We start from the raw sequence: 71318 nt of genomic DNA, 5'->3' as shown, positions 1-71318 counted from the left end.
TGACGCACTCCTGTGTCAGATTATTGAACAATGTCATCGGGCTTTCACACTTGCAGAAAAGTCCAGGAGGAGCTGTATGTGTGTGAACTGCAAACAGCCAAATGTTTCAAACTGACTTCACCCGGACTCTCTCCTGCCAGTCCCCTGGTATATTTTCCTGCATCAAGCCCGAGTGAGCTGATGTGAGAACGCAGCAGGATATTATCCAGAGAATTCACCTTTAGCCAATAGGAGGGGGGAGTGACGTCTATAACCTCTGATTGGAGTTGGTGCATACTATATGTGAACACTATATTAAACTGCTGCATTATGTTGTCTTTCCGTAAGTGTTTTCTTATCCTCTCTTTAGTTCATATTGTGATTCTGTCCAACTACATGTAACATTGAAATATTGTAATTACAGCGTTGTTTGGGGGACTCTTTTGCTTTGTCTGCAACTTCCGCATCGTTTTTTTCACATAACTTCTTCCCTCAGAACTTTTTGTATTTGTAGTATGTGTATGTGTTAATGTCAGCTGTAACCATGGTGTCTATAGGCTGTGGCTAAATGGCTATACGTTGGAGAGGGTAATTTATTACATGCGAGTTGAGTTAAGTTTTTAAGGTTCCAGACGCTAACTTGAAGATTGACAAGGAAAAAGTGTGATTTATTATATGGATGTATTTATTTATATATTTTTATGCAAGCCTGAGATATAACTTGGGTTAGAAGACTTTCTGCACCCGATAAATCTGCAAAACACGAGACAACGATGACACCGATAGCGATACGTCTTCTTCTTCTTAACCTCCACTATTGTATTGAACAGTACACAGATGGGCTAAGTGGCTGAAGGCTCGAGTTAGAACTAATGCAATAGAGCTGGACGCACTTCTCGCCAGACCTCTTCTAAGACATTTGCATCTCAACCGTAGACTGTAAAAAGCATGGACAGCGCAACACTGCGCCTCAAGTGAAGTCAGAACCTTAAGAGATCCCCCCGCCGACTGGCTGCAGTAAGGCTCATAAGCTCTGCATCCTCCAGGTTAACAGATGGGACATGGGTCAAACTAAAAAATCAAAATACACAAATATTTCACAAACATGGTATCTGTTATTATAGTTCTTCTTGAAGCTGACTTTATCTAAGTGTAAATTTTTCTGGCAGATTTAATTCAATGCTATAAAAAGGGTGATATCACCATGATGGACAAGTGTGTTGACAAACACCTGCAGCGCTGTGTGCACCCTTTTTGTAAGAGTAGAGGAGAAACGGTGAGAGGAAATGTAACAAACACTTTCAATTCAGTCATTGAACTTTGAGCAGGACATCAATTCTGCAGCTCCACCAGCTGAGCTCTACTGCACAGACTCTGTCTCCAAATGCACAATGTGTCAGTGCTTGTCATGGGGGTATTTTGGCTTCATTTTTGCAAAACAGGAAGGGGGGGGGGTGCTGTTGTCTATCTTTATATACAGTCAAAGCTCTCAACAGAAAGATTTCCTCTCTTCAGTTCCGTTCAGTCGATCTTCGGCATGAGGGAGCAGCAGAATGTTTCTGCACGAGCCGTCAGTTTAAAGAGCCATGATCAGAACAAAGAGCTGAGTCTCGCTCCATATCTCCATAAGGAGGAGGAGGAGAAGGATGAAGAGGATGATGATGATGCAGCTGGAGGTGGGGGGGGGGGGGGGGGGGGGGGGGGGGGTCCTGACACCGACACTGAGGTCGTGACCTGATGGCTCTCTGCAGACATCTGTAGCTGCTGCACATTCCCTGACACCACCGTCGACCAATCAGCGCCTTGTAATAATGTACGACCTGCAGTCCTGAAGCCACACCCCTCTGACACACACACACACACACACACACACACACACACACACACACACACACACACACACGCACACACACACGCACACACACAAGGAGCCTCATCAGCATGCATGGCTGTGGTCCTGGTCTGGCTATGACCTGGGTGGGGGGGTCAGCTGATGTATGGAGGGGTCTTTGTTTTTGAGACACTAAAGAAGAAGAAAACAGAGGAGCGAGCAGGAGGAACTTCCTCTCACATAAATTCATCCAAACACTGAAACCTCCTGCGCCACAGACCTTCCCCTCCATACGTGCAAGAGCTGCTCCAAATGAAATGCTGCTTTAGATTCTGTGTGTGTGTGTGTGTGTGTGTGTGTGTACATATATGTGTGTGTGTGTGTGTGTGTGTGTGTATTAAATAGGAAGGCTGACTAGTATTATAGTTTTTCATGGTTTGTAAACAGTGTTTTTGTCTGTCTGAATGTTTGTGGTTTAATTTTTGTCTTTTTTAGACATTTTTTGAAGAAAAAAAAAAGTTTCATATTCAAATGTTTTAAATTCATGTTAGTGCCTGTGCACAGAAACACAGAGAGGATCATCGTTGAAATACCCCTGAGATGTGATGAAGGTTAATCTGGGCTGATTTGACACTTCCTAAAAAAACACATTCTGTTTGTATATACCATAGCAGCAGCAACAACCTGTTCACCTGACCTGTTAATAATGACGACAGGAGCAAACAGGAAGAAGGAGAAAAACATCTGGTAACAGAATACAGATAAAACAACAACAACAACAACCTAAAGAGCAGAGTGAAAGCACTAAACTTAAATCTGTGATGAAACAAAGCCAACAGCGCCCTCTGCTGGACGACAACAACAACACACACTCTGAAAACGCTACTAGCCTACTACATGTACCTACCTCAACATTAGAAGTTGGTTGTCGCTAAAAATTAATGATATTCCATCTTTTGATACTTATAGTTTTCTCTATTTTATGGATAATTTAAACCCTTCAATTTCTGACATGGTAAATGTTATTTTACTCATGAGTAAATATCATATTCACTGTAATAAGTGGAGAAACAGCAAACCCTCCTTTGACTGGTTTATAAATGATTTCAATTTTTTTTCTTATCTCTGTAAAAAATTAAATCTAGCAGGATTGCTAGAAAGATTAGTGCTGACTTGTCGAAATTCTTGTTTTGATTTCTGGCCCTTGTTGAATGTTTTTGTCCTTGCTCCAGTTTGTTGTCTGCTTACATTTGCCTGATGTATACTTTTGGAAAAGTTTGATTTTTATTTATTTATTTTTATATATAATCCCCCCTAGTCTTGATTTATGTTTGAATTAACTTCCTGTGTATTTTGCTGTTGTATGTTCATCCTCTATAAGAATTTGTATAAACATTTTTTGTATGTTTTAAATTTGTCAATAAAGACGGATTAAAAAAATATAATAATAATAAAATAAAAATGTACCTACCTCGGTACTACAAGTACTAAATAACATATTTATTTGAAGATTTTCACTTTAATATAAAAAAATAAGCTTTGGTAGAGGAACAGTATTATCCTTACCTACATACTCACCTTTGTACTTTGTGGCTAATTACAGATAGAAATCAAATATAATCAAAGTTTTTGTTTAGTATTAAACATTTCACTGCTCTTTTCAAAAGCCTTAGTGACAGAAATAGTTATAAATCACTAATAGTCAGATATTCCATTCAACAGATCTGTGTTCTTCATAAAATCAAATGACAGACCAATAAAAAAACAATACAAAGTTTTAAACATGAACATCATTATAATATTTATCGAATCTGGATACTCACATTAAAACTGTCACACTCATAACAAGACGTTTTATTATTTTATTAATTGTGTTTTAAAAGTGATCGTTGCCCCCTCCTGCTCCCCAGGGGGCGCTGCAGGCTGAGGTGCCTGTTTCCTGTGTGTCACATTGATTTCAGTCTGCCACAAAACAACACCAGTGAATCTACAGCAGACCAGAAGTGTTTTCCTCTCTGAAAGACAAAGTTTAGTTGCCGGGAGATGATTTCTCCTTTGACACCGACGACACCATCTCTCTCAGGGCTCACGTGAAGCCGGAAGAAGGAGGTGTGTGGTTTTGGTCTCAGGTGTGTTTCCAGGGTGTGTAACATCCGACACAAAGCTCCCAACATGTTCTGGATAGGCAAAGCAGAGGAGGGTGAGTCTGCAGACAAATCTGATATCAACACCAAAGAGAGATTAACGGAGAAACCTGCTTTTAACGACACGTTAATCTCCTTTCACTATCCACTTTACCTTAACCCCGGGGAAAACGTCATGAGGTCAAGGAAAGATGTTAGGAGAATTCATAAAGGACTTAGGGAAAGGCGATCTCGTTGCTCTGACAATCAGGAGGAGGTTAATGACGTGGGTCCGTCGTGTTGAAACTACAATGTTCAGAAAATGGACTACAAAAAGACCATCTAAAAACCTTTCCCCTGTGCCTTCTTACCGGTGAAATAATCTGAATCACCACGAGGTTGGGATTGAAATAAAAGCAATATAGACCACCAGGCTATAAGTAAGAAAAGTGAAACCATCAGCTTCCTGTCCACTCAGAAATCAACATCAAAATAAATATGATTGTATGAAAATGAATTGTTACATTTATGTAAGATATAACCTACACATAATGTTTTAAGCATACAAATGTACAACTGCACAAAGCATTCTTAAGTGGATGACATATGTTGAATAAAACATCATCTGGATAAAAATGTCTCTTGTCTTTTTATCCCTTACAAGATCTGTGTCACTTTACGATCATCGTTAATGTCCGTGAACGGTTGGATGCGTGACTCGCTTTAAATGTTGCGCCGCAAGGAATTGTGGGGCGGCATATCTCATCTCCTTTCGTAAAGGATGGTCCAGTGTATCCTAAGCTAAAGGAGGCTATAAAGGAAGCATTGACCCACCTTTCCTTAGATTTTAGGGAATTCGAACGGCTCTTATCATGGCCGCCACTTAAATGCTTCCGGGTCATTTCACTCAGTTAGGAACCTTCCTAAGCAAAAATGACAATTCGAACACACCCACAGACAAGACACAGCATGCAAGCCAAAGATTAGTGGTCATTACAAAATTCATCTTCAAATACATTTTTTTGTGAGGAAAATCTGTCATAAATGCATGTTTAACACAACTTGCATCAATTGTTTCTTGTTTTCGTGGCCCTGCATTGATTTGTTGAAAGTACAGCATCTACAAGTGCAAGAAATCAAATCACTAAATTAATGTTCTTTTAACCTTTTTTTCATAGATAAATGTTAAATGGACTTGAGGGTGTATAAAGCTTTTCTAGTCTTCTGATTCCTCAAAGTGCTTTTGAACTACAGCTCACACCGACCCATTCACTCACTGGTGGCAGAGGTTGCTATGTGAAGTGTCCATCAGAAGAAACTTTTCCCATTCATACACACACACTTATGCTGCTGGCAAAGCAGTGGGAGTAAGTGTCTAGCCCACAGACTCATAGGACATGTTGCTGCAGGAGCTGTGGATCGAACACCCCGGGAGAGACAACCGACTCTACCAACTGAACCACAGCTCTCGCATAGCACACAAGAGTTTATGTTTTCGTTTCTCTTGTCTCGCTGAAAAACATACAAACAGATCCAAAATCAAAACCTCCTGGAAGTGTAAGAGGAGTGAGAAAAGTCCAAATAAAAAAGGGCTTTGAAGATGTGATGAGATGAGTTCATGGCTGTTCAACATGAGTCTGATTCTGCTCAAGGTGTCTGCCTGTTTTTCTTCTGCCACTGTTACAAAGTGCTGGGCTCAAGGTGGATTAATATTGGGTCTTTATAAATAAAATAATGAAGAGTACGATCTACACCTGCTCTTTATGTGAAGTGTCTCAAGATAACATTTGTTATGAATTGGAACTTTAGAAATACAGATTGATTGAGTGTTTGTGTGTGTTGTGTGTGTGTGTGTGTGTGTGTGTGTGTGTGTGTGTGTGTGTGTGTGTGTGTGTGTGTGTGTGTGTGTGTGTGTGTGTGTGTGTGTGTGTGTGAGTGTTTTAAACGACTGCAAGGGGTCTTGCTGCCAGCTGGACCAGACCATGCTGGAAGCCATGTTGGTCTGTGAATACTAATGATGTGTCTGTTCACAGCAGGAGGGCCGCACTCACACTGTAACACACATAGATATACAGTGTGTGTGTATGTGTGTGTGTGTGTGTGTGTGTGTGTGTGTGTGTGTGTGTGTGTGTGTGTGTGTGTGTGTGTGTGTACAATCTAGCCATGTGTCCACACAGGCTGCACTCCAACATGTAGGTCAAAATTTCTAAACCTGCCACACTAATGAGTCCATTAAGGTCCCTGTCCTTGAATCAGACCCTGAACCTTCCTGCATGTCTGCTGACGTGATATATTTCTTTAAATATAAAAAAATATAGCTGAAAGAGTTAAAATAAAGAGGTCTGGTGGACATTTAGTTGTCTAATTCCACCAAAACTTATGACAGTCATTAAACGATAAGGTGACTTGGCTGTAATAGTTAAGGAGGGGATGGAGACTTTTATTTATAGAAATCTCTCAAACCCAGAATGCAAAAATGTAGTTTATGTCAGCTAACAAAACGCCAACATCTCTTAAGCTTGTGTTAACCACAGACCTTATTTCAGGCGTCTAACCACAAACCTGTTCACAATGAGAGGATAGAGCCTGTGGCGCTAAAAATGCTAACTTACGTCCAGGTTTTAGGACTCATTCCTGTGGCACCCTATATAAACATTCAACAGAGCAATATTATAACAACATAAAGAGAAATGTTCATAAGATGACAACATTTCCAGTATTATGAGGTCATAGCATGTTGGCAACAAATCAAAACAAAACAACAAAATAATTCCGGAACTCTTAAAGCATCATCAAAGCATCATCAAATCATCATCAAAGGCTTTTAGAATGCAGAGTTTAGGTATAAAACCTATTACATCAAGCTGAGAGGCACAGACACTCATCAGTTCACGGATCAGATCTGAGACACTAGTCAGTGAGATATTTTAACAAGTACTCTAAACCACTCGACATCTACGTGACCAAATCTCTGAATCTCATCAGAACAGCAATGGAACAAAAGACTGAATCAGAGTCCCGGAGCTGGGGTGATATCATGGACATGGAGATGGAGGCTGAGGACTTGGTAAATATGATGCCATGGGCCAGCAGCAGCATCTTCCAGCTAAACCAGCAAAGAGAGGTCCCCATGGAGCCACAAGATAATACTCCCTCTCAAAGAGTGGAGGAAGGCCAGGGGCAAAACCAGCAGAGAGAGGTCCACACTCAGCCACAAGCTAATCCTCATCCTCAAAGGGTGAAGGTAGGCCAGTGGCAAAACCAGCAAAGAGAGGTCCCCATGGAGCCACAAGCTAATCCTCATCCTCAAAGGGTGAAGGTAGGCCAGGGGCAAAACCAACAAAGAGAGGTCCCCATGGAGCCACAAGCTAATCCTCATCCCCAAAGGGTGAAGGTAGGCCAGTGGCAAAACCAGCAAAGAGAGGTCCACACTCAGCCACAAGCTAATCCTCATCCTCAAAGGGTGAAGGTAGGCCAGTGGCAAAACCAGCAAAGAGAGGTCCACACTCAGCCACAAGCTAATCCTCATCCTCAAAGGGTGAAGGTAGGCCAGTGGCAAAACCAGCAAAGAGAGGTCCCCATGGAGCCACAAGATAATACTCCCTCTCAAAGGGTGGAGGAAGGCCAGGGGCAAAACCAGCAAAGAGAGGCCCCCATGGAGCCACAAGATAATACTCCCTCTCAAAGGGTGGAGGAAGACCAGGGGCAAAACCAGCAAAGAGAGGTCCCGACCAAGACACAAGCTAATCCTCATCCTCAAAGGGTGGGGGGAGGTTACGGGCAGCACCAGTACCCCTACCAGGGGCCCCCTGCGAGACGCCCACCCCCTCCCAGATGGCAGGTGGAAAATGATCTCAGGGCTCGCCTGGGCGATGCAACCTACCATCTAAAACAGGAGAGAGGGATGAGGCAAGCAGTGGAGCACATCAATGCCGTCAACCATAACAGGATACAGGGGTTACGACAATTCTGGACGGCGGAGCATAACACCAGAGTTGAGTGTGAAAAGGATATCAGGATGTTAAAAGAACAGCTGAAACACCTGAATCCATCCTTCACTGTACTGGACATGAAATATTATTCCTGCAAAACAAAAGAGGAGCTCATAGGTGTGATTGAAGCTCAAAATAAAAAGCTCCAGGAGAGAGCCTCAGGAGGTCCAAAGTTGGATGAAACACTGAGAGCTGAAAACAACGCCCTGAAGAAGGAAATGAAGGCCATGCAGGATCAGGCCATCAGCAAAGAAATCACTACCGCCGCGCAGGTGGAGGCCTTAATGGATCAGCTGCAGGAAAAGACCAGCAGCAGCCTTGATCTAGCCTTAAAACTGGAGGCTCAGGAGGAGGCTAGTCGGGCGATGCAAAAGAAGATGGAGGAGCTCCAAAAACAGCTGGAGTTGTATATGTGGGAGCCAAGTGCATCTGCCTTCACTCCAGAGGAGGACATGGATTCCTATGATGAAGATTACACTGAAGACTCTGTCGAGGAAACTCCTGAGGAGGTCAAAGAAGAGACAAAAAGTCTGAGTCCATCCTCCAGAGCAACAGAAGAGGACTCAAATGTTGGCCTAATGCAAGAGCTCCTCGATCTTGTTGCATCTCAAGACAAATACCTGCAGGCTGAAATGTTGAAATCTGACTCCTACCAGAAAAAATATATGGGAGTCAGGTATGAGCTTTCAGAGGCAGTTGACCGGTATAAGAAGCTGGTGGACAGGCTTATGGTTCAGAATAAATCCCTGAAGCAGGAGAAGAAGATTCTTAAGGAAGAGGCCTCCAGCAAAGACAAGTCAAACCGTGAGCAGCTGGAGAGCTTAACAAGTCAGCTCCAAGCTAGAACAATCTGCTGTGAACAGCTGATCGAAAAACTGAACGTTAAGGAGGAGACCAGTCAGATGTTGCAGAAGGAGGTGGAGGTGCTTCAAAAGCAGCTGGAGAGCTTAACAAGTCAGCTCCAAGCTAGAACAAGGCTCTGGGACGAGCTGATCCTCAAACTGAACGTTAAGGAGGAGACAAGTCAGGTGTTGCAGAAGGAGGTGGAGGTGCTCCAAATGCAGCTGGAGCAACAGACAGTTAAGTGTAACACTGAGACCTCCCTCCAAAAGGAAAACACCAAGGTTAACAACACCCAGGTTAACAACACCCAGGTTAACAACACCCAGGTTAACAACACCCAGGTAAACAGCACCCAGGTTAACAACACCCAGGTTAACAACACCCAGGTTAACAACACCCAGGTAAACAGCACCCAGGTTAACAACACCCAGGTTAACAACACCCAGGTTAACAACACCCAGGTAAACAGCACCCAGGTAAACAGCACCCAGGTTAACAACACCCAGGTTAACAACACCCAGGTAAACATCAAGGGTGACGCTCCAGATGTGGTCCAGACAACAGCTGAGACGGAGGAAATCTCTGTGTGGAGGAGGTTTAAAAAGAACATCACTCCAGAACACCGTCGCAAACACAAACATCTCAGGGGGCAGATGCAGGACCAGCAGTGACACTCTCAGCACCCACCAACCACCCCAACTCCACCCTCCCCAGCTCCCACAGGCTGTAACAGGCTGCAGGGCAGCACAGTGAAACATGTGAAGTCCTGACAAACAGAAGCCAGCAGGTTTCTTTGTGTCAGGACGTCACATGTTCCCACTGTGTCTGTGTGGGTTTTCTCCGGGCGCTCCGGTTTATCCCACCCAAATAAATTAGAAAAGAACTTAATTAAAAATAATTTGGTAAATACTTCAATAAAAAATTTTAATCAATTATAAACCTTCTTTCTAGTTGTATTTCTGTAGAGTATTGTACAGTCTATGTATACTGTGTTTGCTGAGTATCAACTGTGTAAGCAGAACAAAGTCAAAGTGTTCATATGTATTGTTATTTTTAAGCCTTATGCTCCATAAGGTAATTTAAGTGTTTTGAGGCCATGCAGTCCAACTTCTTATCAAATGTAGAGTTTATTTTAAATTAAGTTCTCCTGATGCAGATATAGGACACAGGCTGAATCTATGCTGTGTTAATGGGGTATATCAGAACTGTGTATGTCTGGTGGTAAGAGGATACTACTAAACACGTTACTAGATGCAATCAGACAAGAAGAACATTGAATTAGAGGTTTGACACAAAACTCTGAAAAAACCATAAAACGTGTACTCAGTTCAAGAAATAGTGATATGGAGTGATAAGATATGGAAATGTTTCTGTCATGACTTCAGGAGTCTTATTATGGGCTAACAAGTTCCTAATGAAATCAATCTTGACCTTCTCTAAATGTGTTTGCAGCAGGATCCCCTCAACCCTTTTTCTTTACCAAAGAGACTTAAGAAATACACTTAAAAATAAACAACAAAAAAAAACACTGGTAGATGGTATTCTTTCTCACGCCACATCAGTTGATTTTCCTGTGTAACAGTGTAACAGCTAAAAGCACATACGCTATGTTGTTAATTTGCAATATTTTAGCTTGTAGTTAATTCGCTTTTTCTTACAGTATGTAACGTCCCTCGATTACTTTGGGATGAGGGGAAACAACAATCAAAGAATGAAAACTGGGAATGGAGAAAAAAGATGGGGAATTATTTATGAACAACTTAAAGAAGGTTCACAAATGAAATGAAAATAAGCTCCTATCAAAAAATAACTAAAAACAAAAGACAAACCTTTGATAAATTTAACGCTAACACAAACTCACAATCAACAAAAAGAACCACTTAAACGCCACGTCTAACAACACCCTTTTTGACCACTGAAGAATGAATCTCAGCTCTGGCTTCCACACACGATCACTGCATGACCCACTGGCTCCTCTCTCCTGCTTTTTATGCTGTCGGCCCTGATTGGAGAGCTGCAGCAGGTGAGTTCATAGACGCAGAGACGGAGGAGCAGCACCTGGAGAGCAAAGGAGAGAGAGAGGGAGAGAGAGAGAAGGGGGGGGGGTAGAAAACAGGAAAACACAACAACAAACACTCAGCCCCCCAGAGCATGTAACCGAGTATGATTGAAAAAGTGTTTGTTGTGATTCTTATAACTGTTTATAAGATGAACATATAAACTGTAAATAACACTGTAAAACCTGCAGCAGGCTCCAGGCTCTGTCCTCCTCTCATTTTCAGTTCATCCTCAGTTCAAGAGACGTCAGTGGAGGAGAGGAAATCAGAGTCCTGAGTGAATGCATGAAGAAACCTGTGCAGTTTTACACACTCACAGCCTGTACCCACTATGCACTAACACACACAAACATAAAAAATATACTTGAGTCACTCACTCTGACAAACACAATTTTAAAATGAGTTCAGAGAAAAAAAACAAGTTTGCAACTCTATGTTCTTGTTATCAATAATTCATATTTCAAACAAACAAACAACAACTTTAATATAAGGGGAGCTTAGCTCTGCAAAGGCCCTGAGAGGAAAGTGAGAAATTAATTGATTTTTAATTAATTATTAATTGCAATCACCTGGTGAACTGGATCATCCTGCTAGGGATAATTCCCCAACATGTATTCTACAGGTTTCCAACTGATGGAGGCGGAGCTTACATTCCTTAGACCATCACATAAATAGTGGAGTATTTAATTTTTGCGGTTTGTTGGACCTGTGAACAAGTAGGGGACACCGAGCACAGATTTTTCAACTATACAAATATTTTATTCTAACCCGTTTTTCCTCTCCCAGCCTGGACCATTCTTTCATAATGAATGCTATGAAGGCATGACCTTCATTCATTAGAAGTATTCATTTATTTGAGACGTTACCTGCTTGGTGCAATTCTCCAACAAGTATTCTGCAGATGTCTTTATGGAGACAAATGTTCCTTATACGATCACATGTATGGTGGATTTCTGATGGTACACATTTTAAAATAATAGTCAAAGTAACAATATCAAACAGACCAGAGTTTTAAAACAGTAAATCACTTTTAATTTAGTTCTCTCATCGGCAGGCGAGTTCATTTTAAACATGATGACAAATGAAGTGCATCGGTAGTAGAAGCCTCAACAGGATTTGATACATGGTTTGATTCATGCTCCATTCAGACACATCCGTGAATCCACATATTACAAGCCAACATTTTTACTCAAATGAAACCACTACAGTTCAGCTCTTGACCTGATAGAATAAAAAGATAAGACAGATCCATCGCTAGATACAACGGTGGCAGCAATACACAGGATTGCCCAAGCAGTAAAGTACACGTTCCTTTAAGAAACAGGGAGAGAGAACGCAACAAAAAAAAACCTAACCTCTGGGTTTTTTTAACCCCCAATTCAAGTAGTATTTACCTTTTGTTTTTCTCATGTGTCTGCGTGTTTCGGTTAGCTTCTTAATAAATTCAAGTTCAGCGTGAAAAACAAAAAAAAGAAAATGACCAAAAAAAAAAGTAGTAGAGATAATACATGTGTTGGTGAAAGGAGGCGACAAAGAGGAGGAAGGGAGAGCAGAAAAGGAGGAGTGACATTCTGGATTCCTCAGAGGGAAACAAAAAGCAGCAGGTGAGAAAGAAGAAGAAGAGGAAGAGGAGGAGTCAGGCCGGGATGGAGGGAGCCTGGAGGGGAGGAGGAGGCAGCAGTCTACATGAGAGACAGATGTCGAGACTGGCTGTTGAATTCAGCAGGTGCTGGCGTTACTTGATGGTGAAAGCTCTCGACCAAACCTGCGTCGATTACCAACAGAATCCCCTTCAAAGTACTGCTAGATTTTAGGGAAAAACATTAAGGAGGACGTAATCAGAAATCAGTGCATTTGAGGGCATAAACACCAGAATTCTGAGTCCAAACAAAAAGAATAACTCCTACGTATTCTCTCTTATGTGATGTAGTAAAGGGGCTTTTGTTTAAAATTGGGGAATTCAATTCAATTCAATTCAATTTGCGTCATTTTTGCTTAGGAAGGTTCCTAACTGAGTGAAATGACCCGGAAGCATTTAAGTGGCGGCCATGATAAGAGCCGTTTGAATTCTCTAAAATCTAAGGAAAGGTGGGTCAATGCTTCCTTTATAACCTCCTTTAGCATAGGATACACTGGACCATCCTTTACGAAAGGAGACGAGATATGCCGCCCCACAATTCCTTGCGGCCTCAACATTCAAAGCGAGTCGCGCATCCGACCGTTCACGAACAGTGTTGCCAGGTCCGCTTGTTATAAGCGACTTTGGGCTTGTTTTTCTGTAAAGTCGCTTGCAAATATCGTCAGTCGCGGGTTGTGGGTTTTTGGGCTTGTTTTCTAAAGTGCAGTTGCTTGTTTGGGCTTTGCTCCCTGTATGAACCCCTACTGATTCTCTCCCAACTCTCCACAATAAAGCCATAGTTTGTCCTTTTCCAGGATCCGTCCACAACCCCGTTTCTTTGGTTAGCCCGCCCGCCTGATCTGGTGAACTCTCTTTTAAACTATGTGGTAGGTTAGGTCACCTGTTTGGCTTCATTTTATTTATTTGAGGAGCCAGGTTGCTTGTTTTGGGCTTGTTTCCATAGAGCTGGTTGCTTGTTTCTCTCGCGAGATCTGGCAACACTGCAGTAAAGCATGTTCCCCCCCCAGGGTGTTTTTAAGATACCGACAACTCATTAGGGAATATTCCTGGAGTGGGGAAAGTCCCTGTCAACTTCTCCACCATCTTAAACCATTCAAGCATCTTGAACAGCTCGGACAGACATTTACATAATGTAAGAAAAACAGTCTTACAAATAGGAGCCAAAGTGTTTCAAAAGTTTGTGGAAGTATCAGTTTAAATCAACGTGTTTACAGAGGACATTTGTAAAAACAAGCTAGCACCCCTGTTGGATGAGATTTGAGATCCTTTAAGTTAAGTACAGATAAGAGCCCATTACAAATGTCAACTCAGTTAGAGTACTTATTACCAGTCAAATAAAAGTATTGCTTGATTTAAAAAAAAAAAAAGCCTTTCATTTATATACTTTAATATCATTTTGATAACCATTTGTCATTTAACTGTTAACTGTTGAACTGGATCTAAGGGTATAGGTTTATTATCAATGATTTTTTTGGTTAATTAATCTACTGGTTTATATTTTTTTATTTTCTGCTTGTTAAAATTCAAATACAACGAAACATATCTAAACAATGGTCCAAAAACCTCTGAATTATTTTATTTGCAGTATTATTAATTTTACCAGAAGATCTGAATTCCCACATTTTGAGAGACTGACTGATATTATTGCATGAAAAATTCAACAACTTATCAGGATACCAATAAAAAAAAAGAAGAGGATTCAGCTTTGATTTAACTTTCTGTGAAGTTCTATCAACAGTTATTATCAGGTTTTTATAAGAGTCTTTTTAAACACCCCTAGATGTAATTCCTTAACTTGGGAGAACCCTGTCAGAGTGGAGGAGAAAAACGAATTACTCAAGAACAGTAAATCTACTTAGAAATGGTACCTGGAGTGCATTTTTCATTACACTATTGACAAATATGACAGTCAAGGCAACATGTAATGATTCTTTTATTTAAATTAGCCCAAAAAATGACATATTAATGGAATCAAGTTGTTGAAAGACGGTGAACTTATAACAGGTGTGTATAAAGGGTTTTATCAAGTCCTGACCGCGTGTCGCTCTCGGAACAAAAACTGCCTTCTCAACTTTTTCTCCCCCTCAACCAAGAACTGTGTTTGAATGACTTTTCATTCATCATAAACACGTGTGATGCTCTCTTGATGTTCAAGAGATGTGTACAGTACTTGAGCTGTACTTGTCATGTCATGCTGTTGGAATAAATGAAACTCTTTCTGATTACACTGTGTGGAATTTAGAAACAAGACAAATGTCACATTGTGTGCAGTCAAATGGCCACTCTGTTATTGATGGTGGTGTTACTTCTTTGGTGTGAGGATCAATTCCAGTTGGGTCTAAAGAGGAAAACAAAATAAGAATATTAACATCATAACCACATCCACTACAGGAACAAGTGCAGGGGGAAGATATATTTCTGTGGTATGAAGCTTTGAAACGTCACCTTGAGCTGCAGGTTGCTTCTCTTGAGGAACTGGATCTCTTCCACGTGCTTCCTTTCTTCAATCTGTCGCCTTTCAGTTTCTCATTTTTCAATGGCATCACGTTGAGACTTGAGTTCGTTCAGTTGCTTTTTCAGCTCCAGTTTCTCATCGTCAAGATCAGTAATCTAGGTGTTTGAAGTTTATTAAAGTGCAGGATCAGTGATGTTAAGACCAAACATTATTTTAGAGGAATGCTGCCCTCTGCTGGATACTAAACCAAATAGCATTCGATAGTTATTCCTTCAGTGGCAAATACTGTATATTCTCTATCGATGGATGCCAATATTGGCAAACATTTCACATTTGTATGCTATCTATTGTTGCTAAACACAACAAAAAAGTGAATGTCCTTACTTTTTTCTCCATGTCAACCTTTCCCTGCTCTGACTGAAGGGCTTTCCTCATACCAAAGGCCACACTGTTTTCATACAGAGTCTGGTAGACAGGAATAGTCATTTGAATCTCATCTCTGACCCGCGAGAGCAGCAGGCCGCTCTCAGCACAGATGATGGTCACCTGTCTGAGGAGCTCATCTTAAAGAAACAGAAAATGAGTAAATGCAACAGGAACATATTTGAGGAGTAAAATGTGCTTTCAGTGGTATACAAAACGCTTCAGAGGAAAGCTGTATGGCAATGAAATTTAAGCCATGTGTACACAAAAAAAATGGTTCAAATTCTTGTTCTTTGATTCTCAATCCTTGTCAACACAAATCGCCTCAGTGATCACAAATATCAGAGCCTCCTTCTCACCAAAGCACTGAGGATAGAGCTCCCTGCGGACAGGGCAGATTCCTGTCTGTCTGGCCTGCCTTTGGTACAGCTTTGTGTCCAACAGCTCCTCCAGGTGAATAACATCTGTTCTTGTACAAGGTGCACTGGACACTTTCTGCACCCACAGCTGGGTTCCCTCAGTCCATTCCCTGCAATAACAGAAGTTTAGATAAACTGAGTGGATTGAACTTAATGAATGACACACTGTAGATGGATGCAACTGTACCTGGGTGGAAGGATGGCGTTTAGGATCTCCTCGTCTTCCTGCTTGGTGGTGTCAGTAGAGGTGGGTTTGGATTTTGGAGGTGGTGGAACAGGGGTAGACTGTTCCCCCACCTGCTGTGGACTCACTTTGTTGTGAAAAGTATTTCATGTTACACAATGAATCAACTTTCTTTGCCTGAAATACATGATACAGTATATTCATCATCATTTAATAACTTTAAAAAGCTTTGGGGATTGAAAGATGTTGGTAAAAAACATATAAACAGCAGCCATTATAGCAGGTATATCTAAACTTATTATTATCTTAATAATAACTTTGACCACTAAACGTGGGTTAAACTTGGCTGGCGTTACTAAACTTACCTTTGGTGATTTTCTGTCAGTGCTTTTCCTGATCAAAACTGGATGATCGTATTTGAGGAGAGATTCGGCTGGTGGAATCATCTTTTTCAATCTGATAATTTCAACTAAATAAAACCAGAAACTCCTTTGGTCTGTGATTCAACTACAGGGATATCGCTGCTGTTTCGAAGGATGCTAGTCTTGCTCACTTTTTGTGTTGTCATAGCAACAGCGTCCCAGCATCCCTTTTCAGTTTGACCGTCTGGAATCAGTGGTTAGATTAATATTTAGTAAGTGGTTTTGTATCTTTTTTATTTTTGTCAATGCGCCACACATGCATGATGCTTGTCAGCTCATTTGTCGAGTATTATGTTGCATCGTTTATTTTTTTGGTATAATAATGTTATTTTAAAAAGAGCACTACAAAAGTCGACAGCTAATGGCAATACGAATGTTCGCTTTTTTTATTATTATATAGCCTAACATTCTTAAACTTTTGTTAAAAATATATATATATTTAATTTGTTCTCAAGTAACCGAGAAGGAACACACGGAACGATTTATTTTTGCGGAAGTTCATAGTTTGCGCAACAATCACGAACATTAACGATGATCGTAAAGTGACACAGATCATGTAAGGCAGGGGTTCCCAAACTTTTCAGCTTGTGACCCCCATTATGACGGTGATAGATACTTGGGACCCCACATTTGACGCACTAGGTCAAAACACTGGCATTAAAACAGCAAACAATAGCCCAAACACCATCATATTATTTTTGTAATTTATTGTAAGAAACTACTTTTTTTTACCTCCTGTATTTTCAAATTAATGGGTGAAATATACAATTTTAAATCATTTTCCATTTTTATATGTTTTTGAAAGGAATCTCGCGACCCCCCTAACAGTGTTCCGCGACCCCCCAGTGGGCCGCGACCCCCACTTTGGGAACCACTGAAGTAAGGGATAAAAGACAAGAGACATTTTTATCCAGATGATGTTTTATTCAACATATTTCATTCACTTAAGAATGTTTTGTGCAGTTGTACATTTGTATGCTTAAAACATTATGTGTAGGTTATATCTTACATAAATGTAACAATTCATTTCATACAATCATATTTATGTTGATGTTGATTTCTGAGTGGACAGGAAGCTGATGGTTTCACTTTTCTTACTTGTAGCATGGTGGTCTATATTGCTTTTATTTCAATCCCGACCTTGTGGTGATTTGGATTATTTCACCGGTAAGAAGGCACAGGGGAAAGTTTTTTAGATGCGCTTTTTGTAGTCCATTTTCTGAACATTGTAGTTTCAACACGGCGGACCCACGTCTTCTTCTGTGGAGTCATTGCCGCCACCTATTGGACATTATTAGCTTTACTCAGTGCAAAAAAAATAAATAAACACAGTCTGCACAAAGTGTTCCCTTTCAAATCCTTCACCGTGAAACAACCAAGACACACTTGTCTGAGTTCACATCAGTCCTTCCCTTAGATTGTTATCCAGCTCCTCTCGAGTGATGTCCACAATGTCCAAAAATATTTTTGCAGCATCCAATAATGTTTCATTCTTTCTAATTTTCCTCAAATGTCAGCTGCTCAGTTCATCACAGGTGAGATAAACACTAGAAAGCTTTTTTAACCACACAGAGACTGTTATTGGTTTCAGGTTTTCTCTGCTCTTCAACAGTTCTTTGTACTGCTTCTGCATATGATCGTCACTGTTCAGTTTTTATTTTGTTTAGTTTGCCTTCCTTAATCGCTCTGAACATCTCGCTGCTCCTGTTAAATGTTAACCTTTAAGGTGAAGACATGATGCATTTTCTTTTTCAATCTTACAGTCATCATGACGGTTATTATTTCAATTTCGACACATGTCTGTGTTCCTCTGCAAACAGCAGCTACTTGAACACTCTTTCAGGTAAATCTCCTTCAAAAGACAAACACACATATTTACTGTCTTCCTTCTCACCCTCTTTAAACCTTCTCATTCTTTTTTTCTTTCCAAACTATCAACATCCAAAAAGCTTATGCTAATGCCTCCCTCCATGAAAATGTAACCTCTCCCTCCGTCCTCCGCTGTTTTCTACCTGTTTAATGTCTAGGACTTCCTTTTTTGTTGCCGTGGTATCTGTGGTGGAATTTCTGTAGTTATTTAGATTATAATGTACAGATGTCATTATGTTTATTCACTGTTCTCTAATGTCAGTCAGACCTGACAGAGTTCAGTTGTTATTAGAACACCAAGTACAGCTTGGAGAGTGTCAACTGTTCTTCCTGATATCTGCTATCAGGATGTTTGGTAGACTTGTTGTCTGCTCCAGTGTAATTGACGTCACAGATTAGTCTAGGTGGGTCAATGTGACCCTGATAATGGTAATGTATTTTAGGATATATGCGATGCCTTTTGAAAAGTTCTGCAGATGTGATTGAGCGAGACACGAGAACAGAAGTGTGATGTTGAATCATGTCTCCTCATGAGTATTCTACTTATGTATAAACTTTCATCATCGTAAGCCATCTGAGTCAACTGAGTCTTATTGTATGGAGTCAAGTCTTAATAATTTCCACACAGGCATTGATATGATATGGGTTCATTTTTTTCTAGAAGCATATTGAAGTTTAAAATTGTGGTGTCGTGACAACACTAAAAAATAAGAGAGAAAAGGTTTCAGCAGCTTCTGATCGTCCCTTCTTAAAGTAGGAAGCAGCTTGACTGTGATTATATTGTAGTTGTGCACGACCTCGGCCAGGTCATGACGTAATCGTCAAGATTTTAGATCCTAAATATCGAACATGTTTGAAATAAAATGGGGCGTCCCCGACTACCGCAGAGCAGATCGGGGACGTTAAGATTGGCGCTTTATACCACTCACACTACAAGATAATCTGAGCAGATAATCAGTTCCGAACAGCCTTGAGTCAGGAGCCACCCTGCGATTGTCAGGAAGGAAGAATCGGACCTAAAATTCTCCTGCAGTGTGAGCCAGGCTTTACAGAATGTTTAATATCAGATTCATATTTCTTTAAACATTTCAGATCTTTTATTATAAAATAACATGTATGCAGATTACTGATCGAACACAACAATTGAGGACTGGAAACACACAGATTTTTTCTCCATAAACATTTATTTCAAATAGATTTAGAAAAAATAGATTTTTTTTTTTTACAACTTTTTCCTTTATATGACTTTTTATACAGTACTTTATGTGCATTTAGAAAAACTGACAAACAAACAGCAGTTAATGAGGCAGCAGAGAGCAGACAGCTCCGACAGGCAGCACGGACCAAAACCACAAAGGATGCTGGGATATATGGAGAAGTGCAGTGAATCAAAGACCAAACCAATCTAAACCGGATCAGACCAGGTGTAAACTGGATCAGACTGGTTCTAACCTCAGAATAAAATATGAACACAAAGTTTGTTTTTAGGTTTTTTTTTTTATAAAAGTGCAAATAAAAATGTCCGAGTGAGACATCAGAACTGATAGTAACAGAAAGGGGTTTGTTCTGGATCAAAGAGAAAACACACACAAACACTCTCAGCTGATTTACATTCAGAGAGTTAAACACACACACACACACACACACACACACACACACACACACACACACACACACACACACACACACTCACAGGTAGACAGACCAGTGTACAGGTGGAGATTTCAGTAACTATGGGAACTCAAGTCGAACACATGCGAGCACAGAACTTTGGCAACACGTCAGGCTGAAGGTTGAGTGGCGACTGGAAAATACAGCAGACATCTTGTTGATGATGTCACAGTGCGGAGTGAGGCAGGGATAGGGGGCGGAGCCTGGCGGGGTCAGATGGCGTGTTTCTGGATCCCCGGGATGAACTCCTTGGCATTTGGGTTCAGACTGCTGTTCACCTGATGGAGAAAGGGACCATGAGACATCGCTTTGTGGCAACAATAACAACTATTTTTATTTATTAAAATATGAATTACTTTATTTGTTTTCACACCATTCAAAGCTCTTTTCAGTATTTTTTTGTCGTTGTTGGTGATACTGCAGACCGGATGTAGGGTTCTACTGTTTCCAGAATTTTAAACGTGATATTATTCTAGTCAAACATCAAACAATATCAGTACCTGTTTTGATACCATGGCAACAAAAGTCCTACGCACCCAATATAGGGAACCTTTGCGTTTTTATCAAAAACTGCTGCTCACTGTCCAAATTGTAAAAAAGTGTGCTAAAGTGCAATTTAGACAGTGTGTGGGATTTTATTGTATGGAAACGAAAAAGTATCTAAGTTCATTACATTTCCTTAGAACTCACAACAATTTCGAAGTCTGCGTCAGCATGCACATCTCCGTCCAGGACGAGCAGGCTGATCTGGTCCTGCAGCTGGCTGACGGTCTGAGCGGGGAGGTCTCTGGACGGGATGAACCACTCCCACTGCTCCTCCTCCTCCAGCAGCTCCTGTACGCAGCGCTCGATAAACTCCTCCTCCCACAGCTCCTCCTCCACCTGCAACAACACGCACACACCCCACGGACACACACACACATACGCTGTGTTAAAATCTGACGCATGAAGAACAGGACTGAACACATATCTGTAAAATGATTCTGAAAAAAAATCATTGTCTGTTTGAGTGCCATGTGAGTCACAGATTTCAATGTAAAAGTCGATTTAATAAAAGATCCTGGCTCTGTGCGGTAATAATGATGCATTCATGTGCTGACCTGGTCTCTGTCTGATACGCGCACCTGTCTGAGTAAAAGATGATGCAGTCTCAGTTTAATGATAGAATCACAAACTTCAAAAGCTTTTCGTTAGTGAAAAATTGCCAATGTTTTTGTTACTGTGGTCTATTTGTGTGACTGTGTTGAAACATGTATCCATATTAGAGTTGTCATGATACCAGAATTTAACCTTTGATAGGATAGTAAAAGTCGGAACGATATCCATACCTGTTTGATACCATGGTAACAAAAATAGACGGCAACCAATACTGGGTAATTTCTTGTTTTTAATGATCAAACACAGACTTCAGGTTGCTTATATATATATATATATATATCTATATATATATATAAAATTCTGAGCTTTGACAATTTAATTTTTTATACCGATGTCCGCTTAGTGTACAAAATAATCCATGATGCTGCTCCCCCACCATTGAAAAGCTTTGTGAAACTTCGCTCTGAGCTGATAAGCAGGTCTTCAAGGTCTCTGCCTCTAACGGAGATTGCAGTATTCCTAAACGTGGCTCCGCTTTAGCACAATCTGTTTTTTCTTTTAAAGCCGTTAAAGAATGGAATAGTCTTCCAACTAGTCTTAAACTTTGCACAAACTTCTGCACTTTCACCCGGGAAACGGTTAATTAATTACAATGATTGTTTTAGGATCTTACTTAAAAGGCCAAGGTGGAGTAGTGCAAGTGAGCTATTTGTGAATGCAGGAGTTAACACCTTACAAGCTTTATTGAGGAACCTTATGTACAGATTTATTGGTCGCTTGAATGACTCAAAGAATGTAATTATAATGCTGCTGTCGAACCCAAGTTATAGTGCAGCACGCTACCAGTCATACCTTTGGAGACATTGGTATAAGTGCCTTTTATAAGAGGCGGGAATGTTTTTATTCTAATGTATATGTGTGTGTTGTCTATTTTTTGTATTGTATGTCTTTTAAAATGGACCTTGAGTCTAATAATAAAAGTTGATGATGATGATGAAACATGAAAAGCAAACTCCTGCACACTGTCTAAAATGTATTGGCAACATTTTGAGTTTTAGAACAATTTTTGTTGGATTCATTACTCTTATTGTCAAATAAAATAGTTGTATTTTTTTTTTAAAGCTTTGTTAAGTTTAGATACCATTAAAGGCTTTATATGTGATTTTTTGATCCAGCAGATGTCGCCCCTGAGCACCAGCATGGAACCAAATAGCGATCTTTATTATGCTCGTATCTTCACACTGCATGTAAATTTACCTGAAATGAGTGTGATCTAGAAACACAGTTAAGCAGTGAGTACAGTATGTTATTCTTCTTTTCTCTAGTCCCTCAATTAAACAACTTTTATACACGAGGGGAGGAGTCAGCCGCTGTCCGGGCGATGTAAACAAAGTGAAGATAGGACTCTGAAAACTTTGAAAACATCACAGACAGTGGGACTCGGGTGTTACACCCATTGTAGACAGTCATGACTCACAGAGTTATTTTCAGAGGTGATACTTGATTTCTATTATATTTTTAAAAAATCGCATATAAAGACTTTAAAAAAATATTAAAAGAGGCTTAGAAAAGTTCCATAACCTTAACATCGCCTACGCTTTATTATAATAATGAAATGAGCAAATATGAAATGAAAATAGTATGGTTTAAAAATCTGGTATGGTAACAACTTGTGTTGTGAAGCGGTTTTACCTGTCCGTCAGGTGTGCTGTGGGCGGGGCTCTCACCTGTCTGTTAAACTCCTCCTCGTTCTCCATCCACATGTACTCAGCGAACGGGTCTTCCTCAGAGATGAACTGGTTGCTGAGGATGACCTCGTTGCTGATGGTCATGTTGTTGACGTTGTTGAGACTCGGGTCCTTCATCGCTCTCCCGGATCACAGAAGTCACGCCTTCTTCAACACTGCAGAGCACACAGAGGACAGATTGAACCCCCAGACAGCACACAGAGGACAGATTTAACCTTCAGACAGCGAACAGTTGCTCCGTTATGTCAGGGTCGCTGTTATGGCCGCTGTCTGCTTTGCACAGGACTGGAGCTGTTCTCTTTCCCATTTCCACAGTGAACACAGCGGAATAACTCAGTAACATCCACAGAAAAACGTCAATAAAACATATTAAAATAACGTAAGAACACATAACGCTGAGTTTTTAAATCTAAAATACCTGAAAACCCGATTTCCCCGACAGCACAGGACACAACGGTCAACTCTGTGTCGAACTCTTGTGAAACTGTAATGGCCGCGCTGCCCCCGTTTGTTTACATCTTTGACGTCACTCCATGCTCGCTTGTGATTGGGTAGAACGACCTGCTGCCTTCAAGTGATACATAACTTAATTAAACTAAACGGTACTTGAAAATCGGAAAAATGGCCTCTCCTTGTACTTCCGGCATTTGTGATATTTTTGAGTTTAGTTTATTGATGTCATTCACGTGTATAGATGATGCTACATATAAATAGTTAGAAGAACATATTGACTCCTATTTCTGTCCCCGCCCAAAGAACACACACAATTCACTCTGACATTGTGCAATAATAATGTTATATTAATGTTATATTATGTTTATCAAACCACTTTGTGCAATAACATGTTACACTTTATGTGCACTGTGTGCATGTCTGTCTTTTTTTGTACATTCTTAATTTTTCTTTTTATATTTAAATTGTACTGTGTTCACTTTTTGTTTGCAATCTTTGCTGCTGTAACAATGTAAATTTCCCCGTTGTGGGACAAATAAAGGATTATCTTATCTTATCTTAAAAGAAAAATGTTTAATACTTATTATTATTATTATTATATTATACTATATTACCTGTTTTAAAATTATATTATCTTTGTTATTTAATGATGGACAGTATTATTACATAGGAAAGTGCTGAACCTTAAAAAAAACACCCCATCTGTTTCATAAGACAGGTGCATTAAAGAAGAACGAGTCCATCAAAATTGCAGGGAAACTCCTGCACACTGTCAAAACTGCACAAAATGCATTTGTGCAATTAAGAATTTTAATGTAGTGTAATTCTTTAAGTTAAATAAACAACATGATGCCTCTGACCAGTCACATCCTTTTGTATGAGGCTTTTCTTTTACCAGATTTCTGTGCTTCAATCTATACCAAAAGACAATTATTTCAAAGTGTCTGAAATTACTGTAGTGCAAAAATACCCAGGGCTGTGTTATAAAGAGGGCAAATGGAAAGACAGGGAGAAAGTTCATATCTTGTCAAACAATTACTTATTTTCTTATTGTGTTATACTGATACCTTTACATAATCAGGTAGACGAATGTAACAAAACGCCTTTTTTGTCACTGAAAAGTTAACAAAATGTGTCAGCCGAGATCTTTTTTATGGTCTCGTAATTTTGAAACATAATACCAAGGTTGTTTTTTATTTTATTTTATATTCTTTACCAAAAATAGATGCATACATATCGTCTCCCTGGACTTTTCACCAAACTTGAGCATGAGTCTTCCGGATGTCTCTTGAAGGCAGCATTGTAGTCTTTTAGAAGACTGGATACCTACCCGTCTCTCTTTTATTTTGACTAAATTCATTGCAGCTCAATGAAAAGACTATATAAATATCGGACTGTGTACAACTTTTTGTAACAGTTAAGCACACATACACAATTTTAAAAAACTATTAAGAAGATGAGAGAACAGCAAGAACACGAATCGTGTTTGTTTCATTCACATCTCGTTGAAGTGAACTAAACATCGCGAGAATCCAGCCAACAGTGAGAAACAGTGTGGAGCTTGCTGCGGTAGCTTCAAGCTACGCAGTGCGAAAAACTGGGGTAAGACTGTTTGTTTTTTTTGCAAACATACGTGTTAATTATTATTTGTAGTTGATAGATTAAAAGAAAACACAGTCGTATTTGAAAGTTGCAATTGAATTCAAGTCCTTACGACGTTGGTATTAGCGTTAGTGTGTGAACAGTCGTGTTAGTAAGGCTGGCCTCTACTAGCATGACTTGTTACCTGCAGGACTATATCTTAATATGGACTTTATATTATAATTAGCCAATGCATAACTCATTTATAGTGGTTTTGCATGACCATATATATACATGTTGTCTGAGTTTACAAAATTAGGAGTAATATTATCATACCATAGCTGGAGTCACAGTGCAGGTCCAGTGTGTCTGCTTCCCTTCATTTAAAACCTGTGGTTCAAATTTTGCACACAACTGAGTTTTCATGCATTCACATACTAGATAGTGTTTCCCTGTGTATATAATCATGCTTGAGCTGTGTTATGAATGCTACAAGTCAGGTTGAGTTTTGGTCCAGTTTTGTCTCTTCTTTCAAAATAATTGGACACTCATTTAAGTCCTTCTTGTTGTGATCAGACTTTTCTATTCACATAGAGGCTTAATTGATTATGCACATCTCTCTTTGACTATTTCCTACGGTCCTCAGAGTGTTTCTCTTATTCAGTGAGGATGTTTCAAACACACTCTTGTCCAGATCAGTTCGTTTCCTCCCTCCTTGTCTTGAGGTGAATTGTGAGACTGCAGGGCTTTTTTTCTATCTGCTTTCCTATTCTTCTTTAATTTCATTCATGTCCCTGTAATCGCAGTTTACCTTTGCTCATCAAAGTGTTTTCCCTCAAGCTGCTATGGCTCATTGCCTCTCCACTGTCTTCCGTTGTCTTTACTAGAGGCAGTGTTTGAAGAGTGTCTCTGCCTCCTTGTGTTTCAACAGAAATAAGGCGTTCTCCAGAGAGGAGGGGGTTCACCTGCACTTTTACAGAGTTTATTCTTTGCAAACAAGACATTAACTGACATTCACTTCCTCCAACCCTTAAAAGAACAATCTTTTTTTCCCTGCCTGCTTCGATCTTTATCTTGACTCGCCTGCACTGAATCATTTTGAAAGCAGTGAGCAGATCCACTTTGTGACGTCATGTCTCAAAAGTCACAGTCAGACGGAGGTCAGAAACACTTTGCCGTGGGTCGGGGGCTCCTGGCCGCCGCAGAGACCTTGAACTTCAGCATGAACGAACAGAGATCCAGCCGGCAGATGGGGGGCATGTCCTCGGGTGTGGGTGGTGGTGGCATGGAGGGCAATGATAGCGGCTCACAGATGTCCAGGCTTGGCAGCAGCAACCATCTTGGCAGCACCATGAAGCTGTTCGCCAGTTTAGGGCTGTCGCCCTCTGACCTGGATGCTCTCGCCGAAATCCCCGAAGAGGACATCAGCGTTGAGACGCTGCCGCACATCCTCAGGCAGCTCAAGAGCCGCAAGGGACAGGCAGGGGAGCGGAGGGGGGCGTCTTCCATGTCTTCCATGTCCTCTGAGGCTGCATATCAAGGAGGAAGAGACAGCTGGGCTGACACACCCATGGGGAGGATGGGGGGTCCTTCTCTGGGTCAGGGTTCAACACGGGCCCAATCCTGTTCAGACTTTGGGTACAGTTCTCTGCAGGACGTCACTCCCAGCCGGGCCTATAGTCTAAACTACAGCAGCAGCAGCGGAGGTGGTGGAGGTGGGAGCAGGGAGAGGCTGTACTCTGAGCTTTCCCACCATGATTCCTACAGCAGCCTTGGCATGGGCCTGTCCTCCTCAGACCCCATCTTTATGTCGAGGAGAATCGGCCCCCCTCCACACAGAAAAGTCCAAGACTTCTTGGGATCCCTGCCCCCCGTATTCCCACATGTGTGCTCTCTTTGTGACTTTGACGTTCGTTCCATCATGGTGAGTACCATCCAGCCTCCTTCCTCTCTTCTTCTCGGATTAATACAAAAGTTTCAGGTCAGACGCCCGAGCTCAGGTCACTGACCACTTCAGTCAGCGCCAGATGGTAATCATCCATCATGTTTCCAATGATCGGAGGCTCAGTCGGCATTCTGTAATTTCCTTGTTTTAGTCAACTTACAGCATGTGTCTTGATTTTCTTACCTGAGAAGCTCTTCAGCAGTAAACAGTCAAATTCGGCCTCTGCAGTCATCATCAAAGGTCTTAATGCAGTAGTCTACCCTATAACCACGTTCTTGTCATTACCCGTCCTCCTTCATGTTGGCTTCCTCCAGCTAGGTAATGTTCACAATCTTTATCAAAGTTATTCAAGTTACACCAGAATCATGTCACAGTAGAATTAAATTTAATTGTGGAAATTGACCTCCCTACCATGATGCGTTTTTCAGAAGAAGATTTTAGTGTCTGTAAGAAGCAATGCAGTCTAGTCTGACATGCCCTGGACCAATCAGCAGCTCTTTACACGATGACATCACTTAATGTCTCTTACTTCTTCACCTCAGAATCAGCTGTTAAACCCAGGTGGATCAGCAAGTCCAAACTTTGGCGGCTTTGTTAAAGTTCAAAACAAAAAAAAACTTGTTACTGGCAAACGTTTATATTTTTGACATGAAAAAACATAACAAACAAAAATAAATAGATATTATGGATATTACATGTTTATTATATCTGGTTCTGTTTCATGACTATTTATTTAATGACTCAGATCTGGTTCAGGGTCTAAACTCAATTAGGATATCTCCAAATCTGGATCTTTAACCAGCCTTAAACGTTTACCTTGACTCTTCCATTGACATAAAATGTTAATGACTGGTGTTTTGCTTATTATCATAATGTTATGTTAAGGCTGTGCTCTGTGGGATTATAAAAACATATTTCAGAAAGAACAGATTCATGCAGTCATTAATTAAATATTTGTCATTGTTGTTGCAGCCTTAGCCAGTAAACTCACTTACAGAGAAAACAGAAGGCTGTGTTTAGAGCATATATTTCATATGACTCCTCAGTGTTTAAATACTGACTTAAAGACATTCAACTTTAGTGCTTTTGTTGAATAAACCACTCTCAAGCTTTAGGTGAAATATTCCTTTAAAGGTAGGACACATGGAGCAGAGACGGCTTGTGTTGTAACTCTATTTAAATGAATAGGAGTGGAACCAACACAACGATGGACTTCGACATGCTGAAAACAGACGGCTGCTGCTCAACATGTGAGACACTCAAATACACGATGACACCGTCAGTATTTAACCGACGTTTGGAGATGTAATGATGGTAAATATATATATATTTTTTTCAGGTATCCAGAGTGGGACCCTGGCATGTCGTCAGGCAGAGGGTAAGACTCACTCACTGACCTCGTCCATGGTTGCAGCTCTACTGATATCTGACTTATCTCGTGTCTTTGTTTCAGTGGGGGTCTTCTGGATACGCCCAACCTGTCGTCGGGGCTGCTGGGACCTGCCCCCATGTCTTCAGCTCAGACAGCAGGAGGGATGTCCTCCAGCTGGGGTAAGACACAAGGATGATATTATTGTTTCTGTGCAGGGAATGAACTGATCTGACTCCTCTGCAGGATATACAAAACAGTGGTGTTAACATTGAGTGTGTTGTTCGTGTGCGTCAGGAGGAGGTGGAGGTCCTGGTCTGTCAGGAAAGAACCAGCCGGTACAGAATAAGGTCAGTTTGTGCTTTTCTGTCATTAACACAACTTACTGATCTTATTAAACAAAAGGAGGTCGGGGTGGGGGGACTTTCTTGTCCTCTCCCTCAATTTAGTTAATCCATCTCCCCAAATAATTCATATTCCTTTAAATTACAGATTATAAAAGTAATCCATGCACTTCAGTAAAATCTGCATCTGTTTTCAAGTATCTGGTTTGCATTTAAAGATTTAAAACAACTCATTTATGGCTGTCACAATTTGAATCAACAGCAGAGGAGACCTCGAGTTGAGTCATGTTTTGTCAGTTGAAACTCTGCACAAAATACTCACACGATGAAACACAGACACACTGATGGTTTTCAAGTTATGTAAGGTGGAGTGTTATGGGTCATTTGTACAGTGTGCATAATGTGAGGTGGGTGTGTTCAAAGGTCTTTTGAGCACACGTTGGTTCATGTCTCTGTGTCTCCTGCTGAACCACACGGTAGTAAAATATACGTAACAATGCAGTAATCACACTGAAGATGGATGTGTTCTGTGGTCAGCTGAGGAGCAGGGTGGTGGTGGTGAAGTACGACAGGAAGCCGCTCAGCACCAAGACTCTGTTCGCCTTCACCGAGCCATTTGGCGTCCTGAGGGAGCACCTGGTGCTGAAGAATAAGGTGAGCCTGATGTCTGAACAACATCATCCAGGAAAGTTCATTAATACTTTGATGCTCATTGATACCATGTGTTTTAAAATGACATGAAATGTAAGATAGTATCAAAAACTACAGAAGCTTTAGAAAATACATCTGTTTCATAACACAGAATAAGTGCATCAAATATTGCAATTTTTGCTAATTAAAAATGATAAATGTCCCAATATTGGATGCCCGGGACTTCTGTTTTTGTTGTCGTGGTATCAAGCAGGTATTGATATCGTTAGATACTTATTAGAAATATATTTTGAAAATTCTGGTGTCCTGTTCTGGGCTCTCTGTATCTTTTCTTCTTTGTTCATCAGTCACAGCATCTCATTAAAGTAAATGTACCTGTGTGTCTCCATCAGGCCTTCTTTGAGATGAACAGCCACGAGGAGGCTCTGGACATGGTCAACTACTACGAGCAGCATCCAGCGTCTCTGTACGGCAAACCGCTCACCTTTTACCTGTCCAAGAGGCTGCTGGTCATCGAGGTAACAACGCTCCTCTTCGCTCCTCTTCATCACGCTTATGAAAATGAAGATGACACATTTAAACATATCAAACCTATCCTTAACTGAAATGTTTCCTGTTTTTGACCCTCAGAAAGACGAGCGGGCAGCAGACAGGCCGTCTGACCGACCTGTCAGAGACGTCAAAGGTTACGGCAGCCAGGTGGTTTTCTTCTCCAACCTGCCCAGAGAGGAGGAGAAGAAGATGGAGCTGCTGACCATCGCTGCACGTTTCGGCACCGTAGAGAAACACCTGTTCTTAACCGACCAGGTAAACTATAGATTTTAGACTCTGTCTACATCAGGGATGTGATTCATCTGGATTTTTCCCTCCTGAAAAATTAACCCAAGAGACTTAAATAATCTCAGACAGTGTTTCCTACAAATATACTGGGCAGGTTTCCCAGGTATATCTGCAGCCACCTACGTATTGTTATTTGTTTTTACGACGTTTTGCGAGTAGCATTTGTATATTATGCAGGTGATTGAAGAGAAAGAGAAAGAGAGAGAAATGTTACCAATGTTACTCCTTTGATGCAAAGATTGAATTTGAATGTCACATGTTTACAAACCTTTCTAAAAAGCTTACGGTTGTTTTTGTTCAACTGGATGTTGCCGATATTATTCTGCACTGAGTTTTTCTGTCTTTAGCTTACATAAAAAAACCTCCGCACACAAGGCTCATATGTGGAACTACCAGAATCGACCCCTCTATTAATTAAATCAAGAAATCAGTGAAACTCAAATAAGGTCACTTCTTTTAAAAAATAATCACATTCTGAATATATTTAATTTTTCATATTGTTTATCATTCTTAGAAGTGCATAACCAAAACGCATGAAAAATCTACTAATGTTATATGTATTAACTATACATACGTATTTATGTGTAAAGCCACAGCTTTAGACATTTATGCAGGGGTGCATATAACATATGTAGGGGTGACATGAAATTTGTCATCAGTGATTTACCTTTACTGTCCCCACTGGTGTGCTAACAGCATCCTGTCAGTGAATCAAAACATTTTCCTGATCCGTGCGAGTCTTCTTATTGTGTCTCTGTTTATGTGTGAGCAGGCGTTTGTCCAGCTGGGGACCCCCGAGGATGCAGAGATGCTGGTCAAATATTACAGCCTGAACCCGCTCACCATCAAAGGACGACCCATCCGCCTCAACATCTGCACCAAGTACAAGACACTCAAGTGAGTGCAACACACACACCTGTAGTAAACTGGACAGGGTATACCTGAGAAAGAGTCTGTGAGTGTATTGTTTTTATCTGGGAATCCCAAGGTAAAAGATTGTGTCGCCCACCCACCTTCCGGTGAACATGAAGGCAGACTAACGATCCGCTCTAACTCTGAGTTTTGTTTCTGTCAGTGTGAACAGGAGACAGGGAGGTGCTGCAGGAGACAGTCGAGGCCAGAGGAGCAGCAGAGCAAACACAAACTCCTCCTCCTCCTCTGCCACTGGGACCAGAACCTCCTCCAGCTCCCTCAGGACCTCCTCCTCATCCAAGTCCTCCTCCAGCTCCAGGAGCAGAGAAGAGAAGAAGAAGGAACAGGAGAAGGAGGAGGAGGAGAACAAAGTGAAGCCTGCTGAGAAGCCTGCCACAGAGGAGGAGGAGGAAGAAGAGGTGTCAGGAGTGATGGAAGGGGAGGAGGAAGGCGGGGAAGTGGGAGAGGAGCAGTTAACCGATGGAGACGCAGAGGGAGAGGAGCCAGAGAGAGCAGAGACTGTGGAGAAAACAGTGGAGGAGTTGGAGGAGGTCAAACAGGTGATGGTAAAAAAAAAAACACTGAAATGTGTTAACAAAAAAAATATGAGGAGGGAAATTATTTACACATATCAGGTTATTAATTTACGAGAACACTTATGAGTTTAAATATTAATTCATGTCCTATTGTTTCAATGTATTGATCATAAACTGTTGTCATGACAACGCTGATCAACATGACACTGATCAAAATCAGTTTGGAAATCTCTTGCCCTTTAAGTTTTTTTTTCCAGAAGTTTTCTAAATGTTTCGCTGTATACGCAGCTTCCTGGTGCTGACGATGTCACTTGTGACAAGCCTGGAGATGTGGACGGTGCTGAAGGTGAGGTAGAGCAGGGGGCGGAGCCTGAGGCGCAAACAGAAGCAGCAGAAACTGAAGAACAGGAGAACAAAGAAGAGCAGAGCACAGAACCAGCAGAGAGTTCAGAGATGATGGAGGGATCAGCAGAAGAGGTACGCTTTAATTTAACACTTATCACCTGTACAGGTTTAAAACCTTCTGAGCTCTTCTGGATTATTTCAACAGTTATACGCTGTACCAATGAACTTGTAAGGCCCAAAGCACGGTAACTGGGTCCTGTGTGAGTGTGGCCTCAGTGTGTGGTGTGCTGTTTTAGTCTTATCTTTGCTCTCCACACACTATAGGAACAAAACTGTTTAATCTATCATCATTAGTCCTCGTGTGGGCTCTCATATTTTCAACATCTGTATATTTGTTTTGTTCAGGATGAGGACTTCCTGGAGAACATGGAGGACTTTGTGACGCTGGACGAGCTGGTGGAGGATGACGAAGAAGTTCACGGAGAGTCTGACAATATCGGTACCTGGTTTTTACTCCAGAATAAAATGTTTTATACCTCAAATATAAATTACACTCATAGGTATTCATGTACTCTCTAATCAACTTCCAAAGTCTGTGTATAGCAGCTAATTGTAATTTTCTTTTCTGATGATGTAATCAGTCTGATATTTAAGATGTTTTAAAAGGAGGCTGCTGCAGAGGGAAACTAACAATAATTCTGTTTGTTTGTGTCTCTTCACTGCAGACAACACGAGGAGAGGGGTACGTCTTTAAAGTTTACGTTCATGTCTGACATGCTACAGGGTGTCACAGCAGCAAAAAAAAAAAAAAAATTAATAGATAAGAAATAGACTTAATGAATAATAACCGAGGAATTATCACACGTCTACAGTGGTTTTTACATTTCTTCTTTCTTTTTGTTCTCCAGGGGATGAGAGTGGTCAACATAGTCGGCTTCAGACGAGGTTATAACTTCCTGGACGAGCTGCTCGGACTCGCTAAACCTTTTGGGAAGCTGGTCAAACACCTGGTGCTGGACCTGAAACCTGAGGTACACCTGACCTCAAACAACACTGTGATAGTTGAATTAAAACTTGAATCATCAGATCTGGTTCCCTCAGAGAAACACTGATGTGTGATGGCCAGAGGTAAAGCCAGATTGTTTTTATAAGTATTGATCAGCCATAGTATTTCAATCTATTTTTTTTATTTGTATTGTGTTTGTCAGGCCACAGGAGTGTTGCCCTTGTGTAAGAAAACATTCACATAATACCAACAACAACATTATTAGTTATGATGTTAAAATATCAGAATCAGTGTTGTATCGGTGCACATGTGTCGGAATCAGATGGGAACATCTCTACTCTTAATATTTCCGTTTTCTTGATGAACCTGTTAATCTGCTCAGACAGAGAGCTGATGATCTAACACTGTGATGGACTTTTTGTTAATATGTCATGTTGAAGTATCACATCCTGTCTCTAAAATATAGAATGTGTTTCCAGGCGTATCTTCAGTTTGAGACGGAAGAAGAAGCTCGCGCCATGTTTAAGTTTTATAACAGTAACGTGACGGCGTCTGTGTGCGGCCGACCTGTGAGGATCAGCCACTCCATGACCTACCCGACCATCCAGGTAAACATCTCTACTTCACATCCTGTGAAGTCTCAAACTCTGTCTCATGGCCACAGACATTCTTTCAGTGAATATAAGCGAACATTCAGAGTTCAAAGAGAACATGACTCTGTGAAAGACTGGTGTTATCTGTGTGGAAGGGAACATTGATTTAGAATTGAAGACAAAGACCACTATTGTGTAGTTGAAGTCAGCTGCTTTCAACCTCTGATTTATATTTCCTGTCCTGAGAATAAAGAAGAAAATAAAGCTTCAAGCTGAATTCAAGTTTTTAAATCGAGGACATTATTGTTACACATCTCGGGTTCTAAATGACTTAAAAGGTTCAAAATGTTTCTGAATGTCTCCAGTAGATTTGTTCAGCCTGCAGCAGTGAAACAGGCTGTAATGTCTGCAACATCATCCTTGATGGATCAAAGTGTTTCCTCTATAAGTTGTAGTTTTTATCACTGACAGGCTCAGATTGTTATTCTATTCTGACAACATTACAGAAAGAATCCCTACAGAGACAGAGCTTTTTGTTATGATTTTTGTTACATCACTCTCTACATTCACACCAGACTTCATGGATAAAAACAGGAGTTCCACCTCACAGAGCACACGAGTCACTAGTCTATTTCTGTACAGGATAATGGTCAGTGTTATTTATTTGTCAGACAAATCTGTGTTAGATCATAACTATTAATAAAAAAAACCAAAGTCACAGGTAGAGCTGTAGAGATACCAGAATTTAAACTTATCTGTTTGTTTTTATTTAAAAATGCTCATTTGCTCTGATAAGATTGTGGTTTTCAATGTATACAAGGCGAATGTTCTTCTACCGAATGTATTATTGATTTCAACCTTTAGATATGTTCAAAAATAGTAATGTTTGATTTTGAAGCTCAGCAGGAAAATGAAAAACGTCTATCTTGACATTCCTCCGTAGTGTTGGTTCAATATGCTGTAATGCATCTTTTAAACTAAACAGACTTCATGATCAAAGACTGCATAGACAGAGTTACCCATGAGAAGAAAACCAGGATCAGTTTTTGATCAAAGTCTGAGAATAGAGTTAGTTTGGGATTGTCATTTTTTAAAAGAGAAGTTAATGATTAAAAAGAACAATGACAAAGAAAAGAGTGACATCGTTTCTTCTCACATGTTTATTTATTGAACGAGCTGATGTTCTGTTAAAGTGAAACTAACTTCTATTTAAAACAAACTGTGTATCCTTCTCTCCTTTTTGTTGTTCAGTGCGGCTCCAGTAAGGTGGTGTACATCGGTCAGATCCCCAGCAGTAAATACTCGGACGAGTCCATCCTCACCCTAGCCGAGCCGTACGGAAAAGTCAAGAAGTATTTCCTGAACCGGATCAAGAAGGAGGTACAGAACCAGCACAGAGTGGTGTCATCAAAGAGTCTTTAGAGCCACTGGAGTTCAGATTAACACCGACGCTCTGACCTTTGTTCTGTCTTCAGTGCTTCATTGAGATGGAGGAAGTGGAGGATGCCGAGAAGATGGCCGAAGACTGCAAAGCAAACCCGCTGAAGTTCAACGGGAAACGTCTGACGGTCTACGTCAGCAGGAAGTACAGACATCTCAAGTACGGGTCAGTCTCTTTTTCAATCAATCAAATTTTATTTAAAAGCTACGTGCTTTACATGGAGCAGAAAAGTGGAATGTTAGAGAAGAGCCCATATTATGCCCTTTTTGGGGTTCGTATATTTAATATATGTATTTTCATGTACTGCTCCTCCTTGCTCCCTCTACGCTCTGAGTCCGTCAGCTGCACTCTGCTGAGCCCACACTGCTAGACCTCACGTGGGCCAAGTCTGCTCTGATTGGTCTGCCGATCCGCTCTGTCGTTATTGGTCAGTTGCTCAGCACGCTTCTCGGAAATTTCAACATGAGCTGCAGGGCTTGCCACAACGAGCCAATGGACTTAGATCAGTGATCTCACACTGACAATGACGTCGGAATGACAATTTTTTATCAAGGGGGGCTAGAACTGAGCGTTACATGCAGTTAATGCTACAGCTAACAGGAGGAGGTAGGAGAAGCCGCGTTTCCGCGGACTTTGAATTTTTGCACATAGATGTGCCTAAACATGCACAGGACACTTGGAAAACACACTAAAGGGCATATAAAACCAGAAAAAGCATAATATGGGACCTTTAAAGATTAATGCACACCAATATGAATTCAATAAAATAAAAGATGGATGAAATAAATAATGAGAGATGGGCGCCAGTGGGCGTGGCAGTTATGTAGCGGCCCCCATGTAATGAGGTTGTAGTCCTCATTGCAGTGGCTTTCGATAAATAAACTTAAACTAACCATAGAATTATAAAGTACGACTTAAAAGCCAGACTGAAAAGAGGAAGTTTTAGATTGTTTAAAAATCTGAATATTCTCAAACCCTCTTAGATCCTCTGGTTGGCTCTTCCAATCACTCGGAGCGTCTTCTGTGTAAAATGCTTCAAAACTAAATTTCACAAAAAAAGTTACCATATAGACTGTTAAATCCATTATTTTAAAGGAACAAAACAAATAACAAATCAAGATCAGAAATCTACTGAATTTGATGTCCTCTGTGTTCTTGGTTCTATTTGTTGGAATTTATATTTGTAAGACAAAAAATCTGAATGTGTAAACAGTTTAAATATTGAACAAAGATATCCTCTACAGAGCCTCTAAAGACCTGAGTCTTTTAATCTCCCTTCTTAATGACCTTTTTATACAGCTTTAATATATTTTTATTGAATCGGTTTTAGGCATCGATTCTCCAGCACAGAGAAGAGAGAAAACAGCAGCCCACCTCCAAAATCGTCCAAACATTCGGAAGAACCTCCCGCTAAGAAACTGAGGGAGGAGAGGAAAGCAGAGGAGGAGAAACTGACAGAGGAGGAGCAGGAGGAGAAGGAGAAGAGGGTGGAGGAGCAGCTGGAGGAGAGGAGAGAGGAGGAGACACAAGGCCCTGATGTCAATGAAAAGACAGACGAAAACTCAGCGGAGACGATTCCAGATGTTTCTGATCAGAACCAGAAGAACAGTCAGGATGTAAAAAGTGTCCACATTAAGGTCAGTGTTGAATTGAAGGAGGTCAGAGCTCTGTTTGTGTCTGATGTTGTGATTTCTTCCTCCATAAATGTTTATAGGTGTGAGCATCACGGAGTCGTGGAAGTGCCTTAAAGCAGAATCAAATAATAGAATGATCAAATATGGAAGTCTGAATTGTATTTTAGATGACTAATTATTCGTGATACCATATATTTTATACAAATACAATCTTTGTTAATGTAATGATTAATAGTGTCACAACTTTAAAAAGAAAAAAACTTCAGATCTTAAGTCACATTTTGAACCAAAAGAAAACTGCAGAGGAGCCTCTAATCAGACTTAGATTTATCAAAACATGCAGCCACACGAGGCTAGTCGAAGGGACTGGGCCGTAAACGGGGGATCAGCTTTCATTTGAAGTTCGACACTATTTTGTTTTCACCATTTTTATATAATTTTCTTTACTAAATAATTATTACTATGTAAAGCTGTCAATCAACTGGACGGGACTTCTTCTGCAAGCTTAAGTGTAAAAATAATTAGATTCATTGTTATCTTTATTTCATTTTAATAAAAGCTGCTGTGCTTCTGCTTCTCAACCTTATCCATCAGTCCAGTTCAGTTATATAATGAATGACATTTCATAAGAGCCAGAACACTCAACGTTAGACATTATCCTCAACAAAGTGGAGCTCAGACTGAAAGGATTCATGAGTATAAATCATGAAATCAGTAAGTGATCCAGAGCTGTGGGTGTGTGCTCCTCTGTGTCGCAGGAGGAGATATCCACCAATCAGAACAGAGACACTGAGGCTCCCCTGCAGAGCACGCCGTCTCTGCTGCTGCCACTGACATCGGCGTGTTTAATAATAAAATGATTGGACTAAACTGTTGATCTGCTGGTGACGGGAAATAAAGTTCACCCTCTGAGCCACATTTCATCACAATCATCCAACAGTTGACATATTTCAGTCTGAACATAGACCTTTGTTCTCTCTCTTTCAGGAGGTGAAACAGGAGGAAAACATGGAGACATCATCGACCAATCAGAACGGACAGGCCGAGGCTGCCCCGCCCCCTCAAACCAAACCCAGCGTGGCTTCTCTGCCGCTGCCCCCCCACGACCCCGACGCGCCAATAGGTGAGAAAACCTAACAAAGTTTTGAATTCATCAGAGACTTTAAAATTATTCTCTATTTCGAGTTATGTAATTAGAAACATGATATATAACAACAACAAATATATATTTCTGCATCATTTAAGTTAGAACGATAAAAAATAAATGGGTGGGACTTTTCAAGCTCGCAGTCTTTACAGCGTTCATCATTTCTGACTCACATGGATGTCATAAAAAAAAAAAAAACATAAATACAGACAGTTCACTTCCGTGGTTTCACTTTTTTCATTTGTGTGTTCTTGTGCAGGTGTTGAACATGTCAAGATGGGTTATTACTGTCGCGTCTGCTTCCTGTTTTACTCCAACGAAGACATGGCCAAAAAGACCCACTGCAGCAGCCAATCACACTACGACAAGCTGCAGGTGAGACCCAGCTCCGCCCACACTGTGTTATACCTGGCCCAACAGAGCTCCACCTTAGACTCCATGTGGTCTTACTTTGGACTTCAACTGAATATTGTTCAGCAGTTCATTGAAACTCAATTAACAGAAGGTGGCGGTAAAATCAACACTTCACACACAGCTATAATCTTTCAGTAAACTGTAGAAGATGTTTTTGGCCTTAGCGGTCATCACACCTACAGGAGATAGGTTGATCCTCAGGTGTCTGTTCATGAAGTCATTTAGAGTCAGCTAAAGCAATGATTCAAACACTTGTAGTGTGGGTTTAAGTCTAGTTTTACATCTAATGTTTGTTTCCCTGCAAAAAAACCCAAAGATTTTCTAATAGAATTCTTTAAAATGCATATTGTTTCAGAAATATCTGGAGAAGGAACAGACCAAAGAGAAGAAGAAGGTGAAGAAGACAGCCTGAAAAAACACTTAAACCAATTATTTCATTTAAAGATGTCTTTTTTTTTATCTGTTTGAATTGAGATTGAATGCTGCTCACACATTTCAATTCCATTTGTAAAGTTTGAAAACAAACTGTTCAACTTGTGTCTTTGATTTTTGGGGATTTTTACAAAATAAACCAGTTCTTCAAATTTGTTGTGAATTATTAAACTGTTTATTTACAGTTTTTAAACAAACAATTAACAAGAAGGAACTTATTATTTAAATAACTTAAATATTAACTTCTAGCCTTTACAGAACACGTGGCGCCTCGTTTTCCAACATAAAGAAACTAAAAATGACATCAGGGTTTCAAACCTTGCTGCAGGTTCCTCGAGTAATACTGAATCTTCACTAGAACAGTAAAGTTAAACCAACAGAGGTCACATCTGACACGAACAAGTATTCCAATAAACTTTTGGGATAAATTAGAAGATAAAACCACAAGTTACATTTTGATTTAAGTTACATGAAGTTGATTCAGCTCGCCCACGGATCTTTCCCCGTCTTTTCCTGAAGAAGAAAAACAGGTTTAAAATTTGAAGCAGAGAAGAATAGATGGTTGTGATTTTATATCTCTGATGTACCTGATATTTCCTGTAGTGCTCCAGGCTGCTGCAGTGCTGCTGTTTGGCTTCGTCCTCGTCAGCGTAGATCAGCTGACACAAATTACAGAAATAACCGACGACCGGACGCACAAACTCTGTGCCTGAAACACAACACAAAGAGGGGTCAGTGAAGGCATCACTGCTGCAGCTCCAATCAGAAACAAGGTCATGGTGGACAAAATAATGACGATAAGACGTTTCCAAAATACAGAGGACATAAAGTCTATGTAGTACTGATACTTGAAACCAGAGTGTGTTTACTAAGTTCTAAACTTTGACCATTTTATTATAAGAGTGCTGCTTTTCTTACCAACAGGTTTCTGCGGCTCTACAGCGCCCCCTGTAGGTTCAGACTGTGACTCCATGTTGACCTCTGAGTCCTTCAGACCATCAGCATCAGGTTTCTAAAAACAAACACAGATCATTGAGCTGACAGAAAGCACAAACACTTAAGTGTGTGTTTATTTGAACTCATTTTCATCTCAGTTGTGTCGTGCAAACACTAAAGTTTTGTTCAAAAGCAATGTGTGTGTCTGACTCACATGTAAACTTCCTCTCTCTCCAATAACTGATCATTGTTCATGAAGGTCTGAACTCTGCTAGAAATAGGAGGTTTCCTCTGATACCAGAATTTTTGACTTAAATGATTCTAGTGAAAATTTAACAATAAAGAGCTTTGAAACCATGGCAACAAAAACACAAGTCCCAGATGCCCAGTATTAGGTATTTTTTAACTCCTGCACTGACTAAATTCCACAAAACATTGGCTACATTTTTGTGGAATTTAGAAGGTGCTCTCCTTCTCTCATGGCATCTATTGATTCAAATCTGACTGAAGATACTTGTGATGCTTCATTACTTTTCAATAGTATAAAGGATTAAAATAACAGATGGTATCATTGAAAATGTGCCATCAACTAAACCAAACAATTCTACAACCTGTTCAGATTCATGTCCTGTGTTTGAACACAAACGTGTAGACCTGCTGCAGGTTTTCAGCTGTACCTGTTCACATTTCAGTTTTGCAGGATTTCCAGTTGAGCCTGGTGGATGTGGACTCCCAGACTCCTTTAGTCCTGGTTCAGGTGTCTCCTGGATCTCCAGCTCTTCTCCCTCTGGAGCGTCAGCAGGTTCTGACTCGCCCTCCGATTCGTTCTTCTTGCCTTTCTTCTCAGGCACCGAGTCGTTCTCCCGAGCTCCCTTTCTCTTGATGGTCTTGTTCTGACTCATTTCAGATCCCGAGTCTTTTTCTGGAGTCTGAATAGAGTCTGAATCATTGGATTTCTTCTGTTTGGACTCTGTCTCTGGAGTCCTTTTCAAGCTGCTTTCTTCAATCTTTGACTCCGTCTCTGAACTCTTTTCATCAGTCGGCTTGTCTGAGGACTCCTCCAAAGATTTTCTGGGCTTAGACTCTTTTTCTGAGGACTTCCTTTTAGATGTTTTTGACTCCTTTTCGTCAATCTTTCTTGACGATGACTCTCTCTCTGGAGTCCTCCTGGAACTTTTTTCAGGCGTCTTTTCAGGATCATTTTTTTCAGACCTGTCCGTCTCTGAAGAATTATTTTTATCAACCCTTTTCTTGTCTGTTTTGGACGCTGACTCATTTTCTTCACTCTTTTTATCATGTGACTCCTTTGCAGAATGTTTGGATGCTGACTCTTTTTCTTTCGCCTTTTTCTCTGGACTCGTTCTGGAGACCTTTTCTGGATTCTGTTTGGATGCAGACACTTTTTCTGAAGACCTCTTTCTTGTTGTTCTGGACTCCTTTTCTTCACTCTTTCTAGACGATGACTCTTTCTCTGGAGTCTTCTTGGAGGACTGTTTCCTCCCCTCAGACTTCCTGCTGGGCTCGTCCCTGTCTGCAGCTTTTTTGAGTCTCCCGCTCCTCCTGCTGCCCTGACTCCTGCTCTTATTCTCCTCTTCAGAGTCCAACAGCGACTCCACCGTCCACCTGCATGGACAGAGATAAACCGTGAGTGATCTGACAATGAACATTTCAATCAAAATATTATACTTTTCATTATTTTAACTCATAGTATATACATTAGTCGCAGCATGACGTGCCTCGAGTCACATGATTGGCATAGCACATGCTACATTTTCATTATTGCACATGCACACACCGCAATGGTGATGTTAAAATGAGATATCGTTCAGCCCTAAAACAGAGGGGAGAAGGTGTGAGGCGCTGACCCCTTGCTGAGTCTGGTGTAGTTGCTGGAGATCATGGCGTAGATTCTGCTGCCGTTCACACGGACAGGTTTGTCTTTCAGACCCTTGATGGCTCTCTGAGCCTCTGAGGACGACGACATCTCAATGAAACCCTGAAACACACAAAGAGTCAACATGAAGAATCAAAGAAACAATCTGGGAGCTGGAATCTGGGAAGAGCTAAAGAAGGCTGACATGTGCAGAGAATAAAGAACATGTCCACTGAATGCTTCAGCAGGTGAAGAGTAGAGCTAAGGTGTGTTCAGACGAAAAGGGGAAACAATTGTTGCTTTGTGTTGCTTGTGTGAATCTCAGAGGGGTAACATTTGGGCGTGTTCAGAGATTTCAGCTTAATAAACACCATCATTTTTTGCACCATTATTCATCAACAAGAGGAGCGCCCATTCATCTGTTTCTGGTGAGTGTCAGTTTAACTGGAAATAGTAAAATACAAAAAGGCTTCACTCTGGATTACTTCAGCAGTAAGATCCCGAAAAGCATGTCTCTGTCATATACTGTGACCAATATACTGATATGTTTGCCCCCGGTATATAGGATGCAGCCCATGTTTCAGATGGAAAAATAGGTATTAAAAGTGCGTCTCATACAACTGATTTAACTGTAACCCTGTTGTGAAAAAAAGGTCAAATAGCTTTTGGTCCAAACCTTACATCTTACAGAAGAAAGAGTCAAGATTACTGTATCATTTCCCCAGGGGGAAAATTGAGCATATAGTTGCTCTACTAATGGCATAAGGGGGAGATAAATACATAGCAGCAATAGGTATAAAATAAGACATCCTAAGAAGAAATATAAACAAGAGAAATACAAATCTAAACATCAATATCAAATATAAGATGTATGAATGAGGAATCGTTTTTTTTACCGAGTGGCGTCCGGGGATCCTGAAAAAGTGTACCGCTGTCCCGTAGCCTCTCACCAGTCGAATGAACTCTCCGTCAGAGAAGGAATCCAGCGGAACGTTTTTCAAATAAAGAACTCGGCTGGCAGGAGACTGGAAACATAAAAAGATAATCAATAAATAAAACACGTCTTTGAAACTGAACAGATGCTGTTTGATTAAAAAGAATGTTTCTTCTTACTTCAGATTCATGTCTGACTTCTTCATCTGCAACAAACAAAACACAAGATTCAGATCTCACACACGAGTGAAGACAACATGTGGATATGAAGAGTGAATTTTAAGAGCTGGATTATTCATTTAAATAACAACTAAGACTTTTAAAAGCCTTGAAGATCACACAGGGACTCTCTTAACCCCGTCAGTCATTCTGGGTGTACCTAGATAATCGCACTCGTCTTCTTCCAGTTCATCCAGGGTGATGCAGCTGTCGAGGTCGACGGGGAAATCTGACTGTGTCACACAAACACACAGAGGAGAGACAGACAAGACCATTTTAGAGCGTCTGTGAGTAAAAAGTTACATTTTCAGCTCAGACAGCTGTGCTTGTGAATGCATCATTCAGAGACAGTCTGCACTCTGAAATATTACTATAGAGGAGACATCACTCAGACAGTGTGCACTCTGTAGAGGAGACAGTGAAGTGAAAGTTAACCTGAAATCATGAAACAGGATTATTATCATGAAACATGAAACCTTTATTCAACCAGGTGAGTGTCACTCAGATTACAGGATGTGTTTTTAAGGGAGTTGAGAAGTCAGTAGCAGTCCAGAGTTACCAAAAACATACAAACACCAAGAAAACAGAGATTAAATAAGAATTAGAGCATCTCTCAGAATCCAACACCTTTAAAAAGGACCAGGAAGTAAAGATATCAGTAAGAAGAAACACACAGGCATGAAGCAGAGCATAAGACAGCAGCCTGTGTCTGAATACTCTTCAGTCTTTTTCTGTTTTAAAGATATGTGGAGTTAGTTGGATATTATTCAGGTCTGAGGAGCTTTCTGTCACAACACCAACCAGCACACAGTCTGCACATATGGTAATATATCGTCCAGTACTTCTTGAAAACACGTTGAATGTTTGCCTATTACAATAACTGAAATGAAGAAATGACCCAATGTTGGTTGTCTAGGAGGACTTGTATTTTGTTGCAGTGGTATCAAACAGTCTGAATTAATGAGACAAAAAACATCCTCTGCATTTAAAAAAAAATGATATTAAAAAAAGACATGTGTCAGCCAATCAGTAAGTTGTAAAGCACATGAAGTTACACTATATAAAATAAAAGGTTTATAGATTGACCACCTACGTATCTCATATGAGTATAAATACATGTAGCACTATCGCACGGCTGTACATGTGTGCAAATGTGTGGATGGATCAATACAATAGTAACCATAGAAACGGGAGGTAATCAGCAAAGGACAGAAGAAGCAGGAAAAAACATTTATAAAATATGTGTTTTGTGTCTCCACCTCATCTTCCTCCGGCTGAGTCTCCGTCATCTCCTCAGCTTCTCTAGTGGATTGGGCTTCCTCCGCCTGCTTCAAAGGATTCTCCTCCTCTATTTCATCTTCCTTTAAACAATTCTGCTGCTCCTCTTCCTCCATTTGTTTCTCCTCCTGCTGCTCACGATGATCGCTCTCTTCATTCTTCTCTTGATCTATAAAAAAAGATCAGACGTTTCTTTAACAGATATCTGTTTATGATTGTAGGAGCCGCATTTAAGTTTATTGTATTTGCATTTAATTTGGAACTAATTTTGTGTGTACGCCCTCCATAAGCAGAGTGGCGCGTCTATAAGGGGGAGTGCAGAGCGCACCTGGGAGGAAGGTGCATACCGTCATTGACCGCAGGCTCAGCAGTCGCGTTTAATTATATGCATTACATGTTTTTTAGGTCATTGGAGACACTACACATACTTTTTGGTTTACTTTTATTTGCAATAAAACTATCAGCAACTTTAAGAATCAACTCTCACTGGATTTATTTTGGATCAAGTCTGCGCGTTTGATGAACTGTTCCCGTTTCTTCCAAAGTGGTAAAAACAAGAAAATATTGGCGAGATTACAGGACAAACCTGATTTTTGAGTTTTTGCTACTTCAATGATATTTTGTGTTTTCTTCTACAGAGACAGGTTAGATTTGATTTCTACCTTCTACATGCGAGTCTGTTCTCTCTGCAGGACATTCATCTTTCTCTGCTGTTTCCTCCGCCTCCTGCTCTTCATCCTTCTTATGATCTCTCTCTTCCTCCTCATGTTCTTCCTCCTCTACATCAGCATCATCCAAAGTTTCCATCTCCTCGTCCTGTAGACTCTCTCCATCCTCTCCAATCACCTCCATTCCCTCGATGTCGCTCTCGTCTGCAGACGACCTGTAGACCACACGGTTAATTAATTACATTTGGATCAATATATTATTACATAACATTAAGTTGAAGGGTTAAAACACCAGAAACTTACTGTGCTTCCTCTTCCATTTGTTCATTTTCTGCAGTTTCAGGATTGGAGTCCTTGAAAGGATCTGGATCAGAGCTGGACTCTGTGGTGACTGTCAAGAGAAAGAGTGGATTCTATTATACTGTTAATGATATAAAAACAGGAAATCAATCCTTATTTATCAACTTCAATGATAAATAACAGTTTATCAAATGTACCCAGTGCCTTCATGATGGAACAAACGCTCATCATTAAGACTTTTGTCATATTCACTTCAGAATCCTGAACCAGAGCACGCCCCTTTTTCATTTTCTGCTCAGATCAACAACAGAAAAGGAAGTCAGGCCACAAAAGAACTTGATGTTTAGTTTTTTTACGATTTAAATGATCCACTGATTATCTTGATTTGTTTTGCCACCCTTGATGATGGACAATGATTTTCATCTCATTCAGGGAAATAAATGCTGAAGATCGGCACATAAAGTCGTCCCTAACTGTTCGTCACGGCTGTCAAAACATGATCAGCTTATGAGGCCATACATTCTTGAAAACAGTCATTTGAAATAATAATCATTTACTTATTTGTCTTGATTTCTTATTTATTATATGAGGAGATAATCAAGACCCATTTTTTTTGGCGGGGGGGGGGGGTATTTTGGAATCAAGAGTCAAAACTGAAAAATAACTAATTCTCTCATGCTGCAGTTCACTCAGGTTCTGTTTTCTTACCAAACGCCTCTGTTTCTTCTTCTTTGACTGACTTCTCTCTGAGATCAGACTCAGACCTGGAACTCCTCTCTCTGCTGGATTCTTCTTTGGCCTCAGACTTTTTCTCATTGATGTCCTTTTCTTTGGACTTAGACCTGGTTCTAGTCCTCCTGTCTCCTCTAGATTTATCACTAGACCTGGACCGTGTTCTGGATGTTTCCTCTTTGGACTTAGACCTGGTTCTGGTTTCTCCCCTTTTCTCTTTATCAGACTTTTCCCTGGACCTAGACCTGTTTCTGGTCCCGCTTTTGTCTCGATCTCTGCTGCTCCTTTTCCTGTCTCTCTCCGTCTTCTTCTCCTCTTTCTCTTTGCTTGAACTCCTCATCCTCTTGCTCTCCATCTTCTTCTCCTCTTTCTCTTTGCTTGAACTCCTCGTCCCCCTGGTTTCCTCTTCATACCTCTTGGCTGATGGAACCCTCCTGTAGGAGACAGAACGGAGGAACAAACAGTCAGTAATCTATAAATCAGCATATATTGATTGATCCTCCATCAGGTGTGACACACTCACATGAGGCTCTTGTATTCTCCGGAGAAGGACACTTTGATGAGGTCATCGTTGATCCTCAGAGAGTTGGAGGAATAATAATCGACCAACTTCTGAGCTTCACCCGTTTCTTTCATCTCTACAAATGACTGAAACAGACAAACAGCCGTGTTATTGAGTGATACTAAAGAATATTACTGCGGTCACTACAACGAGTAAACAACAACGATCATGAGCCTCACTTTGCAATTTTCAGAAGATTCTGATTTTCTTATCAGGGATTTGTTAATAACTGAGAGCAAAATCGACTAACACTTAAAGAGTACTTGTACGCACATTTGAGTACGGGCATGCTCGTGCAAAGATATTGGTTAATGTGTATTTTTGTTGTTGAACATTTATATTAACTGAAATGTATAGATTTATGATTTACAAGATGCCAACTTGTATTTCATTCATGCAATGTTTAGTCACTGGGGTATTTCACTGACAGATCTGTCACTCGTTCCCTTTTTACAGCAGTAGCTTTTGAATCGATGCACCTTCAAAGTGTGCTAATAATTACTGAAAATGACCAGTGTCTCCCCCCTTCAGTTCTCTGAACGAGTGGCATCATCTATCAAATGTTTAAAGTTTAGATTTTATATCCATCATTGACTCGATATAACATCATAAATCAGCGTGTTTGTCTTTCCCTTTCAGCAGCTCCATTTCATAACCACTCACATTTTTCTTACATTCAGGGTTAATTAGCACCTTATTTTTTTAAATATCAATTTTCTCATTCTCCATTTCTCTTCGCTTCTCTTTTCTATCCTGTGTGACTTCTGTGTGTGCACATGGCTGCAGTCTCATGCCCTTATATGGACAGCAAAGGTAAAAAAAGCTAATTAGAAACAACAGGCATGAGCTCCCAGTGTAAGAGGCCATGGCTTCATCAATTTAAGAACAGGTGCAATTCATTTGGCCACTTAAGAACAGCTTCAAGAATCTGCTGGAGACTTCTCTCAGAGACCTTCTGAAGAACAAAACTGATCAAACATTTCTCACTGAAAAGATTGACTTCTGAGCAGTCTTGAAACGTAAGCTGTTGTTTGACATATTTTGGATTCTTAATGACGACCAGGCACAAAGAGTTTCAGAATAGTATCAGCAGCCTGCAGCAGTGAAAGAGGCTGAAATGTTTGCAGTCTAATCCTGTGGGTTAAATTATACAAATTAAATAATGTCAATGAAAAGTTCTCGTTTTTTGGCACCGATAAACTCATTGTCATTTCTAGTGTTTAAAAAGACTTGAAGCTTTCCTGTGAGCCAGATCTCTGTCTCCCTAGTGTGGTGTGTTTGTAGAGAGTGATGTCACAGCTGCGTGGGATTATAAAATCATCTTCCTCTTAAACAAAAAGGTCTTATCTCTGTAAGGATTCATTCACTTATGTTGTCAGACAATCTGAGCCTGTTAGGAAAATAAACTTCAACAGTTTTTATTTTTTATTTAACCAGGTTGGTCCCATTGAGATTAAAAACCTCTTTTTCAAGGGAGACCTGGCCAAGACAGGCAGCAGCAAAAACACAAAGTTACAGACGGAAATACAAAGAGAGACAAAGCACAACATTTCTCAGTTTGTCTTACCTTGGAGGGCAGGAACAGGGTGTAAAGTGGCGAGCCAAAGCGTTTAATGATGCTGATCAGGTCTGATTGACCTTCCTCTCCTGTTGGAGGCGGAGTGAAACTGACTACCCGAGAACTCTGTGAGGAGGCACAACATAATAGATTAGAATTCACAGTTCTCTCCAGCAGAGGGCAGCATAAAGATTTAGGACACATGTCCACATCTTGAAGTCTAACAGCTGAGAAGCTTTATCTAGTTCTACATGTTTACGTGATGCTAAAGCTCACTTTACAAAACACTAGCTGTGGAACAGAACATCTCCTGAGTAACCAAAGTCTGCAAAGCAACTGCAAATAACTTTCATAATGTGTTGATTTTAGAGCTTCCTGTGGACAAAAGCAGTACGCCTGGTGTCAGAAAGATTTTAGCGCGTGCATTTGTTTTGTAAGAAAAGTGAAAGAGCGACACAGATTCTTTGAGTACTATTTCTTAAACACAGCTGTTTGCAGGATGCATAGCGATGAGCTAATGAAACTATCTGTGTAGGAATAATACTAATCTGACAACACTGACGGATACGCACATTAACATTACCCATTATGGTATGTCTTCATAATAATAAAAGTAAAGTACAGCTTGTTATTGGCCAACATAAACTAAAGTTAAGTCAGTACAGACACTTTACATACCTGTCTAAGAAGAAAATACTGGATCAGTTTCCAATCCCTTCAAATCCTGAAACTGTCTTCCTTCTGATGAATGATCGACAAAATGACTATCTTTTCTTTTTTTGCCTGTCCTGTATCATTCAGTTCTCTGCTTTTCATTCTAACCTGCCCTGGTGTGTGAGGGCATTTTTGAAGAAACTATCCTTCTACTTCCTTTAAAGTGTTTCACATGTGACTCACTATGAACCTGTAACTAGAAAAATGCTAAACTGAAAATAGTCTGAGTGCTTGAAATCACTTCATCTGAACCTGTGACAACAGTGACAGGCTTACAGAACAATTATAGAGAAAAAATGTGACTGGACTCGTATTCACCTTCAGACACTGCAGGCTAAATGTAATCTAGCAGGCTGATCCCTGCGCACACTGCAAACAGGCTGCTCTTAATGTTAATGATGTCCTCTTTTGACTCTGTGAAGCACGTCGAACTGCTCCATGTATGAATGAACTTGGCTTGCATTAAGGTGAAGTCATCACACTTTTAACCAATCACAATAATGCTCTCATTGTGTACATTTAGCAGATAGTGCATATTAGGGCTGGGCGATATGGACCAAAACTCAAATCTCGATATTGTTTAGCTGAATGGCGATACTCGATATATATTGATATGTATTTTATTAACAGTGAAAACACATGGAAAAATAAACTACCTGTTTGTGAATTTAAAAAGTAATATTATAAAACAAAAATGTTCCTTAAATACAATAAAAGAGAGAGAGAGGAGGAGCAGGGTTAAGAGGGACAGACAGTCAGTCATCATCAGTGAGATGAGAAAAAGGTGACCTGGCACCTCTGTAAAGTTATTTTAATGTAACATAAACTATAACGATATTAAGGATATTGTCTTACCCTATATCTTGTTTGAAAATATATCAGTATATCTTAAAAACTTGATATATTTCCCAGCTCTAGTGCATATAAATGTAGAATCTGTAGATGAGAAACAAGATTGTTGTTGGTGTTCAGGTTTTCATTTCTAGACTGAGTATTAACCTCCATTAGCGTTTCTTTGCAGGCATTTGCTGTCTGCAGAAAAATAAACAGTTCAGGTGATCGGAACACATCAGCTGTTAGGAAATATCTGAACCAATCAACTAACGACTGAAGACAATTTCGTAACACACATACTATTGACAAGTACCCCAAACAACCACACTTAAAAAAGACTGTCCCCTTAATGGGTCACACATCACAACATTTCTGCAATCATGTTGACAATGTTGATTTGTATCTTCAATTGTTGGATCTCTACAGTGACAGAGTAGATCAAGTCGAACCCGGGGTTGTGGGTAAAAAAATATGTCACCAAGCAGCATCAAAATTAAACCTAGAATATCTCAGATTGCAGTAAGACCATAAGCATTGACAAACACACGGACGGAGGTCTTAGCCTGGCTTTCATTGATCTATAATCTGAATATCTGCTGTCTACACTAGGGCTGGGAATTACTAAAGTTAAAATACCCAATATGTGGCCCAAGATAATGATATCACAATACAGACATTCTGCAATAATTGATTTAATGCAAGACAATCAAATGTTGATACCTCACCTGACCCAATTAACTGAAGAATGTAAAATGCCACTAACAAGGTAAAGTGCTTCATCCTTTAACTTCTTTTTACTGCAGTCTGACCCTATCCTGCTGTCTTCTTCATTTATCTTAACTTCATCTTTGACCATCTAAGTTTCCTTCAGACTACCCTCATACATGTCATCAGCACCACCATGAGGAATCATGAGGTACTGACGCAGTGAGCCAGGGAAATCTGTAAGAACAGTTTAAAAAAAAAAAAAAAACATTTAAAATTTAAATATCAAAATTTGGCAGCAGCGAATCGATAATTGTATCAAATGGGTCAGGACAACGATAGATTGCAATATTGATCATTTAACCTAGTCTACACAATAAGCCCAAAATGGACTGTTAATCATGGAGGACATATTGTCGACAGAGATAAGCCGATGTGTTCTGAGACTGCTGGTTTCATGTCTCTGAAACATCTGAGCCAATCGCAGTGAAAAACAACAACAAACAGATCAACAAACTCATAGAAGCTTCTTCAGGAAGTCATGTGGATGTTAAAGAGCTGCAGGATGTGAACAAAGAAAAGCTGCTGATTGGATGAACATCTACCTGGAGGAAGTTGAAGGTGTGTGAGATTGTGAACTCCATCTGCTGTCCGTTCACAGTGGGAGGATAGTTTCCTTGGAACTTCACCATGTCCTTCGCCTGATCCATGGAGCCCAGCTCAACAAACGCCTGCATGGTTCAAAACACAAATATTTTAACACAATCTACAAGAATGATATCAACATTGTGTATCCAAATGTGTTCAGACCAAAAGTCAGGATAAATGTAGTGAGCTAGAGTTGTGCAGAGTGACACATGATCGTCTTAAGATCATTTTTAGTGTAATGAATGTCATAAAGACAACACCATAACAAATATTAAGGTTTGTCCAAATTGTCAACGCCTTAATCATTCTTCTGTATTTTAATGATCAATGATGGTCATGTTTTTTTAAACCAAAAGAGAGAAAGCACTGTCGAAGTTGTACAAATACATGTGCAAATGCTGCCAATGTATTTTTGCAACTAGACAGTGTGCAGAAGTTTTATGTGCCGTTGTATCCAAACACATATCAATATACCGTAGTTAGATTTTTACTAGTAAAATATCACAGTTTTAACATCAAGTCTAAAATACACACTATTAATCTGTTTAGTTTTACATACTCAAATGTTTAAATTTCACAAAAGTGATCAAGAATTGCTGCAAACATCATGAAGTGTTTTAGCATACATGCTTGTTCTCAGCACATGTCCACAGGAGGCGTTTGGAAGATAGATTATAACAGATGATAAGATGTGTGTGATGAACCATGTAGACTCACTAAAGATGGAAACATAAGGATCTTGACAATTCTTCCGAACGGTTCAGCCAGTTTCTTCAGGTACTTCTCGTCCACAGAATGAGCCGGAAACTTCACACACACCACTTTACTTTTCTCTGAAACCTGACAGGAAACAAAACACAAGACAATTTTTTTTATCTCAGAGTTTGAAGAGGACAGACGAGAAGAGCTGACCTGTCATGTTTGATTTCTTTACCTTTTTCTGAGTTTTTTTATGTTGCTGTGATGAATCTGTTAGAAAGACAACAGGTGTTAGTGGAGCCGTGAGCAGGACCATTAAAGTTGATTATGTTGAATAGAAAAATCTAATGTTTCTTTACTGGAGTTCCGATTGGATGACTGGGGCTTCTCACCAGGTTTTCTGTCATCCTTCCACCTCTCTGGTTGGTTGTCGACCCTAAGATATCAGAAAAGATTTGTTTAAAGATGCTGATCTGCCATCTGTGACTCTCATTTAGCCTCATTAGTTAACAAGTCTTATTAGGAGAAAGCTTTATGATCTCCACAGTGTATCAATTGTTGTTTGTGGTTGTAGTAATGTGTTACACTGACCTGCCCACTGTCTCCAATCGACAGTCCCAATTGGGAAACCTGCAGAAGAATTAGGAAAGGTTTAAGAAAACCAAAACAGATAATCAGAAATGAAGAAATCGTAACAGTAATCAGACATCAAACATTTTTTAAACCTCGTTCTACAATGCTTCATCTGACCACATCAGGAAACAAACCTGTTTCTATGAGTTGTGAACATGAAACTCTTCCACTTAAGCCTGAGTCATGGCTGGCCAACATTTTGGTTAAAATATGTCAATAACATCTCACTAATAAAGCCCACAGATATATCTATACAAGAAGAATATGTAGTTACTGCGACATCATCAATTGTTTTGTGGACGACTGTCGTGACGCGTTTTCACTGTAATTGTCTTGTTTTGTATGAAGAAACGCTGTATTGAAAGGAGCCAGCTAAGCTAGTAAGGATATCTGACTGAGGAACCTCCTGCTGGTAGGACACCCTGAGGTAGACCCAGAACATACTACTTCTCTCATCTGGCCAGAGAATGCCTCAGGACCCTAACAGGAGCAGCACGGACATGTTGCTGGGGAAAGGGATGTCTTGACTAACTTTTCTGAGCAAATACAACTTTATTTGTCCCTGAAGGGTGATTGGTTTTGCAGCGAGGCATTAAAAGGAAAGAAAAAGACAAAAGACAATAGGTAAAAGGCACTGAGTATAGCAGCCTTGAAGAAACAACAGTGATCCTTGACTGATGCTCTTAGCAGTACGTACAGAATACCCCCTCCCCCCCAAAAAAAAAAAAAACATTCACATCAGGAGAGAAAAACAAACTGGTTTAACTCAGTCTCCATTGTGTTGTCATTACAGTGATGTCATACTATGACGTTACCAGGGTTCCCACTCTTTTCCAGAGATCATTTTCCATGACATTTTCAGTGATGATCGAGCTGGTATGACAGTCCGTGATCTTTCCACACCAATACTAAGTGTCTTTAACAAGGCTAATCACACCCACTGTGAGCTACCGCTACAAAGGTATGTTGATGTGCTGACCTCAAACTGAGGAGAAAACACAAGTTTACCTGATAGTTGTTGCCACAATTTACTCTCATGGTGTTTTTTTTTCTCTTTTTGTGAAGCATCTTTTCGCCCCATCCTCTCAACTAAATTGTAAATAAATATCCACTTTTGACGCAACGGGGAGGCGGAGCCATTACATTATCGATAGACTTCCATTCAATCTGCATTGTGGATTAATGTAACAAATAGCTACTTTTATTAACGTGTGGCGGTGAAAATGTCCAACCCTGTAGGAGTGTTGGAATGATTTTCCATGACATTTTACTTTTTCTCTCATTTTGGTGTTTTCCAGTACTGTAAACTTAGTCACCTGTTTTCCAGGACGAGTGGGAACCCTGCGTTACTGTGCTAAATGGTGTTCAGAGTTTGTGTAGTCTTACTTCTGCAGCAGGCTGAGCTGTCCATCAGCATGATGAGGCCCATTTATATGCTTCAGCCACACCTAAAAACAAAAAAAAACAATCAATGAATCAAGCTGTCACACCTTAACAGTTTCTATCTAACAGCTGCAGGAGCATCAACAATCCCATCATCCCTCTACAGAAGGATATCTGATACTTTGAAAACGCCTCCCACCAACAACCCACCAATCAGACTCAAAAACAAGGGACAGGTTCCCTAAGGACACACTAGTTACCTTCTCTGACATCACAGTGATAGCACACAGAGAGCATGAGTGTGGGTACATTGACGGCGTTGTTCCGTGGAAGTCCATAGCGTTCTGTTTGGAGGGCATGACGGCGTTGGGCTGGCTGCTGCTCTTAGTGGACAAGGTCTCGGACCCGCTGCCTCCCCAGAGAGGTTTTAGATGGCTGTCTTCAAGCAGAGGAGGTGGTCTGTAGTCAGCTGGTCCCGAGAGCTGAGAGAATGGGCGACTTGTTCTGTCTCTACCAACAGAGCTGAAAGAAGGTCGTTCCTGAGGGAAGACTTGAACATCTCTTCCAGCCTTACCAAAGTCAGGAGGTCCAAGTCTGTTGTAGTAGTCTTGACTGGAAGCTGGACTGGCGTCTCTGTCTGACAGCCCAAACTGCAGAGGTGCTGGTCTGTGGTGGTAGTCCTGAGAGGTGACCTGACGTCCTTCCCTGCCCGGCTTTATGAATTCAAGGGTTTTGGATTTGTTGCTGTAGTCTTGAGAAGAAACTGGACTGGTATCTCTGCAATTCTTACCATAGTCAGGGGGAGCTGGTCTGTGGTGGAAGTCCACCACGTAACTGGAGGACCTGGATGAAGATGATGACGGCGTTTGTTCTGCTCTCACAGAGCTGAAGGTGATGGGGTTCCCCCAGCGGTCCAGCTCGGGTAGAAGAGGACTGGATTTAACTTGGTCCACCTGATACTGGAGCAGCTGGCTGGGGGGGCGGTCCCAGTCGCTGGTGGTGGGCTTAACAATGGGTCGACGGGTGGAGCTGGGGGGATAAGAGGAAGAGGAGGAGGAGGATGGAGCGTTGTGAGCATACTGTCTGACAGTCCCTCTCTTTCCTTTGATCTGTTGGAGGACCTGAGGCAGGGTCTCAACTGTCAGCCGGTCTTCAGGCATCTCAGCCAGCAGAGCCAGGTCGCCCGGCTCCAGACCGCAGCTGCTCAGGATGTTGACAGCGCCGTCCTGCGACCACTGAGCGACTCTGGAGGAGGAAGAAGACGACGGGTAGGAGTAGGACTCCTGAGGCGCTTGGTAAATCTGACGGTCTGGAGAGGAGTGACGGCGGTCCGAAGAGACGTAAGAACCCGGATCAGATCTGAGGCCGGAGTCGGGCTGCGGCCGTCTGTATGGGTAGTTGTGAGACATGGCGGCGGAGGAGGAGGAGGAGAAACGCTCTCAAGGCGTTTTCTGCAGACAGAAGGTGTCAGGGAAGACAGGAAATGAGGTTGAGGATGTTTCATCTTGAGAGAAAGTAATTTGGCTGAGGTGATAAAAAAAAAAAAAAAAAGAGGGATACGTGGTGAAGAAGTTAGATGCTTGAATTAAATCAGCTTCTACCAAACATCTTACCAATGTTTGATACGATCCACAGACCTACACCATGCAGATAATATAACACTAATGAGTATTTATTTGTGTTTCTTGAATGGCCAATATGAATATTAACCTGAGCAACACTAGGAAGACCTCCTTACATAAACCACAAGGTAAAAAAAAGTCAGCAGTACGTGTTGTGTTCATGATAGAAGATCATTTTCAGCAGTCACAGCTGCTTCTGTTCAAACCTTCTCAATGTTTACGTTAGCAACATTAGCTCACGGCTAGCTGAGGGCTAACGACTAACAAACAGGTGTGTCCAGCATCAGGCTTACCTTAAACTTAATCACACAACTGAACTACAAATAGTCATACGGGCACTTTGCAGGGACAGGGGGTAAAATGAAACGCCACCAAATACGTTTAACAGCGAAAGAAAATACCAAAAGCCGTCCTAGTTATGTCGAGCTAATGGTCCTTCGTCTTCTTCGTCTACTTTATTTTATGTTGCGTGGTGAACGAAGATGACGCTTTACTGCCACCTGCTGGTTAAAGTTCAGAGGGAGTCGGACGACTTTTTGAAGGGACTTCACGATAGGGCTGGCTAATATATCAACTTTTTAAGCTATATTGATATATTTTCAAACAAGATATAGGGTAAGACAATATCGTTAATATCGTTATAGTTTATGTTGCATTAAAATAACGTTACAGAGGTGCCAGGTCACCTTTTTCTCATCTCACTGATGATGACTGACTGTCTGTCCCTCTTAACCCTGCTCCTCCTCTCTCTCTCTCTTTTATTGTATTTAAGGAGCATTTTTATTTTAGAATATTACTTTTTAAATTCACAAGCAGGTAGTTTATTTTTCCATGTGTTTTCACTGTTAATAAAATACATATTGATATATATCGAGTATCGCCATTCAGCTAATCAATATCGAGATATGAGTTTTGGTCCATATCGCCCAGCCCTACTTCACGACTGCATATATTGTTGATGTTTTACTGGAAGATCGTGTAACAAACTAATAATATAACAAAGCAAGGAGTTCATTATTAAGTCTGTTTGCTGGATGTGCTACTTGTTATTATGTAGGCCAGGGATGGGCAACTTTGGTCACAGCAAGGGCCACATTCATTTAATTCTGACTGCCAGGGGGCCAAATTGTAGGATACTAAAACGATAACAGTCAATTATGTCTCAAATTTAACTCAACATATACCAGTGATCAAAAGTTATTATGGAAATATTTCTGGTTTTCATGATTTCATGGCAGATTTTGTCATGTTTTCTTCATGTTTTGATGTATAAAAATTGACCCGAGGGCCACATTGAGGGCCGCATGTGGCCCCCGGGCCGCCAGTTAGGCTATCGCAGAAGTTCAAGGTGTTAACCAAAACCTTAGGCCAAATAGAATTTTAGTTAATTATAACTTACATACATACTTTACACAGACTCATATTACATTGTTGTCATTGTGTGAAATCAGCAGTTGGCTAGACATTAAAACAAATATTTAACAAATATCAAGTTTAAAGGATATTTTTTTTACATTTTTAAAAATGTTCTGATTTATTTATGGTAGCATACTCTTGACAGTGTTCTGTATTTGAAATATGACATCATATATGATGTTTATTTCTCTTGGCTGGACAACTACCAAAAACATGTCTCTTTGCATTGTGCTATGTAGGCTACATTGCGTATGTCAGAATAGGAAATGATTTATTCATCCCTTGCGTGGAATTTGGTATGTGACCAATAATTGTGAAAAATTGGTAAAAATCAGAAAAAAAAGTTTCTAATATAGCTGCATTTTCAGTCATTTTTTAATGTATTTCTATAGATAATTATTTTACTTCCAGAATAAAATTTGTAAAGTTTAAGTTCAGGAGCCGTAGGACTTTTCTCAAACCACATCAAAGACACTGTTTGGTTTTAAAAAGCACCATCAGACATCATGAATGTAAAACGAATCCCTCTGCAGTTTAATAATCTGTCTCTAGCATGAGACCCTGAAGTATAGAAATAATTTGTAATAATTAAAAATGTCCCATTGGTTAGAAAAAGTGTAATTTAATTCAAACGAAACATTTAATCTTTTTATTATGTATTTTTATTTGGAAGCACCAAGCTGTTCTTAAATACTTACTTGCGTAGTTTCCTCCTTTCTACAGATTCTTGCTTGTGTTGCACTAACTCTATACATTGCTTTGGACAAAAGTGTCTGATTAACGAATTGTAGAATTGTATCACATCATACCTGATTGGATGATATCATACCCATCGAATCCTTCAGTACCATATCCTATTCTCCAGGTTTTTGGACAAACAGGACAGAAGTGTCATGTACAGTATGTGTGTGGACGTTGATTTGGTAGTGATGTTTTTAGTTACTACAGAGCACAGCAGGTGGAGCCACAGACCACATGTTCAGTTCTTCTGCTTATTCTGGTAAATGACATTTAGTTTGAGGATTTAAAACCAGAAATTACTGTTATCATATATTAGTGCTCAATATGGAATAATTGTGTTCAGATTAATTGTATTTATATTTCTATATTATTCATATTTATTTGATTCAATATTTTTTAAATTCAAAAAACAAACTGCAAACATTAGATTAGCAGTGTGATAGAAAGATGTTTCACAGTTCAGTCAGGTTAGATTTTTGGAAACATCTTTTTGTGTATAAATACAGGATCATTTAAGTTACAACATGTAAAGAATATGGAAATATGTATTTTAAATAAATCACCACAATATTTCCTACTAAAAGTCTGAACCTGTAGAAATATTGATGAAAATGCTGCATGACAATAATCACATAATAAATCAGCCTCCATTGAAAGCAGGGAATGCAGTTTATTAATCACATCAATTCAAAATAGACATTGCATGAAAAACAATTGAAAGCAAATACCGTTGGAGAATTGTGAGAACAGGGAAATAATTCAAAGCAAATAAATGCGCAGAACAACAGTTAGTAATAATACAAACATGAAGATGATGTTTAGAAGAGACTCATACAGGGGTTGAATTAAATGTGAGTAAATCATTCACTGTGAGGTCACTTTTTACATCAGATATAATTAGATTTCATTTCACTTTACTGTGCTCATATCCGTTCCCAAAAAATCAGAACATGTAATGACAACGAGGAGACGGATAAATGTTTTTTTAAAACTCCTAACATTTTCTTTGCACAGCTTTAGGTCTGAATACAGCAGCCATGTCACCAGTGAACTCCTGATTCATCCTGCAAAAGGCCACAGTTTACATGCAGTAAACATTTAATTCTATTTGTGTTTGTCTGTTTTGTAACTTATATATGTACACACAGAAAATAAAATCTTATATAGTTAGACATATGGAAAAAAATAAATAAAATAAAGGCAGATCAGATGCATACTCATCCGTCTGCATGACTTGTACAGTAGGTGTGATATTTGCTTTTATAGTTCACAGAGTTTATGAAGGTTACTTGGGGTGCAACACTGCTCTAAAACATCTTCTAAATTCACACTCCCGTGCCACTCAAATAAATAAAAAAAGAATTAACAGCTAAACACAACAACAAGATCGATTCATTTATTAATAAGATAATACTTGATAGTGATGTTTTACAAAACAACAAATTTAGCCTTAGACTTAAATCAGGTTAAAACTGTTCTGTCTCTTCTTTTAATTTATCAGAATGTATTTCTTTATGTTAATCATCATTTTGTATTTGTGTATTATCTTTGTGTATTTTCAGGTCAATAGAAAAAGTAAGAAAGGAGCATATTGTCGTGCAGAGTTAATGTGGAGTGCTTGACATGTCGACGTGAGGTAAATTTGTCACCAGCTTGTTAGTTGTGAGAATGTGGAGGAGCTGATGACACAGGATTAAAACACATGTTTGTGTCAGATGATGATCAAACACGTCTGCCAAAAAACAAGAAAACACACTGATTCTGGATCTGTTGTTTCAGTGTACTTCAGGTTTTCATATTTACAAGTATAAAGAATGTTATTTTAAACTCAGATTTTATATCAATGCTTAGTTAGTAGTGCCAACCTGATAATTTAAACCAAACATTAAAAATCTTGACTACCAATAATCAATCATTTTTGTGACAACATGTGTTTTTATCTTTAGCTATTGTTGCTGCTGAAAATCAGACAAACTGTCTTCATTTCAGCTGTTTGGAACTTTATTAAATTTAAATTAAATCTTTTAATATTTCAAGCAATAGATATCAGACTCACGATCTGTTTTTATTGCAAAGTATATTTACACATACAGGCAATTAATTTGACTTTTTGTAAACTATTCAGATGAGTTAGTGTGTTTTACTGTAGTTTATCCTCTCTGTGGTTCTTATGATCTACTTACTCCTTTTTGTGCCATCAGTGTATTAGCATCAGTTGTCAAGAGCTACTGATGTGTAGGCTTTATGTTAGCATATTACAGGATGCCCCCCCTACACACACACACGCACACACACACACACACACACACACACACACACACACACACACACACAAAACGTTTTTTTAAACAAAGTATTTGAAATTTCAGATTTTTATGTTATGCTAGCTTTGTGCTCCTTTAGCTGTGTGCGCTGTTAGATTATGACTAGGGCTGGGCAACGTTTAAAAGTTTTAATCGCGTTAATCGCATTGTTATACGCAAAATCCAATAATGAATTAAAAAGTAGTGTATAGCGCACTTTTATTGTAAATGTACTTCTCAACTTAAACAATGTAATCAAAGCAAATAAATACAAAACTAAAGCTTATTGCATTCGTTGCAGTCTGGACGCAGAGTGGTGTGGGTCTCCTCTCTGACTGCAGCTGGGTCTGCTGCGCGAGGCTACACTGACAGCCTGTGAGTGGTTTTGGAAGGGGGAGGGGCTCACGGGAGCACCCGTTGCTCGTTGAGGACAGTAACTGCAGAACAATACGTGCTTTCACGTCAGTTTCTTACACCAAAAAAGTCTCCAATAACACCAGAAAAAGTCGCTAGATTTGTCGCTAGTAGCTGTTGACAAAAAAAGTCGCCAAGGGGGTTTGGAAAGTCGCCAGATTTAGCGAGAAAGTCGCCAAGTTGGCAACACTGTTTCCTCTTTCCTGTGAGCGCCGCAGCAGACATGCTCAGCAGCAACATACTAGGCTCGCTCACGATGGAATTTTACAAAATAAAAGCCAGTGAGCAACAGACTTTTAAAATAAGAAAATAAATAATAAAAACTGTGTTAATGTGAGATAAAATAATTGTCGGCAATAATTAATTAATGAGTTAACGCGAAAATAACGCATTAATGTGCCCAGCCCTAGTAATGACTATTAGCATTGTGCTGTTGTCTTTTTGTTTAGTAGTAGCTTTTTGCTCTATACGAGTTGTGCTCTCATAGCTTTATGTTGTGTGAGAAAATTTGTGCAGGTCATTTTATGCAGTTAGATTGTTGCTCAGTTTGCTTGTAATTTCAAAAATATATGTGGTCAACAAATGTTACCTGTAGTAGGGCTTATACTCTATCATATACAATAACACGTTGTCTTTTTATCCTGTTACATGTCAGTAAACAGGCTGATCTATATTTTGTTGAAGGACTTGCACAGAATAGAATAGCACAGGTAGTCAAAGGACAGGTAATTGATTTTTTTGATTTCTCCAGCCTGCTCTAAAAAAAGATAGGGTATAAAAAGCAGAAAATTATTAAAGACCCCCTAAATGGGCAGCAAATAAAAAAGAAAATTGTAATTACAAAAAGCATGCAAGAAGAATATACTGTACAAAAACATGACTTTCTAAAATAATATGAAAGAACACCATTGTGTTCAAGAAATACAAAATAATGGTTTGTGTTTGTCCTGAGAGTTTTGTACATCTATTTGGCCTTTAGCACTTATTATTTTATATTTTCCACAGCTGTTATTTTACTTTACATTATTGCACTTTTTGAAAATAGTAATGATTGCACAATGTTGTTGCCTTGTGAAGTATCTAGCTCCTGAAGTACGAAAAAGTTATTCTTTTTTTTCTACTTTGCGAGGACAAGTTATTATCTTGTGAAAAAAAAAGTTATTATCTTGCGGACACAAGTTAGATGACAACGTGCACTGAAGCTAGCTGTGATGGACCTGTAATCGGTCTCCATGGAGAAATAAAAGGCTGGTTGGAGCCAAAGTTTCAGATTAATTTTATGCAGCATGATTTGAAGCTAAATAAAGAACTTTTACACTTTAGCAGAACTAATGAAGGAAAAAACACGAAGTCCCGCTAAAGTTTCCCATCAGCCCCCTGAGTGAAGCAAACTGAGGAGACAAATAGATGAGCGGATGTGAACGGGACAGATCGTCAGTCTGATACGTCTGATACGGATTCAGACACTTGTCCATCAAGTGATTAAAAGCTGTTCCTTTCTTTAATCAGCTGATGGGTGTCCAACATGGCGTCCTTAGGGGATAATTAAGGAGCTGCTGCTGATGTTGAGAGTTAAAGTGAGTCATATCCAACAGCACTTTACTGAGTCACATTCTGCAGTGACAGGAGGTGATCTGGGATTTCATTTTCTGCAGGTTTGAAAGGAAAAATCCCCCCAAAAATCCCCCTGACAGGAGCCACTCTGGGTTTTTTAATCCTCTTTCATGATAATAAGAATAACCTGGTGTGTTTGTGTGTCCTCGGCGTCCCTCTGTCAGACAGGCGCAGATGATAAATGGATGTTTCTGCATTATGTATGGCTGTTTTGTTGGGACAATGTTCATCCCAGCACTTAGTCTTTAAAAACCTGATGAGCTCCTCCTTCAGCCTTCTGCCCCATTTCCCTGCAGCTCCCCGCCTCTTCTGCAGGATTTACTTGTGCAGCGGCATTAAAGTTTAAACCCACTGTTTGTCGGAGCTCACTTTGTTTTGTCATTTAAGTGGGAGATCAGCACATGTCCCCTTCTCAAAGACAATTCTGCTAAGTGAAATTAAGGTAAAAAATTCATCAGTAAATTTGAATTCATGTAACACTTAGCATACAACAATGCGAAGCTAAAGTGGTTCCATTTGATAAAGTGGATGTGTTTGTTTGTGACACGTACGTAAGTGATGAATGTAAGAAATAATTAAAAAATGATCCTGCTGCTTCCGAGATTCACCCTTTAATAAAAATATACTTTTATTATCATTAAAGCTGCTTTAACCAATATCTACATTTCATCAAACGGTGAAGTTATAACAAACAATACCGTCTAATCAGAAATACTTTATTAATCCCAGGGGGAAATTCAGTTAACCGTCTGCAGCTCTGACAGGATCTGCTAAATTTGTGCCACAAATCCCAAGCCATGCACTAAAACAGAACTTAAATTAGCTGGATGTTTCTGACATATTGGTAATGAAATTCTGACATTTTGTCTCAGCCTGTCTAAATGATGCGCCCTGTGCAGTCCTTTGCTCATGCATTGCTTTTGCAGGAGAAGTAAAACAGTCAAATCCAAGTTAACATCGCTCTGCACTGGCATTTTTCATAATTTTTTACCCCATGTTAAAGTTGTATTTTGCTTGCTCGCAGTAAATTACGAGGAGGTGTTAGTGTCTGATTCAAAGAACTCTTTAGCCTTTGTTTGTGTTCTTTGTAACACATGTTGAACTCCATAAAATCTCGGTTTGGTTTGTTCCAGTCAATAGAGTGTATATTAAAACAGGCGGAGGCACCTGGAAGTGAAGCCAGAACATTTAAAACTCCCCCTGCTGACTGGCTGCAGTAAAGGACATAAACCCCACCTGCTCCATGTTAAAGGAAGAATGTGCGACTTTTTGACAGATGTCACCCTCTAGCACCAGCATGAATCCAAAACAAACTGCTGTTTGCTTCCTTTAATAGATGAAAAAATGGGTCGAACCATAACATTAAGTCAGCCGTCAGTGCCTACTGCGAGGGGATTTTGGCTTCATTTTTATACAAAACAAGAAAACAGGGCCCCACTGTCCATGTTAATATACAGTCAAAGTTTTAGACTACCAAGTTGGATTTAGGAAGACATAAATGTGTGGGATAAAATAATAACTCATCTTTAATTTTGATATTCGGCTTCATACAGGACTGAAATCCTGGTCTCCTTAGTGAAAGGCCTTCCTCTTTGACCCCATACCTCCACTTATAGGCAAAAGCATATTAAGATGTTCATGTTAACAACTGTCTAGCTTAGAATCAATAAGAGGTAATGAGGAGGTTATTGAGGGGAAATTCATAGTGAATGGCCTGATAGACTTTGGTCATGTAGAGTAAGGTAATAACTGCTTAATAATGATTAATAAACAGCCAGTATGCTACACATTAGCATGCTAATAAGCAACTACTTAATGGTGAATATTGTGACCTTAATTTAAAGTTTTACCAATGTTGCTTCCAGTGTCAACAGTGGAGGCTGAAAATATTCAGGAAACAGAAACAGGGTCATTGAACGCATCACCAGTTTCTAACCTGCAGTCACATTCAGACTCTTTATTGGCTGTCTGTGGCCTCCTGTGGGCCGCGGGCCTCAGGTTGTGCCTGGGCTGGTTTATTTGCAGCGCGATGGGTCCCAGCGGGAGAATTGAATGTAATAGTTTTTTTGAATGCAGCACTGTAATTTAAATTGCTAATTATGATGGAAGAAATAAATAAAACATGACCTTAGCGTGCTTTTATTTCTGACTGTAAAAACTTTGGACAACAGTAAATCTCCTCCAATCGACTGTCAGCGTCCCACTCCGCTGATGACTCGTCTGTTGTCGGGCAGATGCTGCTGCTGCTCCATAAATGTCACAGAGTTTAAGACATTTTATATTAGTTGTGACTGAATTTAATTTATGTTGTTTTATGCTTTGATTTAAATGTTTGATATAAATGTTCATTTAATGTTATTTGTTCTACGTTATGTAAATGTTAAACAGATATTATCACATTCGATGTACTATTACTGGATGCTCAGGTTTTTCTCGTTTTATTTTTAACTGGTTTTTACTGAGTTTATCTTTATTTATCAATGTTTTTCGGTTTTGATAATTTTGTAAATGTGTATTTATTGTTTTTGCTCTTTATATCTGGATAGCCTGTTGCTATAATGTCATGCTTTGGATTAATCACATCCATTTCTCTCTGAACTAAAGATGGAAACTTTCGGATTTTATTATATGTACTTTTAAAATTTTTACATTTTTAATCAAATCTCTAATTGGAACTTAACTTCTCCTCAATTTGTGTACGTTTTTGTCTCAACAAACAATATTTATATTCATGTTGTCTTATTTCAACATGAATAGAAACAGCACATTTATTTAGCACTCTTCATTTGTGTGTATAAGACTTTCATTCTGCTCATATTCCAGTCTTAAAGTAATTGTTCTTCTCTCTTTTGACTTTGCTGTAGCATCAATGAAGTTGATTTAATCTACAGATTAACATTCATCCCAATCTTTGAAGTACATCCTAGTGAAAATTCACAACACCCTAAGTGGGTGACAAAAACATGAATCTAAAACAAATGTATGAAAGCAGCAGGGTGGAGATATGAGGGAATAAATATTTGTACATTGATTTTAGTATTGATCTGTGAGGTAAAGTAAGCTTTAAATCAGAAACATATACAGCAGAGGTCAGAAGTCAGAGCATGACAATCGCCCTGCAGAGATCATGAATGATGGAGAACAACAGAGACTGACTCCTTCACCAAGCAGAATAAATATAATCTTCATGTTTTACTGCTTCTTTAGAGCTTAAACTTGATTAACTTGTTTCCTCTCTAACGAAACAGAAAGCTGTGAAGGTGATCCGTGTTGAACAGCCCGAGCGTTTGTTTCTAATCCTCGTCAACAAAGTCAATTATCAAGCCGTGAAGTCACCTCTTCATCACACAAACACACAGCAACACAAAACGTGTTAAGCTGCCATGACAAGAGCTCGGCTTCATCCTGTTTGAGGCGTGATGCTCAGCGGGACGCCTCCTCCTCCTCCTCCTTCTCCAGGAGGGATTCAAACCTTCAGACAGGAAAGATATCAGAGTTTAATTACAGGGAGCCTCAGAGGGACAAACACACTCTGACCTGACTGGAAACTTATTTACATCCTAAATGTTTTTGTACTATTTAGACAGTGTAGACTGTGATGTAGTTTTTTTTTAAAAGCTCAGTGCTTTTTGAGACTATCAATCATTCAAATTTTGTAGATTGTATTGTTTGAGAACACATGGTTTCAAAAAGTATTGAATTATAAAACAGATATGACAACCTTTTAGAGCAATTAAAAAAAACAAGCCAAGGTGATTTAAAGGAAAAATACAAAAACACAAATTTTAAATTAACAGACAAGAGTTGTTAAAGGTCACATATTGTGCAAAATACACGTTTTATTTTTTATAAAACCTACATGTGTCCCAAGTCTGTATAAAAAAAACCCTAATTATGAGAAAAGTCCATCCTCTCCATTCTTTGCCTGCTCCACTTTTCAGAAAATGTGTGCTCAAACAATCTATTAAGGTATTTTCCCTTCATGACATCACAAAGGGCCGTAACCCCTCCCCCAGGTGGTTGACACTCCCACAGCTAGGTGTTTGTTCTGCCCTCTGAGTCTGCCTTCTCACTGTAAACAATAAAGTATGGAGCGAGACCACCCAAGCCCTTCTAGAGGGACATGGTCAAACACAGCTCACTTACATTTAAAGAAACAGCCTGTTCTGAGTAGGGCGGGAATAGAGGGGTTTATTGGCATGATAGAATACAGGATCAGAGTGGATTTTTAGCAATAAACTTAACAGACATGTTTTGGGGACCTCTGAGACTTATTCAAATTGTTGAAAAGGAGTATGTGTCCTTTGAGCTCACAAATAGTAAAATAGTAATCCAGATAAAAGTCATAACATGAACGTCTTTCTGACTCTGTTGAGTCTTTTAAAAAGCAGTTCAAAACGTTGATGTTAAGACAGGCCTATAATCAAGTCCATCCAGTGAACCTACTCATCGATGTTTTATTATGCCAATTATTGTTCCTGGTTATAGCAGGATTTTATAATGTCGTCCATGACGAGACTAGTTCTTGTTTTTATTGTATGTATGCTGTTGTTGTTTTTTGTTGATGTAAAGCACTTTGTGACCTTTGTCTGTGAAAAGTGCTATATAAATAAACTTTACTTTACTTACTATGGCTAATGGAAAAGAACCTGCTTGGGCTCACGATGAGCTTTTATAAACATGGATGCACAAATGTGTCCATTTAACGCTGTATCCATGTGACCCTTTGAGGTGACAGCCTGTAATAGTGCATATATACATTTTTGTGTGATTAAAACTAAGACAGGACAATGCGACAGCAATACTGTGCAGCCCTTTTTGCACCCCCAACTGGTCCTATAAAACAACTCGGTCTTCTGCCCTGTGCTTCAAAATATGAAGCCCAAGGTTACTCATGAATAATTCTGCAGAAGAGGGTTTAACTTTTCTTCAACATACAGAAACAAAACAAAAATAAATCCTTTTGTCTTTTTTTGTTGAGGAAGGAAATGGCAGCCTGAGGTGTGCTGAGGATAAACTCTTCTCTCTCTCTCTTTTTGTAAAACTTTTTTATTTTGGTCAAACTTCTGGTAAATTTTCCTGAAACAAAGACAAGAAAAGAGATAAATGAGTAAAGAGGGCGACTCTCCTCCATGCAGGATCCATGTGGCGCTCTGATGTAATATTGATGACCCTCCTCGTCTCCTGACGACCCCCGTTTGGTCGTCTCATGTTTTATCAAATATTGACGAAGCTCTGCGTCCCCTTGCCCTCAGATCCCATAATGCATCTGTAATGTTGTGTCAGGTGAGGCATGATGGAGGAGCTCATGATGGAGTGAAGCTCCTGGAGGGGTGGTGGAGGATAATTTCTGATCACAGGCAGCTTTTCTCTCGTCTTCCTCTCCTCCTGCAAAGTTGTAAAAGTTTCTGTGAAGTCAAGCCCTGAGGAACGCCGAGATGTGTTTAATTTTTCTATCTCTTTCATATAAACTCTATATTTCTTTGTTTCTTTTTTTCACAGGTACAGGTATCGGTATCTCGTGACACTATTCCTTGACAGGTTAAGCATCATTGTCTTTTATGAAATACAATTTGCTTGACTTTGTAGTCTTACAGACATGTTGACATGTTTAAACTCCAAATGTATTCATAATCAAGGCATCATATGAGGTTAAGAGAGACTATCTAGTTGAATTGTACAAGCAGAAATTTAATTCATGCAAAAGTTAAAGAAAATCCCCTCAATCCACATTGATATATTTTTTCTTAAGAAGGATCAGATTGCATGATTGATTAATGCAATTTTTTTCTGTTTGTGTTTTTTGCCCAAAGAAACTCAGGAGTTTAATTTTTTGTCTTACTTTTTCTTTATCCAGCTTTTTCTTTATTTTTCTTGCCGCCTCATCCCTCCTCTCTCTCTGCCTCCTGTTGTTTTCTTATTTATCACCATCGCTAATACCTCTCACCTCTCTCCACTTCGTCTCCCCCTCCTGAGCCTCACCTACTCCCTCCTTCACCTGTTCCTCTCTTCTTACGCCTCCATGTTTCCTCTCTGTGTCTCGCCCTCCCTCCCTCCCTCCCCTCATTAACGCTGAGCCCTGATGGATGTCGAAGGCGAGGCCCCGAATCACCCTCAGCATCATTCTCGCCCCTGTTGGTCTGTGCAGGAAACCCCTCACCTCTCGACGGGGGTGGAAGTCGGAGTGGCCGTTTCCTTCCCATCGGGGCTGCCCGCCATCTGCCACCGCCTTCGCCTCCCCTGCAGTAGCTCGCCACAACCGTAACCGCCACCAGAGCCCAGTGATCCCGACACAGCTGGAACACTGAGGTGATGATGAGAAGGAAGACCTGCTGCTGCATTCAGACCCACAGGGAAAATCATGCTTACTTCGAGAAAATATTGTACAAGTTGGGATATACTGCAGGAGCTTAACTTCAGTGCAGAGTTTAAGTTCTATGTCAATACAGTGGAAAAAATAGACTAAAAATAATCAAATTATTAGTAGGACATGTAAGTTTATAGCAACATGTCCAAACAACCAGGTAAGTTTTTTCTCATAGTTATGGTCATCATTTTGACCCTAAAATGTTCTTTGATGGAGCAGCCATAAGGCAAAATGTGCCATTAGTATTAGATTTCAGAGATAAAGGTCAGAGTGTGGATTATTCAATTTGTTGTATGTTCACTGCTTCGCGTTGAGGTTATGGTCAGTAACTGTGTAATTTGTTCAATTTGTATTGTTCAAAGTTTGTTCAGTTTTGTATTGTGGTTTATTGTGTTGTACTTTTACTGTTATTCGTTTCCTGGGTCCAATTTTACTTTGTCGTAAGCATAGACTGTAAATATTACGGTCGTCGGCCTTCATTGTGTCATACATTTACTGTGAGGTTGGTTTACTGAGCTGTACTTTTACTTTTATTCGTTTCCAGTGTCATACTTCAACTATGTCGTACTAAAACTATGTCATACAACTGTGTGATACATAAACCGTTGTGGAAACTATGCCTATGTTTACTGTGTCATAAGCAGTCTACACTGTTGAACATTTACTGTTTTGTGCCTTTACAGTGTCGTACATTTACAGTGTCGTATATTTACAGTGTTGTACATTTACAGTGTCGTACATTTACAGTGTTGTATATTTACTGTGTCATACATTTACAGTGTCATACATTTACAGTGTCGTACATTTACAGTGTTGTACATTTACAGTGTCATACATTTACAGTGTTGTACATTTACAGTGTCAAACATTTACAGTGTCAAACATTTACTTTGTCGTACATTTACTTTGTCGTACATTTACAGTGTTGTATATTTACAGTGTTGTACATTTACAGTGTCGTACATTTACTGTGTCATACATTTACAGTGTCGTACATTTACAGTGTCATACATTTACAGTGTCATACATTTACTGTGTCATACATTTACAGTGTCATACATTTACAGTGTAGTACATTTACAGTGTCATACATTTACAGCGTCAAACATTTACAGTGTCGTATATTTACAGTGTCGTACATTTACAGTGTCGTACATTTACAGTGTCATACATTTACAGTGTCAAACATTTACAGTGTCGTACATTTACAGTGTCGTACATTTACTGTGTCATACATTTACAGTGTCATACATTTACAGTGTCAAACATTTACAGTGTCGTACATTTACAGTGTCAAACATTTACAGTGTCGTACATTTACTGTGTCATACATTTACAGTGTCATACATTTACAGTGTCGTATATTTACAGTGTAATACATTTACAGTCTCATACATTTACAGTGTCATACATTTACAGTGTCAAACATTTACAACGTCATACATTTACAGTGTCATACATTTACTGTGTCATACATTTACAGTGTCAAACATTTACAACGTCATACATTTACAGTGTCATACATTTACAGTGTCATACATTTACTGTGTCATACATTTACAGTGTCAAACATTTACAGTGTCATACATTTACAGCGTCATACATTTACAGTGTTGTATATTTACAGTGTCAAACATTTACAGTGTCGTATATTTACAGTGTCATACATTTACAACGTCATACATTTACAGTGTCATACATTTACAGTCTCATACATTAACAGTCTCATACATTTACAGTCTCATACATTTACAGTCTCATACATTTACCGTGTCGTACATTTACCGTGTCGTACATTTACTGTGTTGTACGTTATCTGTTGTGTGTTTTTCTCGTAAGTTCAGAGCGATACGTTTATTGTAACATCCAATCACTGTCCAATCACATTCATATTCCATGTTTAAAGTTAGTTGTATCAGTTTATCATGTCATGGGTTTAGAGAATTGTTTACTCCAGTGTGTGGTAAGTTTAGTAGCCAATGTTTTTGTCCAGTGTTGTGTGTTTATTGTGTTGTAGGTTGTGTATTCATTGTGTTAGATGCTTCATTTTCCCTTCTTTACTGTGTTGTGTTTATTGTGTGTTGTAGGTCAAGAGTTGTGTATGTTCATTGTGTTGCATGTTTCTGTTTTGTTTGTTCACTCCGCTGAATGTTTACTGTCTTGTGTTTATAGTATGTTTAGCATGTTGGTGTTTAAAGTGTTTCCAGTCAGACTCGAGTTGCTGTTTAAGTAGCAGCTCATGGAGTTTTTGCTGATGATACTGCCGATGATGATGATGATGATGCAGATGACCACAAAGTCATTATCATTCACTGCACTCCCACAATCCTCTGCTCCAACTCCAATTACCGTGTGATTGTATGCTTGGCATGGAAAACATAATTAACATCCTGCGTTTCTGCCAACCTAAGCAGCCAACTAGCTGTTTGTGTAGACGTCGATCTGAATGCAGGAACGCAAACACAACGGCAACACAAACAGCTCCATGTTTTTTAGGTTCAGAGGCAGAGCGCCCGCTCCGCGCTCCCGGGAGAACGCCACAACTTGCCGTAATGGCGGTGGCGGCTCGGCGCTCTTCTCTCTGATGGACTGCAGGCTGCTGAGGGAGGACGCTTTGTGGTGTGGACAAGAGGAATTATGGAAGAGCACGCCAAGAAAAGCCCGGGGGGAACTGTGTGTGTGTTTTATCAGGTCTCTTTAAAAACACACACTGAAGAATATCTGTGTATCAGAAACACAAATGTGCTTGTTAAAGGCTGTTAGAGTGCGTGATGATGGGCTGTAGACAACATCACACACACATGCTAACATTTGTGTGTTCTGATATCCTAAACCCAACACTGATGCTTCTTATTCAACATAAATATATAAATATTTTCAGCATGTACGAAAAAAAACAACGATTCTTCTTTTAACGAGTGGAACTATTTTTTAAGAACTTTAAATTCATGATTATTTGAAAGGTTGATTGTTTGAAGAAGTTGGAATGATACAACTTGATGTACAATGTTTTTGTTGAGAAAAATGTGTAATTTTTACCATGAAAATATCATGATTTCAAAGTAAAAGGTTTCTTGTAAAAATAAAGTTTTGTATTAAATTGAAATAAACAACCTGTTGTTATAGCAGCAGCAGTGTTTCCCAGTTCTATTAATTATTCCCTTTGTTTTAGTTTGAGATGCAATTTATAGGCCCTCCATGCTGTGATGACATCAGGCCTACTGCTTTTTCTGTTTTAATGCAAGTGTCACAAACAAAATTCACACTATTCAGCTGAAACCTCAACCAGTTTTAACTGCCAAACTTAACGGTTGCTGTCGGCTTCTTGCTCATATTATCTTTAAAACTGAACAAAGCTGAACCATTGTAGCTGCTAACATTTAGCTAACTTTGATCAAGTACTACAAAACTGCTCATTCAAACTAAACTTTTATTTTAATTTTAGCAGCTGAACTGAAGTGTAAGCTAACCCGAGCCAAAACTGATAGCCAACCTGAACACTGAACACATTTTTTGGTTCTTTTTGGTACTTGAACTTAACCTTTTAAACTGTTAGCTGCTGAATTTAACTGGAAGCTATGGAGCTCCCTGAAGAAAGGTCTGCATGGTTTACATATCAATACAGATCCGTGCACTTCTGTGAGATTATAAACCATGTGTAAAGTTTTCTAAACGGTGGGTACAGATTAACAGATTACCTGAATCTTCCCAAACTCTGTAGTTAGCTAATCAGAACCAAATTGTTGTCATTATACTGAACTTTTAAAGTC

At 39.7% G+C, this 71318-nt stretch overlaps 4 protein-coding genes and 1 long non-coding RNA gene across 8 annotated transcripts; 1 reads left to right on the top strand and 4 right to left on the bottom strand.

The window, feature by feature from the left end:
- Positions 1-14498: 14498 nt before the first annotated feature.
- On the bottom strand, positions 14499-16391 carry LOC132981528 (axonemal dynein light intermediate polypeptide 1-like). The gene is made up of 6 exons (XM_061047469.1): positions 16263-16391; positions 15949-16046; positions 15702-15871; positions 15304-15482; positions 14910-15074; positions 14499-14802 (listed from the first exon to the last, which is right to left on the bottom strand). Exons 1-5 carry the CDS (start codon positions 16389-16391, stop codon positions 14991-14993), a joined length of 660 nt encoding a protein of 219 aa, XP_060903452.1. The 3' UTR covers positions 14499-14802; positions 14910-14990.
- Positions 16392-19399: 3008 nt separating this feature from the next.
- Positions 19400-23282, bottom strand: LOC132982247 (polyadenylate-binding protein-interacting protein 2-like). Its single transcript, XM_061048609.1, has 4 exons — positions 23172-23282; positions 22733-22908; positions 20598-20789; positions 19400-20185 (listed from the first exon to the last, which is right to left on the bottom strand). The coding sequence occupies exons 2-4, from the start codon at positions 22868-22870 to the stop codon at positions 20120-20122; spliced, it is 396 nt and encodes a 131-aa protein (XP_060904592.1). The 5' UTR covers positions 22871-22908; positions 23172-23282; the 3' UTR covers positions 19400-20119.
- A 1399-nt stretch (positions 23283-24681) lies between these two features.
- On the top strand, positions 24682-38544 carry matr3l1.2 (matrin 3-like 1.2). 4 transcript variants are annotated; one of them, XM_061048607.1, is made up of 23 exons: positions 24682-24808; positions 25719-26711; positions 27921-27982; positions 28072-28110; positions 28186-28283; positions 28399-28451; positions 28983-29099; positions 29489-29614; positions 29727-29903; positions 30709-30833; positions 31012-31408; positions 31673-31861; positions 32135-32228; positions 32455-32471; positions 32638-32760; positions 33215-33343; positions 34580-34708; positions 34804-34934; positions 36100-36412; positions 37165-37242; positions 37394-37526; positions 37810-37925; positions 38320-38544. In XM_061048607.1, the coding sequence occupies exons 2-23, from the start codon at positions 25920-25922 to the stop codon at positions 38374-38376; spliced, it is 3495 nt and encodes a 1164-aa protein (XP_060904590.1). In that variant the 5' UTR covers positions 24682-24808; positions 25719-25919; the 3' UTR covers positions 38377-38544. The 4 variants fall into 4 exon arrangements, with proteins under 4 accessions (XP_060904590.1, XP_060904591.1, XP_060904588.1 ...); XM_061048605.1 differs by having other exon boundaries at positions 24683-24808; positions 37162-37242; XM_061048606.1 differs by having other exon boundaries at positions 24706-24808; positions 25896-26711; positions 37162-37242.
- Positions 38545-38548: 4 nt separating this feature from the next.
- On the bottom strand, positions 38549-39273 carry LOC132982246 (uncharacterized). The gene is made up of 2 exons (XR_009674696.1): positions 38984-39273; positions 38549-38909 (listed from the first exon to the last, which is right to left on the bottom strand). It is a non-coding gene; the product is annotated as an uncharacterized LOC132982246 (long non-coding RNA).
- Positions 39274-39291: 18 nt separating this feature from the next.
- Positions 39292-55143, bottom strand: matr3l1.1 (matrin 3-like 1.1; the record flags this gene model as incomplete). The annotated part of the gene is made up of 20 exons (XM_061048604.1): positions 54987-55143; positions 53332-54522; positions 53075-53136; positions 51647-51685; positions 51415-51491; positions 51291-51325; positions 51074-51187; positions 50314-50439; positions 47465-47581; positions 45859-45983; positions 45312-45769; positions 44607-44694; positions 44298-44518; positions 43617-43804; positions 42518-42590; positions 42319-42344; positions 42102-42230; positions 41198-41328; positions 40010-40955; positions 39292-39408 (listed from the first exon to the last, which is right to left on the bottom strand). Coding segments are annotated over exons 2-20 (4221 nt in total), but the record flags the coding sequence as incomplete, so codon positions are not given.
- Between the last annotated feature and the right edge of the window lie 16175 nt (positions 55144-71318).

Source organism: Labrus mixtus, chromosome 10 (assembly GCF_963584025.1).
Source record: "Labrus mixtus chromosome 10, fLabMix1.1, whole genome shotgun sequence".
In the NCBI taxonomy this organism is placed as follows: domain Eukaryota; kingdom Metazoa; phylum Chordata; class Actinopteri; order Labriformes; family Labridae; genus Labrus; species Labrus mixtus.
Note: the sequence above shows the minus strand (reverse complement) of the source record. Positions and strands in the feature narration are given on the sequence as shown.

Excerpts from the sequence above, each read along its gene's own strand:
- matr3l1.2 (XM_061048605.1), top strand. The coding sequence starts at position 25,920 with ATGTCTCAAAAGTCACAGTCAGACGGAGGTCAGAAACACTTTGCCGTG. Across the intron at positions 28,111-28,185 it reads GGCATGTCGTCAGGCAGAGG|TGGGGGTCTTCTGGATACGC; the intron begins GTAAGACTCACT and ends TCTTTGTTTCAG. Across the intron at positions 36,413-37,161 it reads GTGTCCACATTAAGGTCAGT|GAGGAGATATCCACCAATCA; the intron begins GTTGAATTGAAG and ends TCTGTGTCGCAG.
- LOC132981528 (XM_061047469.1), bottom strand. The coding sequence starts at position 16,391 with ATGATTCCACCAGCCGAATCTCTCCTCAAATACGATCATCCAGTTTTG. Across the intron at positions 15,872-15,948 it reads AACGCCATCCTTCCACCCAG|GGAATGGACTGAGGGAACCC; the intron begins GTACAGTTGCAT and ends CTGTTATTGCAG. Across the intron at positions 15,075-15,303 it reads AGGTTGACATGGAGAAAAAA|ATTACTGATCTTGACGATGA; the intron begins GTAAGGACATTC and ends TCAAACACCTAG.
- LOC132982247 (XM_061048609.1), bottom strand. The coding sequence starts at position 22,870 with ATGAAGGACCCGAGTCTCAACAACGTCAACAACATGACCATCAGCAAC. Across the intron at positions 20,790-22,732 it reads AGGAGGAGTTTAACAGACAG|GTGGAGGAGGAGCTGTGGGA; the intron begins GTGAGAGCCCCG and ends GTGTTGTTGCAG. Across the intron at positions 20,186-20,597 it reads ACGCAGACTTCGAAATTGTT|GTGAACAGCAGTCTGAACCC; the intron begins GTGAGTTCTAAG and ends TTTCTCCATCAG.